The sequence below is a fragment of the Lactuca serriola genome, chromosome 8 (assembly GCF_051521515.1).
Source record: "Lactuca serriola cultivar US96UC23 chromosome 8, Lser_US96UC23_V15, whole genome shotgun sequence".
NCBI lineage: Eukaryota > Viridiplantae > Streptophyta > Magnoliopsida > Asterales > Asteraceae > Lactuca > Lactuca serriola.
This window is the reverse complement of record NC_136415.1, coordinates 273,670,424-273,742,512: the sequence shown is the minus strand read 5'-3', so window position 1 is coordinate 273,742,512 and position 72,089 is coordinate 273,670,424. Positions and strand designations below refer to the sequence as shown.

Here is a 72,089-nt window from a genome sequence, read left to right as displayed (position 1 = left end):
TCACTTCTGAGGTCAGATCTGTTCCATACAATCATAGATCTGGCCTCCCCAGGCATGATAATCACGTAAAGTCCAAACCTTGGTGCTCAAACAACAACTATTTGCTCCTAGATGATGTTTTAGCCCCATATCTCATAACTCTAGGTCAAAACTCCCATGAATCCTCATAAAGCTTAAGGAATAAAGCTTCTCTGGACCTCTATGGATCTCATCCCAAGCCTCATCACAAATAGGGACGAAATGGACATCAAATCTAACCAACAAAGGGGTCAAGAAACCCTAACCCCCATGTTTATCATGACAACTGAAAAGGAAGCCAAATTATACCTCTAAGATGATGCTCTGAGCTCCAAAAACGAAGGATGTCCACCTCCCTTGCCTCCTCTTAGCTAGAATCTCCTTTGCCTTTGCAAACAAAGCTTCAAATGTCAATAATGGCCTCTTCTCTCTCCCAAAACGCTCAAAATCTCTTTAGGGTTTCTCTCTGGGGTTGGTGGCCGCAAATGACAGCCTTAAGCCCCTTTAAATAGGTCTCAAACCCTGGAAATTAGGGTTTCATTAAACAGCGTGGACTCGCCGAGTCCACTTTTGGACTCCCGAGTCCAGACGCGAACCCGCGCACAAAACCGCGATCCTACTCGACGAGTTTGGACTCCAACTTGCCGAGTCTTCTCACACTCACCCAAAAATAAAATAATAAAATAATAATTGGGAATCCGGGGTGTTAAAATTCCATGCACAACCCCAAACGACCTTCTGAGGTCAGATCTGCTTCACTAACTCATAGATCCAGTCCTTCCAAGCTTATTCATCACGTAAAGTTCATATCTTGGCGCTCATAACACACCTAAGGACTCATAAATGGTGTTTTGACCTCAAGCACAAAGATATCAAACCAAAACCTCCATGGATTCATAAAAATCTTGGACAAAGGGACACTCTGGACCTCCAAGGGTCCAGATCCAGAACCTAACTCGCTTAAGGGACCAAGGAAGCACTAGATCTAGCCACAAAAGGGCTCAATAAGCCCTAAATCAACATGAACATCACCATAACAAAAAATGGTTCAAAAATAGTACCTCAAACATGATGTTCTGGACCTCACATCTTCAGGAAGTTGATCCTCTTGTTTCCCCTTGGCTATAGCTTCCTTTCCCTTGCTAGATAACACCTCCAAGGTCAACAATGGCTCCTTCTCTCACTCCAAACGCTCAAGCTCACTAGGGTTTCGCTCTGGGGACTGGTGAGCACAAATGACGGCCATAAGGCCCTTTAAATAGGCCCCAAACCCGAGAAATTAGGGTTTCATTAAACAGCGCAAACTCGTCGAGTCCACCAATGCGACTCGTCGAGTTCGGTCATTAATCCGGGTGAGAAATCGCGTCTCTACTCGGCGAGTCTACGCACCAACTCGCCAAGTTCTTCCACAAAACTCAAAATAAAATGAATAAATATAATACCTGAAAATTCCGGATGTTACACGTTTGATAAACCCTAGAAATCCCTAAGATTCCAATTAGTATAGATGAAATCTTCTACCAAGACCTAACTGTTTTGAAAGTAGCCTTCTACCAAGACCTGACTGTTTTGAAAGTAGCCTTCTACCAAGACCCGACTGTTTTGAAAGTAGTCTTCTACCAAGACCTAACTATTTTGAAAGTAGCCTTCTACTAAGACCCGACTGTTTTGAAAGTAGCCTTCTACCAAGACCCGACTGTTTTGAAAGTAGCCTTCTACCAAGACCCGACTGTTTTGAAAGTAGCCTTTTACCGAGACCCGACTGTTTTGAAAGTAGTCTTCTACTAAGACCTAACTGTTTTGAAAGTAGCCTTCTACTAAGACCCGACTGTTTTGAAAGTAGTCTTCTACCAAGACCCGACTGTTTTGAAAGTAGTCTTCTACCAAGACCCGACTGTTTTGACTATTATTATTAATATAAGAAATTGTATCCTTTGGTACTAGGATACTCAAATATAATTCACCTCATCGGTTATGTGAATGAGTCACAAGATAAAGGTAATAATATAACTAACTTAAGTATTATCCTTATATACTAGGATAACTAACAGTGTTAACTGAAGACATCCGTTGATGTACATTTACCGCTAACAGCTGGGTGTAGGAATAGTTAGTCCCTTAAAGTATACCTATAATGGTATCAACCGTAGACATCCATAGATGTGCATTTACCTCTGTAGCTAACAGTGGTGATAGGAATGGTTAGTCCCACAAAGTATCCTTTGGTACTAGGATATTAAGTCCAATCTATCTCGTCGATTATGTGATTGAGTCACAAAATAAAGATAAGAAGGAGAATTATATAATAGTATCTATACATATAATATGAAATAGTAACTCATCATATATTATCTATTTAAATGTACTCATGTAAGCATATCTACGTAAACGTACTCATGTAAGTGTATCTATGTAAACATACTCATGTAACATGTAATATACTAGTATAGACTCATGAATGAACTGACTCTTGTGTGATTCCCTGTACTTGGAATGGTAAGTGGTATCTCCTAACTATACCTATAATAGTTACTAACCATGTACGTGTATAACCTCAAGTATGCCTTTGCTACCCAAAGGTACTGAACTGACCGAGGAATACTTTTATGTCTCTATATGTATACATGATATATAATTGATAGTTAAACGACCTTCGGACGGATGCCCGATACCCTACCAGACCACATCCCAACGGGGAAAAGGAAATAAAGCAGGTTAGCATTCCTAAGTCCTTTAAATATTATTTATATAAATATACATATACAGGCATGCAATTGACAATATAAAACCATATAAGGAGTTTTATAAAACCTTTGAAAAGATTGATACCTAAGAAAAGATCGACTTGATGTCAGTTTATAAAAACAATTTGAAAGTATTTGTTTGACAAAAATAGTTTAAGTATAAAGGAGCCTTTGTTTGAAACACAAATGTAACAGGGTTTGAAATGAACATATAGTGTTTAATAAACACTTTAATAAGGTGTTTTAAACACCTAAAAATGTTTAAGATAAACATTTGAAGAAATCTGATTGGTAAAACAGTTAACGTATAGTAAAGCCATTTGCATGTTAATTATTAATCACATGTGATTATTATAATAACTAAACATGATTCAACTTGTATCCCCCCATAAAGCATTTATAAACATTTAAAAGGTTAATTCAAGGGGTATGAACTCACCTGTAGTTGGTGGTTTGGATGAATTGAAGATGTAGGATTGCTAGGTGTCAAGTGAAGACTTGAACACATTCTATGATCCTAGTTAACATATAATATCACATATATGTATCCAATTAGTATTTAAACAACTAATAAACAAAGTTAAGACATACCAGGACATGCTAAACACCTCATACAAGTGTTATAAGTCCCAAGGATTGCTTCTAAGTGTTGTAGGGAAAGGCTAGTGTGCTTGGGGGTTCAAGGAAAACTCCATTAGAGAGTTTATGGTTTTGTGGTCACTAACAAAAGAGTTTACGGTCGTAAACCCTTGAGTTTATGGCCGTAAGCTCATACCCTTTTGACCATTTGTTAGTTTGAAGCCTTAAAAGTCCCTAGAAGCTTTTCTACTTGAAGTATGTGTCTTTGGAAGGAACTAGGGCACCATTTCACTCCTATTTGGAGTTTACGGTTCCTAAACCATTTTACTTTGAGTTTACTACCATAAACTCATAAGTTTTGTGGTATTTTGGGGGTTTTCAAGTCCTTAACTCATCAAAGAATGGATCCATGTTAGTTACTAAGGCATAGGAAGGAATATGGGTCATTTATACATACTTTGGGGTGTTTACGGTTTTGGGAGATCCCCAAACCATAAACACATATAAATGAGAGATTTTGGTGCTTTTCATGTGCTTAAACACATCAAGGAAGGATTTAGACATGTTTCCAAGGCTTGTGAAGGACTAAGGCACCCTAAGGCACCCTTTGGCACCTTTATTTGGTGTTTATGGTTCAAGAACTTCTTGAACCGTGAACACCTTGTTCTTGGTGTTCTTGGGACTTTTCTTTGATGTAAAGGTGTATAACAAGCTTAAAAAGACTCTAGGATAGAAGTACTTACTATATGGAAGCTTGAAATGAGCTAAAAGTCCAAGAACACTAGTGTGTGTTCTTGGTGTTCTTGGTGAAAATGGAAGAATCAACCTTTTGAAATGATTTCACGGTTAGAAATGTGTTAAAACACTAGATTAAGTCGTATAACAACTTAATAAAGCTAGAAACACTTACTAGATTGAAGATCTTGAAAAACTTTTGGATGATACTTGAGAGAGAAATGGATTTGGATCTTGAGATTTTGGAAAAATGTAAATAATGACTAAATCTCATATACATACTCCCAAATTTAAGGTTTTTGGCTGAAAATATTTTATTCTGGCAGTAAACTCAAATTTCTTGGAGTTTTGGAATAACAGTGTTGTACAATAACCCTATGGCATCCTCTCTCCTGATATAACCCGAAGTGTAAATCCTAAATTACTCAAACTTGTTCCAAAAAGTCTGAAAATTAACAACAACTGTTCTGACTTCTATTGACTTGCTATGTATGTACAGAATAGAAATTTTGGGTTGTCACAGTTATGGACATGAACATTAGTCGACTCGGAGAGTCGTTCTTGGGACTCGGCGAGTCGGGGGTTTGGTTTCCCAACCTTTTATGATTTGAAGGAATCCGGTTTAGTTTAGAAGGGATTTAGATGAGCCCAGAAGAAGGACTTCGCGAAATACACATAGTTATGGACCTGGAAACAATGGGACTCGGCGAGTGTATGAACGTACTCGGTGAGTCTAAGACAATCTCCCAACCCATGAAGATGGAATCGACGAGTTGTTCATACAACTCGGCGAGTCATAGACTAGACACACTCATATGATGAAGATGAACTTGACGAGTCAGTTAAAGATTGTCCTGATGATATGATTGAAGGAGAGATTGTTGAGTTCTTGCTAGACTCGACTAGTAGAGTCGGGTTGGGGACAGGTGAAAGAACAGGGACTCGGCGAGTCGGCGAGCCAAATCGGCGAGTCGAGTCAACAGGAAGTTGACTTTAACTAGGATGTTAACTTTAGCCATAGGTAAAATGGTCATTTTACCCTAAGATTAGTTATCAGTTTTTGACTAAGTGTCTTTATGGAAATTATAGCCGGAGAGTCGCTGGAGCAGCAGGCAGAGATTTCTCACCCAGAGTTTCAGCGGTCAGACATACGAGGTGAGTTTCCCTTCAGTAGGAACGGGTCTAAGGCACCAAGGCTGACCCGTTTATGTAGTTACAATATGCCGGGATAAGCTCGATGCAGTTTATATATGCAGTTTATGTGTTTAGTTTATTCAGGACTTCGGTCCGATGTCGGGGCAGTCCTAGGAAGTAGTTTAGTATGCTTGATGTCTTTGTGATTCATGCATGTGTATGTTATATGTTATGTATTTCGGAATCCAGTCCGATGTTGGGCAAGCCCGATGAAGTTTATGTGAGTATGTTATATGCTTGAGTTTATGTTATGATTTAGTTTATTTCAAACTTTGGTCCGATGCCGGGCGGGGCCCGATGCAGTGGGCGGGGCCCAAGTTATTCCGGACTTTGGTCCGATGTCGGGCGGGCCTCGATGCGTTGGGCAGGGCCCAATAGTTGTTATATATGCTTTGTATGGTATGTGGTAGTTTGGGTGAACTCACTAAGCTTCGTGCTTACAGTTTCAGGTACTTCAGCTAGCAAATGGAAGGGCTCGAGCTGATGGCATGACACACACCTCAGTTGATTAGCCTGGGAGTTTACTATGATATTTTATGAGACAGTTATTTGTTGATAGATTTTATGAGATTCGAAATATATGTTTGATGATTTTATTTTATGATGATGAGATTATGTTTGTCAAATGGTTTTAAAAACAAATTTTTATTTGGCTTGTATTTTTGGGATGTTTCAGTTGTAAACTTCATAAACTCGAAAATATGCTAAAATATGATGATATTTGTAGAACATAACACTTGATACAAGTTATTATGCAAAGAAAAGGTTTAAAACATTACAAGTTTGTTTAAAACTAAGAAAATCGCATAAGAGGGCCAAAAATGACAAAATAATTAAAAAGTGAAGTTATTATATAACTCACGATTTTGAAGGGACCAAAAAGGATTTGTATTGAATAAATATGGATCTTTATGGTATTTATGATTTTAAAAGGGCTAAAAGTGTAAATTTTCACAAATGGGCCTCATACTGGGCTTTCACGGTTTTTGGGCTAAGTTTGTAAATTTTTGGACTTTTGTGGGCTTGAGTGTCATTTTAAACAAAATTGAGCCAAAAATGTTATTTTTCGGTTATAAGGGCTGAAAATGATAATTTTATCAAACTTGGGCCAAAAAGATAAATTCTATGCTTTTGGTCCGAAAATGTAAAGTTTCATACACTTGGGCCGAAAATGTCAATTTCACTAAAATTGGGTCGAAAAGGCACATTTCTATGTACTCAGGCCGAAAAGGTAAATTTTTGTATATTTGGGCCAAAAATGTAAATTAGAATACAATTGAGTCGAGAATGTAAATTGTATAAAATTTGGGCAAAAACTGATATTTTTGACAAAAGTTGGTTAGAAAATGTTATTTTATTTAAAACTAGCATTAAATGTAAACTTTTAGGTAGTGGTGTGGTGGGATGAGGGTGTTAAGGTAGGGTTGTAGGTAGAGGTGGGTGGGGTGAGAGTAAGTGTGTGTTTATATTTTAGAAAATTTTGGAATCAGAAAAATATGAAAAACAATGATTATCAGTTTTTCCAAAAATTTCTAACTTTTTTATAATTTTAGAAAACAGAAAATTTTCATTTTCCGTAAAAAAAATTTGAAAAACAAACGAGCTAAACACGTTTTCAAAATTCTTATTTTTCTTGGAATTTTGTTCTGGAAAACGATCAATTTTTCCATAACTAAACGCAACCTTAATTGCTCAAGAAAGAATGAGTTCTTTGCCCTTTGAAAACATATTTAAAAACTCCTCATTATTTTAAACAATAACTTAGATTTGTTGATACCTTAAAAAAAGTTAAATAGTTTTTTTTATAACATAAAATAGATTTGTTGATACTTAAAAAAAACATTACATAGTTTTATACTTTTATAAAATAAATTTGTTGATACTTAAAAAAAATTAAATAAGGGCTGACCTAGTAGGTGTCCCAAGGACCGACAACATTTTTTTTTTTGCCTATAATAAAATCTTTTTGAATTTTTTGACCTATTATTTTTTACATAGGCAACACTTATTTCAATCTCTACAACAATTAAACTACTATGAATTAAATAGTTTTATAAAATAAGTCGTAAAAAAAACATTTTATACAAGTACATAATAATCATAGAAACATAATGCTCGGGGTGCTTTTATCTACTTTGTGTTTTGTTTCTGGTATGCTTGTTGGTCTTGATAAATCTGATTGCTTTTGCACCAATAGACAACTCACATAGCAAGATCCTCTTCGTTAATGGCGGATCCGCACACCATTCAATAAACAGGAAAGCACCGTGACTCGTCAACACACCGCTCGAGTCTTCCCCTTTTCTCCACACGTTCCTTCTATGCGAAACCTTCTTTCCTTCAAACACACACACAAACTCTCTCACTTTTTGACTAAATCTACATAATTGGAGATGTATATATGCAAACGAAGAAACCTTTTGGATTTAAGCCACAAAAATGATTGGTAAATCAGTTGTATCACTCGTCATCTTCTTAAGCATCATCTTCATTACTTACTTTATCACGATTGGAGGTTTAGGAGGAGGAATTGGAACAGTTGATCTTAGATCTCAATTCTCTTTCCTATCAAATACCAGAAATGACACTGTTATACCTTGCCGCACCGGGTCGCCGCTCAGAGTTTTCATGTATGATCTGCCGAATAGGTTTAATGTTGCTATGTTGAGCAGGAAATTCGCCGGAGGAGATGATAATTCTCCGGTGACATCCAGGAATCTGCCGCCGTGGCCGCGAAATTCGGGGTTAAAGCAACAGCATAGTGTAGAGTATTGGATGATGGCGTCGCTATTGTGTGAAAACTGTTTGAAGGCTGAAAGTAGTGAGGCGGTTAGGGTTTCGGATCCGGAGGTAGCGGACGTGTTCTTCGTACCTTTTTTTTCTTCATTGAGTTTCAATACGCACGGGAAGAACATGACGGATCCTGATACTGAGATTGACAGGCAATTGCAGGTAAGAATCAATCGATATACTTAATCAAATAGCTGTAGTTGTTTGTCACTGTTTGATTGTGAGCTAAAATTTAAGCACATTATGATATGATCTACGCCTCCCTTCCTCAAAACAGCTGTATATTTGATTATGAATATCATACGCAGTGTATTTCAACTTCGATTTCATAATGATTTGATTTCTTGTAGATGAAAACTTCAAATGAATTGAAGAATGTTGTGATTTACTTTGAATTTGAAAAGTACTTGATTTCATCTCAAAAAATGTTTCTCTTTTACTGTAATTCTTAGCTTTAGGTCTTGCTGAAGCTGATTAGTTAATTAATGATTAAATCCCATTCAGTAGAGTTTGTACAACTGAATCCCCAAAACTTGTTACTCATCAAGGAGCTGAACATGATGGTTATGAATTGTGATTACAGGTTGACATCCTTAAGTTCTTAAGGCAATCTACTTATTGGCAAAGAACAGGTGGAAGAGACCATGTAATCCCAATGCATCACCCCAATGCTTTCAGGTTTCTCCGTGAAGAGGTGAATGCATCCATTCTTATAGTTGCAGATTTTGGGAGGTACTCTAGAGTCATGTCCAATCTGCGAAAAGACGTTGTTGCCCCTTATATGCATGTAATGGAGTCTTTCTTGGATGATGATGTTCCAGATCCTTACAATTCACGTACTACCCTTCTTTTCTTTCGTGGGAGAACAGTGAGAAAATCTGTATGTAATCAACAAACTTTAACAAATTTCTTTCTTTTTCAAGAAATAAAGTAAATTAAATTGTCAATAATATGATGTGCAGGAAGGTATTGTCCGTGCTAAGTTGGAAAAGATACTACATGGTTACGAGGATGTTCACTATGAAGCCAGCTATGCTACAGGAGAAAGTATCAAAGCTGTAAGTTCCTTTAATATCAATATAATTCATAACGATTATATAATAATTTTATTGGTTTTTATTTATATGGAATAATTTTATCCTCTTTTATATTTTGAAAAAAAGACCCGACGTAGTCGTATTGACACCAGTCCAATGCACAGTAAACACAGTACAAAATTGTCTGTTCTGAATTGATTTTTGGTGCACCAGTCATCTCAAGGGATGCGGTCATCGAAATTTTGTCTAAATCCAGCTGGCGACACTCCTTCCTCAAACCGACTATTTGATGCTATTGTAAGCCATTGTGTCCCCGTGATTGTGAGTGACCAAATCGAGCTACCATTTGAGGACGAATTAGACTACAATAAATTTTCAATTTTTTTCTCTGTGAAAGAGGCATTAGTTCCCGGATACATGGTCCAACAGCTCCGCAAAATCCCCAAAGAAAAATGGCTTCAAATGTGGAAAATACTAAAAGAAATCACACATCATTATGAATATCAATACCCTCCAAAAAAAGACGATGCGGTTAATATGATATGGAGACAAGTACGACATAAAGTTCCGGATGAAAGACTTGCGGTACATAGAACTCAAAGATTAAAAGTGCCTGATTGGTGGCGATGAACGTCTGTCTAGTCGGGTGAGATTGAGATCTCAATCTCACCCGACTGTGACCAAGTCGCAGTGTAAACGGACAAGTTTGTCTGTTTACACTTTAACCATGGTAAGGAGGTGAAAATCCATCTGAGGGGTCTCACGTGTTTATGTTTTGGGCATTACTTCCTTGCTCTGCGCCGTGGATATTGTGATTTACCTCCCTCATATTGGTTGCGACCGATATGGAGTATACCATTTTTTTACATTAACTTTAAAAAGATTTTTGTATAATTCATTGTTATTCGTGGAATCATAGTTGTGTTACGTTCCCTTGATGGGAAAAAATATACTTGTTTTTTTTTTGGTTGGTTAAATATTGATAGATGGTTGATTAAGTTGAATCATTAACCCTAAGTACCCTAATAATTATTTGTTCAAGTATATAATGATAAAATGAGAAGTTTTGAGTTCGATTTATAGCCTTGACAATTCTTGTTTTAGATCACGTCCAATTTATCTTAAAAAAATATTTTGCTTAGATTGACTATAATAAGTTCTATATTATTATGCAAAATAAATCTCAATTTTTTCTTTTACCTGGGCGCAACTTCAAATTCATAAAAAAAGTTTCATTGATGTTTGTTTTTAAGAGATAATTTACTTTGAGTAGTGTTCAAAAGCTAAGCCAAACCTTCTACATAAATCAAAATTGTTTCTTTGTACTAATCATTAATCAACTGTTGAAAAAAATTGTTTTTTTTATGTTAAACTAGAAAGAGACCCATGCTTTATGGGTCGGTAAGCTCTATAAAGAGTTATATTATTGTTATCTACTACCCACTGTTCATAGAGTAAATCAGATTTAAATATTAAAAAGAAAAAGAACCAGTACTATATACAGTTTCTAATTGATTAGCAAGTGTTGAGCTTAACTTCCATTGACATCTAGCCTTGAGATTGTTGATTGATGATAAACTTTTCTAGGCACAACTTCTTGCGTGCTCATGTCATGAGCCGACAGATGGTATTCACATATTTCAAGGGCATTTTGGACTTTTAAAATATATCTTTCAACAAAAAAGTAAAATGATTATTTTAAATCTATATATCCGAATTGCAAAGATTGTGTTGTACATTTATCTATCAATCGATATGCAGAAGTGAATATGATCATAAACTTAGATCACTCTTCAAATGGAATATGCATCTGCTACCCTGAACCTCACTTGATGCCTGCAAATGAAAAATTGAAGACGACATATCAAATCAACATTATTTGAAGATATAAGTGTAGTTGAAATGTAAAATTTTTTAATCCATAAAATGCCATATCACTATTCGATTCAGTCAAAAGGAGATGATGATCATCATCATCCACTTCATCTTCTTCACTCCCCTTTGTTAAAGATGAATCACCAGAATCTGATTCTTCATCTGTTTCAATTTTCAACAACAATTTGTACTACAAAACCACCTAAAATATAAGGGTATTTCTGTAATTTGTCCAAAAATGTAATCAAATCTCACCAGAAATTGTTGCATGATCAGGTAGATGTCTAACAGCTGCAACTTGAATGTTTCCAGGCAATAAACAGTTGCAGAAAGACCCTGTTCAAAGTAAATAAAAAAAATCTACAAAACTTGAATCTTTCAAAGTGGAATGATATAAATGAATGGAGGAGGATATAATTTCTTACTGAGTTTAGCCAACCGGTTGACCAAACCGGGGATTGGTTTTCCAGTGGGTCGCATTGATACTTCATTTGTGAAATGATTGCAGTTTTTTGCTATTAAATGATAAGTATCACCATAATATTTATTAGAAAGATGCTCCATAAATTACCGGAATTCTAAAGGAGACATGTTGGTGATGCCCAAAGGAATTGAACGCCTGAAGATAAATCCTGGGCAGCTTTTCGGTTCCACTTCAAAGACTCCACTGGTTGGGTACTCGTGTGCTCCAAATGCATATTCCATGTCATATACTAATTATCATATCATAATGTAAAAGATATTACTTGATTCGAATCCAATTCAATGATTATCTTGATAGGAGTAGAAATTGGTAATGTTGATTGTTGAATCTCAGATAGGAGTAGATTATGGAGATCTAGAAACATATGTTTACTTGATGTAGCAAAAACTTGAAATCAAAACTTAGATTTTGATTGAAATAATGAAAGTTGAGAATCGGATTAATTTTTTTCTCGATTAGGTTAGTTTATCAATTCCAGAATCTGATAGCAATATTGAAAGTCAGACGTATCTATGATTATAAGGGAGTTGAATAGAATCTGGAAGAAATCGAATTCAAATGATATATATTCAGTCGTCTTGAATTTTGAATTTGGAATTAGTTTACCTTCGATACCAGAATTAGTTATTGACAGGGGTGAGATCATATACGTTGAGATACAACAAAGCAGCATGATCACTTCCTCCATTTCTAAGCTTTCTAGACGAATTCATCGGAAACAACCGTGTTGTTTCGTTGTATAGCTATGCACACTTGCAGACACACCACTTCGCCTCTCTTCAGTGCTCCCAATTTTTTCTCAAATAAAGATTAACCGTGTAAACCCTAAACTCCCAACCCTACAAAACCCTAAAAGATGGAAAACTGGAAGTTCGTGACATGAAGATATTGCAAATAGGCATTTGTGGGTTAAAGGCACATTGGTGAAGAATGAGCTGTGTAAGTATTCGATTGGAGAATAAGACGGTGAAGAATGAGAAGTGGGACACGACAAATTAGAGTCCACACACCCACCACTAGCCATTGACCAAGCATTCACCAGAAGGGACCAAAATTAAAACCCTATATCAAAGGGACTAAAAGTGACAAATGCCTCAAATATGTGTGGCCAAAGTCCAACACTTCAAAAACCTACTGTTCCTAAGGGAACACCAAATTAATATATATATATATATATATATATATATATATATATATATATATATATATATATATATATATATATATATATAGCGGAATCTCAATGGTGTGTGCAATGCAGTCGTCTCGAGCTCTTCCCTTTACAACCGAAAGTATCAAAAACATAAACTAAAAGTCGTAAGCATTGCTTAGTAAATTTTCCAAAATACCACATACCAAACATACAATAAACATATAGTGGGCCCCGCCCGGCATCAAACCCCGCCCGACATCGGGCCCCGTCCGACATCAAGCTAAGCTCAGTAAAACGGGCCCCGCCCAACATACAATAACATATATCAAAATAAACACATACACATGCAATAATCATAGAGATACATAGCATACAAATATCCATCAAGCCCTGTCCGACATCGGATCTTAGCCCGGAAGACATATAAACACAAGCACATGCAAGAGTCACAAAGACAACTAGTATACTAACAACATAATATAAACATGGGCCGGACTTGGTGCCTTCGACCCGCTAAACCCGGTAAGGAAACTCACCTCGAATATAGAAAGATAGTCCAAAAAATTTCAATTTAATAATAAATAAAATAATATTTTCCCATAACATCCAAACACATGAATAAAACCAATGTATCAATTTATCATACATCAGAGCAAAACATTATAGCGGAATCTCAATGATGTGTGTGCAATGCAGTCATCCCGAACTCTTCCAAACAACCGGAAGTACCTGAAACATAAACTAAAAATCGTAAGCACAAATCTTAGTGAGTTCCCTTAAAATACCACATACCAAACATACAATAAGCATATAGTGGGCCCCGCCCATCATCGGCCTCACCCGACATCGAGCTAAGCTCGGTAAAACGGGCCCCGCCCAACATACAATAACATATATCAAAATAAACACATACACATGCAATAATCATAGAGATACATAGCATACAAATATCCATCAAGCCCCGCCCGACATCGGATCTTAGCCCGGAAGACATATAAACACAAGCACATGCAAGAGTCACAAAGACAACTAACATACTAACAACATAATATAAACATGGGTCGACCTTGGTGCATTCAAACCGCTAAACCCAGTAAGGAAACTCACCTCAAATACAAAAAGGTAGCTGAACGGATCCCGACTCCGCATATCTACTCTACTCAACCCCTAACATAAAAGATTTCCTTAAGTTCAACACAAAATGCCCAAAAGCCCCTTATAGGTCAAACTTGGTCAAAGACTAAAGTCAAAGTCAAAGTCAACAATCCGAGTTGACCCAACTCACCGAGTTCATCCATAAACTCGCGAGTTTATCCATAAGTTTGCACAGTCGGGAAGAAACCGATCCAACTCGCCAAGTTCCTCCATAAACTCGTCGAGTTTGCCAGAAATTCAACATATTAATCCATTAAGCCGTCTTAACGAAACTAAGAGCTTCATGACTCAGATTTTAACTGAAATGGCCTCAAGAAGGGTAAAGTTTCCAAATTTACCCCTCAGAAATACAAAAATGGGTTCAAAACCCAAGCCTTAGGCTTAACAAGGTGAGGACTTAATCATTAAGCACTAAATCACCAAAGGCATAACCCCAAACTGTAGATTTGACCCTAAAAGCTGAAAGACCATGTAAAGTTTCCAACTTTACCTTCAAGTATGCTTAGAAGAAGCTTAAATGCTCAAAAGAAGCCATAAGATGGACTTAATGAATGCATGGAGCCCTTAAGACCATAAAAAGTTGGCACCTTTATGCCAAAAGAGCTCATAAGGATCATAGATATGAAAGAATAGCACTCGGGACGTCCTACAACCCCATCAACCACCCAAACATGACTAAAAGTATCTAAACTAACCCAAAAAGAGATCTAATCAAATATTAAGCAAGGTTAGAACTGTATACCCGAAATATGTTGGAAATGGTGCAAAGAATCAAGATCTGAAGGCTCCTACTTGAATTACCACCTTGCACCTAGCTTCTCTTCCTTCAATGAGCTTAAAACACACCAAAACACACCCACAATAAGCTCACAACACTCAAAGAGGCTTTAAGGTTTTGAGATTAAGGTTAGGGGCTATGGAGGTTGGAAATGAGGCCAACACCTGGGACTTAAGGTGTTTAAATAGGGTGCAAAACCCTAAAATTAGGGTTTCCTCCCCTGCTGCCAACTCGCTGAAATGAGGCACCTCAACTCGTCGAGTTGACTCATTAAACTTCGCGGCCAAAACAACTTCAACACGTCGAGTTGAGGCTTTCAACTCGACGAGTCCTCCAGGAAAAATGCAATAATTGTAAATAAAATCATAGTAGAAACCAGGCATTACAATTCTCACGCACTTGAATCAGACTTTGTCCTCGAAGTCCGCTATCTCAAACAATCCTGGGTAATGCCCCCTCATCTCCTCCTCGGGCTCCCAAGTCCACTCCGACCCCTTGCGATGCAACCAATGCACCTTCACTAGCTTTACTACCTTGTTCCTCAAGGTTTTTGTCTTCCAATCTAATATCGGCACTGGTTTCTCAACATAATTCAGGAAGTCATCCACCTGAATATCCTGCAAGGGTACAACTGCAAAATCATCCACCAAACACTTCCGCATGAAACATTCCAAAAATACAACCCAAAAAATTTGTTTTGAATCATTATCAAAAACCATAAATCATCTATCATCATAAAGAAAATCAAGAACCATGTATCTCAAAACATCATGTCAAATAGTATATCGAAATCATATGAGAAAATATTAGAGTCTAAATCAATCCTAGGCTGAAACTATGGTGTGTGCCATGCGATCATCCCAAGCCCTTCCCTTTGCTAGTGGGAGTACCTGAAACCAAAACTGAAAACCGTAAGCACGAAGCTTAGTGAGTCTCCCCAAACTACCACATACCATACATATAACATATAACATATCTTGGGCCCTACCCCTGCTACATCGAGTCTAGGTCGGCATCGGCTATTCCAGTATCGGGCCCCGCCCGACATCGAACCCTATTCGGCATCGGGCCCCGCCCGACATCGAGCCCCGCCCGACATCGAGCAGTTCTCGACATACATATAATAACATATCAACTAACATATAACATAACACATATACTAACATGAAAACCTTCCTCCGGTCCCACCCGACATCGGACCGAGATTCGGAAACATACTATCATATCCTACTAACAAGACATTTCTCGGGCTTACCCAGACATCGGACCGAAATCCGGAAGCATACTAACATTCCTCGGGAATCGCCCCGACATCGGACCAGAGTCCGGAAACATGCTATCATACATACTAACTAGACATTCCTCGGGCTTGCCCCGACATCAGACCGAAGTCTGAAGCTCCTAACACATAACAAATACATGCAAGAATCACAAAGACATCAAGCATACAAACATACAAGCATTCATTGGGACCGCCCCAACATCGGATCGAGATCCATAAAAACATATAAATCTACATCGAGCCACGCCCGACATTGGACCGTAATCCGGAATTACTACTAACTTAAACGGGCTGGCCTTGGTGCCTTAGACCCGTTCCTACAGGAGAAAACTCACCTTGCAAAGCTGTCTGTGAAATTTTGCGGTGAGGAATATTTGATAGCTGCTCCCACGTCTCCCCGACTATCAAAATCACAATAATACTTAGTCAAAATATGATAATCCTCCATAGGGTAAATTGACCATTTTACCCCTGGTCAAAGTCAACGTCCTGGTCAAATTCAAAGTCAAGGTCAACTCCAAGTTAACCCAACTCGTTGAGTTATCTCCCAGTTCGGTGAGTCCCTGTAATGCTTAAACTCGTGGTTGATTGAGTCAACTCGTCGAGTCCTTTTACAGACTCATTGAGTTCTTCCTATCATAATAATCGGGATAACCCGCTTCAACTTGTCGAGTCCTTCCCTAGACTTGCCGAGTTTCCCTGTCTGATTGAGCCATCCCAAAGGATTAAGCTCCTACCTTTCAGATCTATGTTCCAAACTTCATCTACATACTAGGAATACACTCTTAAGGGTAAAGTTTTCAACTTTACCCATCCTTAGTCCTTCTTAATGGGTTTAACCCAAACACTAACTCCTTTAAGACATAAATCTTGGTCCACAAGCCATAACACGCTAAACAAAGACATAATATACTAGATCTAGGCTTTTATCATCTGTTGGACACGTAAAGTCCCGATCTTTCCTTTCATGCATGGTCTTTTAGAGCTAAAAGGCCATGTTCTTGATACAAGCTTACATGGGGCTTCCATGGTCATAAAGTTTGCACCTTTATGCCATGGAACCCTTCCTAGACCCCATATCTCAGATATAAGTCACTTAGGATGTCCTAATCCCAAGGACCAAGGTTCTTGAACCAAAACCTTCATAAAATGGAAACAAATAGATCTAAGAGAAGAATGATCAAGTTAGAGACTTGATTACCAGAAAATGTAGCAAATGGAGTGTAGTTCCTGGATCTACTTCTTCCCCCTTGAGCCTTCTATATTCTTCTTCTTTCACAAGCTTCAAAAGGCACAAATAACACTCAAAATGGCAAGAAATAGCTCAAGATCACTCAAGGTGGATTAGGGTTTGGAGGTGATAGAGGCTGGGGTGAGGCCAGATATGATGCTTAAATAGGGTGCAAGCCCTAAAGATTAGGGTTTCATCCAGCCTGTCCTACTTGTCGAGTCAAGACCCCGACTCGTCGAGTAGCTCACTTAAAACTCGCGCATATAATGTCTTCTACTTGACGAGTTAGGGCCCCCAACTTGTCGAGTAGCCCTTCTAAGATGTATAAATAATTAAGTCAAATACATACCAGGAAACCAAGCGTTTCAATTCTCTCCCACTTGTCTTAGATTTCGTCCTCGAAGTCTGCTGTGTCTAAAAACAACTCTGGGTAGTGCTCCCTCATCTCCTCCTCAGGTTCCCAAGTCCACTCTGAGCTCCTATGGTGCTGCTGTTGGATTAGTGTCTAAGTCCATAACTATTTTGGTATGTACTTGACCCGATGGTGCATGGTCCTTTTGGGTTGCCTTCACCAAAGCAACTTGATAGGATGAATTATGGAGAGAAAGGATTAAATATGATTTATTAATATATTATGGGAAGAATATATTAAAGGAGAAATCATATTGTTTAATTAATATTAGTCAATAATTAATTGGTAATTAGTTTTGTGACTAAAAGAGATTAATTAAACTTAAGGGACTGGAATTGTAATTATAAGATAATTGCAATTTGGGCCATAGATTGTCTTAAATCAAGAGGTGGACGAATTCTTATGGGAAGCCCATAAGGAGATCGTCCAAGGGCTTGATTAAAGGAGTCTATGGGTTGCTTAGGGCTTAAGCAACCAAATTAGGGTTTCCTTGTTAGATAACCCTAATAGCCTCACTATATATAGAACCCTTAAGGCTCAAAAACGTGGGGAACTTCTCTTCTAGGGTTAGAACACGTTTTGGGCATCCTCCATCCTCTCTCCTCTTTATCCTCTTGCTTATGGTGTTTGTAAGCCATTAGAGGAGTGACACTTGTGACTCTAGGCCTTCCAAAGTCAATTCAAGGAGGAATTGGGATTGTTATTGCTACATAACAATCAAGGTAATATCATAAACCTAATTATATGTTAATATCGATTTCCATATGATAGAATTAGGGTTTATAGTCTTGGATTCAAAGCATGTACAATAGAGAAACCTAGATCCAAACATTAGGGTTTGTATGAGCACATAGGATGTATTATGACAAAAACCCATCAGTGGTATCAGAGCCTAGCTTGGTTTCAATTGCATTGATGCATTGTATAACTAGAAAATTCGTTTTTTTGGATTCTGGAGGCTGGACTCGCCGAGTCCATGGCTGAACTCGCCGAGTCCATCAGACTCGACGAGTCTAAGGCTGACTCGACGAGTCAACTCGTCAGATGGAGGGTATTTTGCGATTTCTTGCTGTTTTTTGCTTATGGATAGTTACCTTATCATGTTAGATCAATATTAATCCAATTATATGATATATTTGACTATTATTTTGATCTAATTGAAGATATTTATCAATTAATAAGATAATTGTTTCCTTATGTGATAATTGATTAATTATTTTGAGTAAATTGATAAATTGTTTTGCAAGAAATCATTAAACAAATCAAATATGGATAATTAGGTGATTAAATGTAAATTTTGAATTATTTGTTATTTGATCTTTGTTGTTATGAAAAGTTTCATATTTTGCCATTTAGGTTTTATAGTTTAAATTTGAACCCAAAAGTTTTGTTGTTTTGAAATTTAAATAGTTGAAACCCTAATGTTTTGAAAAAGGTTTCAAAACTTGCCCTCAAGTTTTGGAATTTAAATTTTGATTAATAGTTTAATTTTGATGTATATTTAAATTCTAAACCCTAATGTGTTGAAATGTTTCAAAACTTGCCCCTCAAGTTTTGGAATTTAAAAGTTGATTAAAAGTTTAATTAGGAATGTTAAATTCTAAAACTCTAGTATAGTTTTGAAAAAGTTCAAATCACACCCTTATGGTTTTATTAATTAATTAAGGTGTATAATTAAAAGAAGTTTAATAAATCCATAAAAGTTTAGGTTTACAATTTAATTGAATTAAAGGTATAATTGTTAAATTAGACCACCTAGTATTTTAAAAGTTTAAAATACACCCTATACTATATATATAACATTAAAGGTATAACATTATATATATGTATGAGTAAAAGTCAGTCTTACGGTTAGTAGGCCTCATTTACGAAGCTGGTCTATGAGGGGTGTTTAAGAAAATTGCCTATAAAATGGTGATTGAATGGGTATCCACTCTTACCCACCGCACTCTTGACTAGTGGAGGGTCGTTAGCCGAACGGGTAGGATAGGAAAAAACCTTCCATTATAAGTATAATGAAGTATAAAAGTAACTAAATGTTTTCATAAAATTCCCAATCTTAGTTACTTAGGAAAAAGTGAATTGATGCAATTCCATGAAATTACACTTTGTGCCCTTGCGAAGACGTTAGTGGAGCGTGTGTGGTTTACCGGCACACTAAATGGTTCTAAGCAAAGGTAGCAAAGGGTGACTCAATGTTTGGCATAGTTCGGTGGAGCGTGTGTGGTTTAGCGGCACATCGAATAGGTGACTGTAACATGTGAGGGCACCATGTAAGTTTGCATGGTTATTCACACCCGCTTTGTGATCCTCGACATCCCAGTCACAAACTAGAGGGGCATATCGAGATTTAAACATGCCATTGAAAGTTCAATGAATCTCAAAGGATCTAGGAGTTTTCATAGATTTAAAACTTAAATTTCTTTTTCGTTTTTCATGGTGGAAATTAGTGAATCGTCATTCACTTATTTTCAAATATTCTGCAATTAGGGTTACGACATCCCTCTCCCGAGTTGTAGAATATTGTGTTGGGTCCTAGCCTTAGTATCTCATTTGGGTGATTTACTAAGGACTCAATCAATCAACTAACTTGAATTTCATTTTCTCCCGTTTTGTAGATGTCAAAGTTCGACAACTATGGTCTTCCCAAATCCCATGGAACAAGCTTTCCACATGAAGATGATATTCCACGATTCGATCGAGAAACAAGAAATCATGCTTCACTTCCCCCTTCTCCTCCAATTATTCTCCTTAACCCACAAGTTCAAAGACTTGAAAAGTTCAAGATCACTCAAGCCCTTTTGGCAAGTAAACATAAAGAAGGAAAGTCGGTGTGTGCACACGTCCTAGGGATGAAGTCGCACATTGATAGACTGAGAATGTTGGGATCCGTTGTTTGTGAGGAAATAGCTGTTGATTGGGTTCTTCAGTCACTTCCCAACTCGTATAGTGAGTTCGTAAGAGAGTACTATACGATGAACAACGACATGACCCTTATAGATCTCACCTATATACTTATTGCTGCTAAATCAGTAATGGTTTGGCGCGATAGAAAAGCAAAGTTGATTGGTGAATCTGCCTTCAAGACCTCTATGGATATAGAAAATGGCAATGAAAGACATGCAATGATCGAAAAGTTTGATCATAAGAGAAAGGCGATGTCTGAAGTAGTTCCATGTGTTGTTCCAAAAGAGTCAATTTGCTTTTATTTCCAAGAGAAGGGGCATTGGAGACGAAGTTGCCCTATTTACCTAAGAGATCTAAGAGATGGGAGAGTCAAAACGTATGGCTTTGCTTTAGGTAAAATCCATTGACTAACTCTTTTAAGTTTCTATTCTAGATTCTTAATACATAATGTGATAAGAATACAATTGATGTTTTGTAGGATCGAAGAAAAGAAAGGAAGCTTAAGGGAAGAAGTGAGCAAAATCTAACCGTGAAAGAATGAATTTCGATCGCATTTCTCGAAGATTAGATTCTTGAGCTACTACTTAGAGTTAGAATTAGATTGCTAAGAAAGATGTATTGGCATAGTTTTTCAATGAATTGCATTGTAAGGACAAAATTTTTCCGCAATAAAATAAATTTTGATTTTTATATTATTTATTTATCCTTGCAATGGCGTATATGAAAAATTGATGTTTGAATATTTCTATTAGCAGTAATGGAGTTGATTCTTAATTATGTTGTTTATGGAAATGTCGAGAATTTACCAAATAGGGAGAGTTTCTCATCGCCCAAAGTTTCAATTGGACAAAAATTTGGAATCATGCAACTTGGTTGCACGATGAATGAGAAATCTCATATTTGGAAATTAGACTAATTCATTAACAAAGTGTAAAGTGAAGGACTTGGAGATCGAATACACAAAGTTGCGCGTTGATCAAGTCCACCATAAGAGTAACAAAGATATTTGTCATGATTTACTAAAGGTTTAGTAAATATGATTATACTTACAAGATTAAGTGTAATTCTGAATTGATTGAAAAAGTTTAAATCAATAGCAGAACGAATAAGAAGAATCAAGTAGGCAGAAAGATAAAAGTTTCTCCATTCTAAGAAGAAGGGAGAGTAGCTTTTATGCTTTATGATAGGTCTTAATGATTAAGAACCATATCTCAATTGATCCTCTAAGTGAGTCTTAGTACAATTTTATGTCTAAGAAGAGGAATCAAGAATTGAAGAAATGGTTAAATCAAAAAGTCAATCATACTTCGTTCCAAAACAAGTCTTAAAGTTAAGATTGTGACATTGAGTGAAAAGTATTAAAGGTTTATAACATTCATCAAATGTGAAAAGTTGTGATGTCTTGGATAAGACAAAGACCAACTAAGACCAATTTATGAAGTATTTTGATAAAAACTACATTAAATCTTGAATATTTGTCAAGAAATGTTTTGACAAGAGAATCTTTGTAACAGCCCGGATTTCCAGGTATCTTTATTGTTTATGATTTTGGTGTTTTGAGAGGGGACTCGGCGAGTTGGAGCTCAGACTCGCCGAGTAGGGACGCGATTCTGGACGTGGGATTTGCCTGGACTCGGCGAGTCCAGGATATGGACTCGGCGAGTCCGCGCTGTTTAATGAAACCCTAATTTCTCGGGTTTGGGACCTATTTAAAGGGCCTTATGGCTGTCATTTGTACCCAACAGTCCATAGAGAGAAACCCTAGAGTGCTTTAGCGATTTGAGAGAGAGAGGAAGCATTTCTTGACCTTTGTGTGCTGTTTAGCAAAGAATAGGGAGGTTCTAGCCAAGAGGAAGCAAAGGAGGTTGCTATTCTGTGGATTTGAAGCTTAGATCATCGATCTAAAGGTATGATTTCGGCTCATCTTCTGTTTTGTGAAGTATATTTGGATTTAGGGTTTCTTGTGGCCTTTGTTGGGTTGATTTGATGGCCAAATAGTCCCTTGCTAGTGATGAGGCTTTGGATATGGATCCATAGAGGTCCAGAGAGCCTCATTCATCAAGCTTTATGAAGAACAATGGAGGTTATGACCTTGAGTTGTGATATTTGTTGATAATTCTTCATATATGGACATATAGAGGTTGTATGTACACCAAGTTTGGGGCTTTACGTGGTGAATCAGTCTAGGAAGGCCAGATCTATGAATTGATGGAACAGATCTGACCTTAGAAGCGAGTTTGAGTGATTGCATGGCATGGACTTGCCGAGTCCGATGAGCAGACTCGGCGAGTAGCTTGAAGATTGCCTTGGATCGGCCAGTGAGTGGTCCAGTCGAGTCATGGGTTGACCCAGTGAGTCAGGGCGAGTTAGGGAAGGGTGGTCAAGTGGACTGAGTCGAGCTGGGACTCGCCGAGTTGTTCTTGAGACTCGGCGAGTTGAGTCGGGGTGGCCCCGCGATTCTTCCAGGTGGAACTCATCGAGTCAGGGGGAGTACTCGACGTGTAAGAAGGGAATCCTAGAGAGTTGGTGAAAACGTCTAGACTCGCCGAGTTGCCCTTGTGCACTCGCCGAGTCCGGTCAAAGTTGACCGTTGACCAGAGTTGACCTGTGTTGACTTTTTAGGGATAGTCAACCTTAGAGATAAAAAGTGTTAATTAGAGACATATGATGTTATAGGAGGATTATAGTTCGGAGGATCGGGCACGAGGGATTTCAGGATTTGTGAGTCATCGAGATACGCGAGGTGAGTCTTCTCACTATACTTTACCTTGAGTAGGTAACCAGAGTTATGTGACAGAGTATTGTATGTTATGTATGCTATATGTTGTACTGCATTATTTCTATGTGATTATGCTGTGCATGTTTACAGAGTTGGAACCGGAAGGTTCCTAGAGTTAGAACCTAAGGGTTCATAAAGTTTGGGTGCACGGACCCATAGAGTTATAGCCTCGAGTGGCTAATATGTGTTTTATGTGTGGTATTTTGGGGAACTCACTAAGCTTTGTGCTTACAGTGTTAATGTTGTTGTTTCAGGTACTAGCGATGACCGTGGGAAGGCGCCGACTTGATCCGTACACACGCATGGGATTTTGTTATACTTGTGATCTTGGGATTTTATATAATGTGAATTGAGATTTAAACTTGATGTTTTCATGAAAAGTTAATGGGAAATGTTTTTATAAATTGTGAAAAATTATTTTGAAATTTACGGTGTTACAATCTTATATGTTAAGGAGTAAGTGGGAGTTTTAATGGTCTTGAAAGGCTTCAAGAACAAATCAAATAAACCTTATTGATCATCACTAGCACACGAGTTGAGGTTTACAACCTATCGTGTTGACATTATTTTGTTTCTATGCCAATCCAATCGAGTTAATTATGCATGTGAGTTCTATGAGTTCTCATTTTGAACGCATAAGAGGCAAAGCACCTTAATCAATGAAAGGTACATTGATAGGAAAGGGTGAGCTGCTTAACTAATTGGAAGACATGGTGGGCAGCTGTGCTACCATAAGGCAAGAAATCAAGATTAAGAAAGTTTAGTCCATATGAGTTTGAATTTGTCGTAAACTTTAGTTTTGACAAATTCACATGGATAGGAACACATACACCGTTTAAATCTAAGTGTCATAAGATTTCCTCCTTCATGAAAATGATTGTGAGGAAATGCTTTCACTAAGAAAGATTTTAAGAAGATAGTCATTGTATCCCTTTCCAAAATTTGAATTGTGAGGTTTGGCAATTGTTTACACACACATATGAACTATCTAAGGCGAAGGTGTATAAGTTCAAGAAGCCTTGATAAAAGATTATCAAAGCATTAAGTATTAGAAACATGGACTTAAGAAATTCAATAAGCATTGTTTTTCTGAAAGTTAAGATGTTTATGAATACATGTCGAAGCTAGTGGGAGCATAAGTGTTATGTTTTATAATAATCATCATGGTAGTGGGAGCATAAAAGTTATGATTGTATGATTATTAAGGAAAATATTGTAAGGTTAGCAATATTAATTATAGAAAACAAGAGTCATACTTTTGCAAAGTTGCAATAGTTAATGAATTGTTTTGCTATAATTAAGGGAGAGAATATTATGCTTCATTTCAAATCTAAAGGTTTAGGTTGAGAAATGTTAATAAATTTAGTCAAAGGTACATAGTGTGTTCTTAAAATTTCGATTATGATTACGGCATTCCTCTTCACAATTCGAATTTTGAGAACATAGCAAATAAAACATTGTGCGTCGTGTCCCATATGCTTCGGGTATAGGATCGATTGCAAATGCTTTAATGTTTGACCATTTTAAAATTTTCCAAATGTCGAGCGCATTTAGAGGGAAAAGGGACTAGAATTGGTTTTGACTAAAATAATTAAACAACTATCAAAGGACAATCCAAAGTTCAACGAGGATTGGTCGCTTGTGAGTAGTTGGAAGTATAGTATTGGAAAATATGGAAATGTCTCCATATTGGATGGACAATATCGACATTATTATGAATAGAAAAGATTCTATTAAGAATGAGTTGTCATATGGAAAATATGGAAACGTGTCCATATGGGGAATTGAATATTGAAAACCTATGACTAGATTAGAAACTTTTATGCAAAAGGATGTTCAAAGGAATGTTCTTTGAGTTAGAAACATCATATCTGAGGAATTTTCTTGTAACAATCTCCGATAGAGGACTTTGTAATATCATTGGCAACAGTCTTTGTGACTTTGGTGCAGTGACATTACGAAAGGATTATTGCATAGAATGTTAGAATCTAGCATATTTTATAAGTAACAAGAATTTGATATTCTCACACTTATGAAAAAGGATTTGGAGTTGTGAAATGAGAATTATTGGAAATGTGTTCAATTTGATCTATTTCACAAAGTAAGAACCATAGGAAAACATTGTGTGCATGCTAGGAGCATGGGACAAGTGTTGTAATTCAAGTAAGAAGTTGATTACCCGAAACGACAAATAATGAGTAATCAATATGGTGATAAATAAAAGGTGTTTTATTTATGCTCAAAAGTTTGAGGCCATATGAGATTAGTATTATTCTTGTGTTTCACTTTGCATGTTTTGACTTCCTGAATAATTTAATTGGTTAAGAACAGTCAGATTATTCAAACGGGCCACAGTCGTTCATATGTTGGAAGTAGGTATGAATGAAGACTGTCGTGAATTGGTGTGTGGATTGTCTAAAAGGGTATTAGACATAAGCAAATGTTTGCTGCAACGTTCATGAGTGCTTATGAATATGATTTGAGCATTGGATTAAACCCACGCTCACTTGGATCACTCCATGAGATTGTATCACGAGTGATTAGTGAGACGATAACATCTTATATTCTTGAAACCGAGATGTGTGAGTTGTATTTTGCAAATAGGTTGCACATTGATAATATGTAAACACACTTGTAACTTGGTGTTATAAAACATATTGTTGTGTGTGATTTGGTTAGTGAGTGCAAGCAATCATTGTATCAAAGTTTATCCGTTCCTTTTATCCAAAGTAGGATAAAAGCGATATCTTTTGGGCCCATCGATGATTTACTGATGACAAACGTAAATGCTCGGTCGGGCTAGGGCTAATTTGATTTCTTCAAATTAGTCAGTCGTCATAAATCGGAAATCGAGATATAGTACAAAGAGAATGATTTGAAATCATATCTCATATGATATCTAGAATGGAGGAATATATGATCCCTTATCTAAGGACACGCGTATCTGATAGGATCAGAGTTGATAGCGGCTTTGGAAAGCTACGATTGCAGATCAGGATCTGAAGTCATACGCAGAATAGTTGTTAGACTTATCCAAGTGGGAGACTGTTGGATTAGTGTCTAAGTCCATAACTATTTTGGTATGTACTTGACCCGATGGTGCATGGTCCATTTGGGTTGCCTTCACCAAAGCAACTTGATAGGATGAATTATGGAGAGAAAGGATTAAATATGATTTATTAATATATTATGGGAATAATATATTAAAGGAGAAATCATATTGTTTAATTAATATTAGTCAATAATTAATTGGTAATTATTGTTGTGACTAAAAGAGATTAATTAAACTTAAGGGACTGGAATTGTAATTATAAGATAATTGCAATTTGGGCCATCGATTGTCTTAAATCAAGAGGTGGACGAATTCTTATGGGAAGCCCATAAGAAAATCGTCCAAGGGCTTGATTAAAGGAGTCTATGGGTTTCTTAGGGCTTAAGCAACCAAATTAGGGTTTCCTTGTTAGATAACCCTAATAGTCTCACTATATATAGAACTCTTAAGGCTCAAAAACGTGGGGAACTTCTCTTCTAGGGTTAGAACACGTTTTGGGCAGCTTCCATCCTCTCTCCTCTTCATCCTCTTGCTTATGGTGTTTGTAAGCCATTAGAGGAGTGACACTTGTGACTCTAAGCCTTCCAAAGTCAATTCAAGGAGGAATTGGGATTGTTATTGCTACATAACAATCAAGGTAATATCATAAACCTAATTATATGTTAATATCGATTTCCATATGCTAGAATTAGGGTTTATAGTCTCGGATTCAAAGCATGTACAATAGAGAAACCTAGATCCAAGCATTAGGGTTTGTATGAGCACATAGGATGTCTTATGACCAAAACCCATCAGCTGCCACTCCACCTTCACTAGCTCGACCCTCTTGTTCCTCAGCTCCTTCATCTGCGATCCATAATCGCCACTGGTCTCTCAATGTAGCTCAAGCTTGTTGGATTAGGTGTCTAAGTTCATAACTATTTTGGGATGTACTTCACCCGATCAACATGTTCCATTTGGGTTGCATGGCATCATGCATTTTGATAAACTAAAATGAGAGAAATAACACTTATGATTTATTAATATATTATAAGTTCTAATATATTAATAATAATATTATTTAATTAGTATTGATCAAGAATTAATGTAGAATTAACTAAGTGATCAAAAGGAGACTAATTAAATATATAGGTTGATTGTGTAAATCATCCATACTTGTATAGTGGGCTAGATGCTCCATGGATTATCAAGTTGGGCTAAGGTCCATAGGATGCTCCATGGGAGTTACAAACCCATGGGTCATGGAAATGAAGAGTCATGTCACATTAGGGTTTACATGGTGTAACCCCAATTGTAATACACTATATAAAGGATATGAAGCTCACCAAAATCGGTGACTAGATGCAAGATAGAGGCATAGCCGATTCTAAGTGTGTGACATTTCTCTCAAGGTTTATTCCAAGTTCATTTTTGTTGTGTGAGACATTTGAGGCATCACACTTGGGGTGCTAGGCTCACAAGGTTTTCAAGGAATCCAAATCACTACAAGGTATGTTTTCTTACTATCTTTTATGATTAAAAGTTCCCTTGTATGCTAGATAGGTTAAGAACCTTGGAAAATCAAATTTGCATGTATCATAGATAAACATAGATCCAAGGTTTATAGGATTGCATGTACACCATAGGAGTGTTAGAATGCTCAAAACCCATCAGTGGTATTAGAGCCTAGGGTTGTTTTGCTTGATACTTGATGCTACATGTTTTTCCAAAAATCGAAATTTCACATCTGACTGCTCACCACGACATGGCAGTATGTACCACGACGTGGTGATGCCCCTGTATGCAGAATTACGGGGTTTTGCTTGGAATTGGATGAGGATCATTACCCTAAACTGTTTTTGAACTTTAAAACCTGTTTTTGATGTGGTAATAATTATGCTAATCCAATTTCAAAGGTTATTATCAAAATTTCAAGTTTTATATGGTTTGTTTATGATTCTTGAAATTGTTGATATGCATATTCATATCTCATATGATATCTCATATGAGATATAGTACAAAGAGAATGATTTGAAATCATATCTCATATGATATCTAGAATGGAGGAATATATGATCCCTTATCTAAGGACACGCGTATCTGATAGGATCAGAGTTGATAGCGGCTTTGGAAAGCTACGATTGCAGATCAGGATCTGAAGTCATACGCAGAATAGTTGTTAGACTTATCCAAGTGGGAGACTGTTGGATTAGTGTCTAAGTCCATAACTATTTTGGTATGTACTTGACCCGATGGTGCATGGTCCATTTGGGTTGCCTTCACCAAAGCAACTTGATAGGATGAATTATGGAGAGAAAGGATTAAATATGATTTATTAATATATTATGGGAATAATATATTAAAGGAGAAATCATATTGTTTAATTAATATTAGTCAATAATTAATTGGTAATTATTGTTGTGACTAAAAGAGATTAATTAAACTTAAGGGACTGGAATTGTAATTATAAGATAATTGCAATTTGGGCCATCGATTGTCTTAAATCAAGAGGTGGACGAATTCTTATGGGAAGCCCATAAGAAAATCGTCCAAGGGCTTGATTAAAGGAGTCTATGGGTTTCTTAGGGCTTAAGCAACCAAATTAGGGTTTCCTTGTTAGATAACCCTAATAGTCTCACTATATATAGAACTCTTAAGGCTCAAAAACGTGGGGAACTTCTCTTCTAGGGTTAGAACACGTTTTGGGCAGCTTCCATCCTCTCTCCTCTTCATCCTCTTGCTTATGGTGTTTGTAAGCCATTAGAGGAGTGACACTTGTGACTCTAAGCCTTCCAAAGTCAATTCAAGGAGGAATTGGGATTGTTATTGCTACATAACAATCAAGGTAATATCATAAACCTAATTATATGTTAATATCGATTTCCATATGCTAGAATTAGGGTTTATAGTCTCGGATTCAAAGCATGTACAATAGAGAAACCTAGATCCAAGCATTAGGGTTTGTATGAGCACATAGGATGTCTTATGACCAAAACCCATCAGCTGCCACTCCACCTTCACTAGCTCGACCCTCTTGTTCCTCAGCTCCTTCATCTGCGATCCATAATCGCCACTGGTCTCTCAATGTAGCTCAAGCTTGTTGGATTAGGTGTCTAAGTTCATAACTATTTTGGGATGTACTTCACCCGATCAACATGTTCCATTTGGGTTGCATGGCATCATGCATTTTGATAAACTAAAATGAGAGAAATAACACTTATGATTTATTAATATATTATAAGTTCTAATATATTAATAATAATATTATTTAATTAGTATTGATCAAGAATTAATGTAGAATTAACTAAGTGATCAAAAGGAGACTAATTAAATATATAGGTTGATTGTGTAAATCATCCATACTTGTATAGTGGGCTAGATGCTCCATGGATTATCAAGTTGGGCTAAGGTCCATAGGATGCTCCATGGGAGTTACAAACCCATGGGTCATGGAAATGAAGAGTCATGTCACATTAGGGTTTACATGGTGTAACCCCAATTGTAATACACTATATAAAGGATATGAAGCTCACCAAAATCGGTGACTAGATGCAAGATAGAGGCATAGCCGATTCTAAGTGTGTGACATTTCTCTCAAGGTTTATTCCAAGTTCATTTTTGTTGTGTGAGACATTTGAGGCATCACACTTGGGGTGCTAGGCTCACAAGGTTTTCAAGGAATCCAAATCACTACAAGGTATGTTTTCTTACTATCTTTTATGATTAAAAGTTCCCTTGTATGCTAGATAGGTTAAGAACCTTGGAAAATCAAATTTGCATGTATCATAGATAAACATAGATCCAAGGTTTATAGGATTGCATGTACACCATAGGAGTGTTAGAATGCTCAAAACCCATCAGTGGTATTAGAGCCTAGGGTTGTTTTGCTTGATACTTGATGCTACATGTTTTTCCAAAAATCGAAATTTCACATCTGACTGCTCACCACGACATGGCAGTATGTACCACGACGTGGTGATGCCCCTGTATGCAGAATTACGGGGTTTTGCTTGGAATTGGATGAGGATCATTACCCTAAACTGTTTTTGAACTTTAAAACCTGTTTTTGATGTGGTAATAATTATGCTAATCCAATTTCAAAGGTTATTATCAAAATTTCAAGTTTTATATGGTTTGTTTATGATTCTTGAAATTGTTGATATGCATATTCATATCTCATATGATATCTCATATGAGATATAGTACAAAGAGAATGATTTGAAATCATATCTCATATGATATCTAGAATGGAGGAATATATGATCCCTTATCTAAGGACACGCGTATCTGATAGGATCAGAGTTGATAGCGGCTTTGGAAAGCTACGATTGCAGATCAGGATCTGAAGTCATACGCAGAATAGTTGTTAGACTTATCCAAGTGGGAGACTGTTGGATTAGTGTCTAAGTCCATAACTATTTTGGTATGTACTTGACCCGATGGTGCATGGTCCATTTGGGTTGCCTTCACCAAAGCAACTTGATAGGATGAATTATGGAGAGAAAGGATTAAATATGATTTATTAATATATTATGGGAATAATATATTAAAGGAGAAATCATATTGTTTAATTAATATTAGTCAATAATTAATTGGTAATTATTGTTGTGACTAAAAGAGATTAATTAAACTTAAGGGACTGGAATTGTAATTATAAGATAATTGCAATTTGGGCCATCGATTGTCTTAAATCAAGAGGTGGACGAATTCTTATGGGAAGCCCATAAGAAAATCGTCCAAGGGCTTGATTAAAGGAGTCTATGGGTTTCTTAGGGCTTAAGCAACCAAATTAGGGTTTCCTTGTTAGATAACCCTAATAGTCTCACTATATATAGAACTCTTAAGGCTCAAAAACGTGGGGAACTTCTCTTCTAGGGTTAGAACACGTTTTGGGCAGCTTCCATCCTCTCTCCTCTTCATCCTCTTGCTTATGGTGTTTGTAAGCCATTAGAGGAGTGACACTTGTGACTCTAAGCCTTCCAAAGTCAATTCAAGGAGGAATTGGGATTGTTATTGCTACATAACAATCAAGGTAATATCATAAACCTAATTATATGTTAATATCGATTTCCATATGCTAGAATTAGGGTTTATAGTCTCGGATTCAAAGCATGTACAATAGAGAAACCTAGATCCAAGCATTAGGGTTTGTATGAGCACATAGGATGTCTTATGACCAAAACCCATCAGCTGCCACTCCACCTTCACTAGCTCGACCCTCTTGTTCCTCAGCTCCTTCATCTGCGATCCATAATCGCCACTGGTCTCTCAATGTAGCTCAAGCTTGTTGGATTAGGTGTCTAAGTTCATAACTATTTTGGGATGTACTTCACCCGATCAACATGTTCCATTTGGGTTGCATGGCATCATGCATTTTGATAAACTAAAATGAGAGAAATAACACTTATGATTTATTAATATATTATAAGTTCTAATATATTAATAATAATATTATTTAATTAGTATTGATCAAGAATTAATGTAGAATTAACTAAGTGATCAAAAGGATACTAATTAAATATATAGGTTGATTGTGTAAATCATCCATACTTGTATAGTGGGCTAGATGCTCCATGGATTATCAAGTTGGGCTAAGGTCCATAGGATGCTCCATGGGAGTTACAAACCCATGGGTCATGGAAATGAAGAGTCATGTCACATTAGGGTTTACATGGTGTAACCCTAATTGTAATACACTATATAAAGGATATGAAGCTCACCAAAATCGGTGACTAGATGCAAGATAGAGGCATAGCCGATTCTAAGTGTGTGACATTTCTCTCAAGGTTTATTCCAAGTTCATTTTTGTTGTGTGAGACATTTGAGGCATCACACTTGGGGTGCTAGGCTCACAAGGTTTTCAAGGAATCCAAATCACTACAAGGTATGTTTTCTTACTATCTTTTATGATTAAAAGTTCCCTTGTATGCTAGATAGGTTAAGAACCTTGGAAAATCAAATTTGCATGTATCATAGATAAACATAGATCCAAGGTTTATAGGATTGCATGTACACCATAGGAGTGTTAGAATGCTCAAAACCCATCAGTGGTATTAGAGCCTAGGGTTGTTTTGCTTGATACTTGATGCTACATGTTTTTCCAAAAATCGAAATTTCACATCTGACTGCTCACCACGACATGGCAGTATGTACCACGACGTGGTGATGCCCCTGTATGCAGAATTACGGGGTTTTGCTTGGAATTGGATGAGGATCATTACCCTAAACTGTTTTTGAACTTTAAAACCTGTTTTTGATGTGGTAATAATTATGCTAATCCAATTTCAAAGGTTATTATCAAAATTTCAAGTTTTATATGGTTTGTTTATGATTCTTGAAATTGTTGATATGCATATTCATGAACGTACGAGCTTAGAAGATCATATGAATTATTTGTAACTTGCTTGTTAGTTTAATTCTTGATCATTATATATTTAATGGAATTCATAGTTTGTCCTGAAGTTATGGATTACCAAAAGTCATTCTTTTAAAGTCCATTATTAAACACATAGGTTACATAAAATGAAAAGTCACTCATTTTATTACATCACTAACTCATAAGTTATGAAAGATGAAAAGTTTTGAAAGTTACAAAACCTGCCCTCAAGTTTTGGAACATGTAAAGTCACTTTTAATACTTTAGTTCCAACTCCTAGATTTTTAAAAGTTAAAAATCAACCTTTATACTTTATAATATTATAAGTTAATATATATATATATATATATATATATATATGTGTGTGTGTGTGTGTATGTATAAGAGCAAGTCATCTTACCATTAGTAGGCCTCATTCACGAAGCCGGTCTATAAGGGGGGTATAAGGTTACTGCCTATAAAATGGCAGTTTAACGGGTGTCCACTCTCACCCACCACTTCCTTGACTGGTGGAGGGTCGTTAGCCGAACGGGTAGGACAAGGACTATAATTCTCCCTTCATTAAAAGTGTTAATGATAAATACTAGGTAACTAAACTCTTAGTAATACCCAATCTTAGTTACTTAGGAAAATGTGAATTTGGTGCTAACCCATGAAATTACACTTTACACTTTGTTTAAGTCGGTTAGTGGAGCGTGTGTGGTTAACCGGCACACTAGCTTGATTTAACAAGGTAGGAAAATGGTAACTTAATGTTTATCATAGTATCAGTGGAGCGTGTGTGGTTAATCGACACATCGATTGAGGGGTAAAAATTAAGGGTACCAAGTATAGCATGGTTATTCACACCTTGTTTTGTGATCCTCGACATCCCAGTCACAAAACCCGAAGGGCACACTCGAGATTGAAACATGCCATTGAAAGTTCAATGAATCTCAAAAGATCTAGGAGTTTCAAATCCAATTAAAACCTAATAATTTATTTCGTTTTTCATGGTGGAAATTGTTGAATTGTCATTCACCTACCTTCAAATATTTTATAGCCTGGATTACGACATCCCTCTTCCAAGTTATAAAATATTGTGTTGGGTCCTAGCCTTAATATTTCATATTGGGTGTTATATTAAGGATTTAAATCAACTAACTTGAATTTCTCCCTTTGTAGATGTCTGGTTCAGATAACAATGATCTTCCAAACCTTATGGAACAAGCTTTCCTAATGAAGATGACTTCCTGATTTTGGCTCATGGAAATCATACTTCTCTTCCTCCTCCTCCTCCAAATATTCTCCCTGACCCACAAGCTTAAAGACTTGAAAAGTTCAAAATCACTCAAGCCCTGCTTGTAATGAAACATGAAAATGGAAGACCTGTGTGTACTCATGTCTTAGGAATGAAGTCACACATTGACAGGTTGAGAATGTTGGGTGTCATTATCCCAAGGAAGTTGGCTATTGGCTGGGTCCTTCAGTCACTTCCTGAGTCATATAGTAAGTTTATTAAAGACTATTATGTGATAGATCACGACATGACCCTGTTAGATCTTTCTTATTTGCTTATTGCTGCTAAATCAGAAATGATTTGGCACAATAGTCAGGCAAATATGGGTGGAAGGTCTACTTCTCAAACTTTCATGGACATGGAAAATGGTAACATTGGAAGTCCAGAAAAGCTTTCTTTTCCCAATGGAAAGGGATCGACCTTGGTCAACCCGGTTGACCGGAAGGTAAAGAGAAAGTCTAACTCTGGAATAGCCTTTTGTACAATTCCTGAAGATTCTATATGCTTTAATTGTGAAGAAAAAGGGCATTGGAAGTGAAGCTGCCCGAGCTACCTGAAGGATTTGAAAGGAATCAAAAAGTTGGACTCTGATTCAGGTAAGTCCACTATCTGACTTTTTTAAGTTCCTAATTGTAGAGTATCAATACATGATGTGACTAAATTACATTTTGATGTTTGGCAGGATCAAGCAAAGGAAAGGAAACTTAAAGAAAGAGTATGCTGAATCTGATCGCAAAGATGGATTTCTATCGCATGGTTGAAGATCAGATTTTTGAGCTACTACCTAGGGGTTATGATAGATTGCTAGGAAATATGTAACATCATAATTTTCATTTAAAGTTGTATTGTAAGGAAAAGTTTTTCCGCATTTTTGTTATAAATAAATAAAATTTTGAATTTATTTTAGTTTATATCTTGCAAGGACTTTTATTGAAAATTGATCTTTATATGTTTCTAGCAATAATGGAAAAGTGAATATGATTCTTTCGTTTGTGGTAGTGTCTAAATTTACCAAATAAGGAAAGCTTCTCATCACCCAAGTTTTCAGTTGGATAGAAACTTGGAATCATACAAGTTGTAGAGTATGATGAATGAGAACTTTCAGCTTTGGAAAATTAAGACCAGTTCCTTGTTCACATATATATGTGAGTCAAGTGAAGGACGAAGCGATCGGGTACACATGCTTGTGCACTGATCAAGGTCCACCACAAAAGGTTGATAAGACTATTCGTCATGATTTACTAAGGTTTAGTAAATATGGTTATACTTACAAGTTTAAGTATAATTCTGAAACATTGAAAAACATTTCAGTGTATGGCAGGACGGATGAGAAGAATCAAATTAGGCAGAAGGATACAGGTTTCCCAAATCTGAAAAGATGGGAGAGTACGGGAGAGTACTTTAGTTTCATGTTTTGTGTTCATCTTAATGATTAAGATACCATGTCACAATTGGTCCTCTAAAGACATCTTAGTGCATTCATATGGCTAAGAAGAGGAATCAAGAATTGCTGAAATGGTTAAATCAAGAATATGAGTCATACTTCGTTCCAAAAAAAAAAACAATTCTTAGAGTCATACTTGTAACATCCCAAATTTCGAGTCCAAAAATTTCATTTTAATTAACTGAGTATAAAAAACATTTATAAGAAAACTACGTAGAAATATATCATTTCGTAAATCAACATATCATGTCTGAAAACCCAAATCATAAAATAGCAACATGTCAGAGTACAATCCCAGAATATCTCAAGTGCGGAAAATCAATGCGTGTGTGTATGATGTGTTGCTACCGCGCCGGCTCCTTCCCCTTCGCTGAAGAGGTACCTGAAACCAAAACTATAAACTGTAAGCACGGAGCTTAGGGAGTTCCCCCAACATACCACATACCATACAATCACATAGCATACATACTGCCGGGAAATTCTGGGGTGCCCGACTTACCCGGTACGACCATTCTGGGGTGCCGACCTACCCGATACGGCCATTATGGGGTGCTGACCTACCCATGTCAAGCCATTCTGGGGTGTTGACCAACCCGTGTCAAGCCATTCTGGGGTGCTGACCTACCCGTCGGTCCTAACAACCGACCCTCGGGGACTATTCCACCCCTACTGCTACTATCACATATAATGCCAACATATAAACATATCATCACATATTGTCAGACATATCTGGGGTGCCTGACCTACCCTTCGGTCCTAACAACCGAACTCTACTACTATCACATATAACATATCAAGCCAGCATATAACATATCAGGTAGTAGCAAAACTAGATGATATCACAAAGACGATCATCTAACATACAACTCCTACTGGTGGGCCGACATTGTGGCCATAGACCCACCGCTACTGGAAGGTAACTCACCTTGAACAAGTAGCTGCTGATAATCTGCGTGGGAAATCTCTGCCTGCTGATGCTCCGGAAATCCTCCGGCTATAATCACCACAAAAACACTTAGTCAGAGTCTGATATCTATTCTTAGGGTAAAATAACCATTTTACCCCTGACCAAGTCAACGTCAAAGTCAACTTCCAGTTGACCCGACTCGCCGAGTTGGGCCGCCAACTTGTCGAGTCCCTATCCTTTCATCTGTCCTTCTTCACGCCTCTACTCGTCGAGTTTGGCAATGACTCGACAAGTTCTCCTTCTAAAACAACCCCGAATGAACCTTCATCCGACTCGCCGAGTTGTATGAACAACTCGCCGAGTTCATCTCCATCCTATGAACAAGTCTTGCCCTCGACTCGCCGAGTTGTATGAACAACTCGTCGAGTTCATCTTCAAGAGTTGGGAGATTGCCTTGGACTCGCCGAGTCTGCTCATGCACTCGCCGAGTCCTATGAACTTCAGGACTATGGCTTATCCCAATACGTTGGGTCATTCCCCCGGACCCTCTAAAACCTTTCCAGCACTGCACTGGGTCTCTTTGACACATAACTGAAAAGGGGAGTCTAACCTCGGACTCGCTGAGTCCCAAGAACGACTCGCCGAGTCGATACCGTCCAAGTCTATTTCTTCGATTTTTGGTGTACAACTCTTGTCCAAATGATAGATCTAGGTCCCTAAACTCGATCTAGCACGTAAAGTTATGAACTTTACATGCATGCATTGGACTTTGAGTCTAAAAGGCTCTAAAAGAGACTCTTAAGTTGCATGGGGGCTTCCATGGGTGCAAAAGCAGCCCTTTTCTGCGTTTTAACTCCTTCATGGACCTAGATCCGAAGCCGCAATCCCCAACCATGCTTGCAACCATGGTTGGTTACAAAGAATGGCTTATAAAAGCCCTAAATCTCCCCAAAAAGGGATCTAGAAAATGAACAAGCAAGGTATCGAATTTATACCTTCTAGGAACTGCAAATGATGCACAAACTTGAACTCCCTTGGTCTTCTCTTGATTCCTATAGGCTTTTCCTTCTTCTTTGAGTTCAAAATCGCCAAAAAGCACCACAGATGAGTTAGCTCTTTACACAAACAGTTGGGGTTTGCTATGGGGGGTTTCTGGAAGCAATTGGGACGAAGGGTGGCTGGATGAGATGCTTAAATAAGGTGCAAACCCTTAGATTAGGGTTTTGTCCAGCCAGAGTCTACTCGTCGAGTCTGGGAGCCGACTCGACGAGTCCGTCATTTAAATCCTGTATCAAATCCGCTTCTACTCGACGAGTTGGGCCTTCAACTCGCCGAGTCCCAGGCCAAAAATGCAAAATACTTAAATAGAATACATAGTAGGAACCAGGTGCTACAATACTCCAAGATTGTAACTTGAGTGACATATCTTAAAGAAAGGTTTATAACACTAGTCAAATGTGAGAGTAACGTGTATCCCACTCTTGTACATTTGAAATTGGTAAGTTGTGATGTTTTGGATAAAATAGAGACCAACTTAAGGCCAAATGTGTGAAGTGTATGAAATAACTAATGTTTAGACAAACATAGTGTGCATACTTGGAGTATGACATGACTAGTGTTTAGAAAAACATAGTGTACATGATTGGAGCATGGGACAACTATTGTTTTAATTCAAGTATAAAGTTGATAGTTTGAAACAGTATGCAATGAATGATTGGCAATCAATATGGTGATAAATAAAAGGTGTTTTATTTATATTCATAAGTTCTGAGACCATATTGGATTCGATTATTCTTGTGTTTCTCCTTGCATGTTTTGACTTCCAGAATAACTAAATCGCTCTTCCTGAATGACTAAGTTATTCAAACTATCCACAGTTGGTCATATGTTGGAAGTAGATATGAATCAAGACTGTCATGGGTTGGATTGTAGAGGTCTAAGATGTTGGACAAAGTGGTGCTACAACACTCATGAGTGCTCATAAGTTCTGAGTATTGGATTCAACCCACGTTCATTGGTATCACTTCATGGAATTTATCTTGAGTGATCGTGAGACGGTAATATCATATAAGTCTTCAAACCTAGAGATATGACTTGTTGCCTATAAGTTAGTTGCTCATTGATCGTACAAAACCGCATTGGTAACTCGATGTTATAAAATGTGCCTTTGTGTATGATTCAACAAGTAGAAGAACAAGCATATGAGTCAAAGTTTATCTGTTACTTCTTGATTAGAAGCAATATCTGGGCCCCTCAATGATTTTGTGTTGACCCATGTACCGGGCCTGGTCAGAACTAAGTTGATCTGTTCACTTAAGTTCTATGTCAAACAAATTGGAAATCGGGAAACAAACTACTGGACAATAAGTAAGACATTGTTCCATGTATTTTTCCGAATGATATCTAGAACAGAGGATTATATGATCACTTATCTTAAATGGAATATCATTGTCATCTCAGTTCTGCGAAGACCTTGAAAGAGCGACGATTGCTGATCGGTTCTTGAAGTTATTCTTGCAGATATAGTTCTTAGACTTATCCATGTGGGAGACTGTTGGATTAGGTGTCTAAGTTCATAACTATTCTGGGATGTATTTGAACTGATCAACATGGTCCATTTGGGTTGCATGGTGATGTGCACAAAAGTACTCACTAATTCTAATATTTATAACCTAACAAACTTAACTAACTATGCACTTATAGGCAGTGTACCTAGTCAGATTACAGTATAGCTTGGGTAAGTCGGGTGTTGATCACAGGGAACGGTGTTCTAATTAATTTACTTACTATTAAATTAACCTAATTTATTAACAAGTTTAAAAGGGTTTTTATCTGGTTTTACAAGATCAGATGAACTTAAATCGAATTCAATAAATAAAAACACACTCTTGTTTAATTTGAATCCACTTCTCCCTTATGGCTAGCTAATGATTACGGATTATTAAGTTGGTTTTTAGTTGTATTAGTAATTTAGTTCTAACTTACCAATAATTAACTAATTCATGTCAAACCATGTATGTTCACACATAATTAAACACATAACTAATTATGAATGTAAATATGCTATGTAAGATTTGTGTATAAACGCAATTATGATCACAATACACGTTCTCTAGCACAGCTAAGCTTTATTTAGTCTAATTACTAACTAAGATTGGTTAATCCTAGCTGTAACAATTCAATGTTCACTAAATTATTAGGTAAATAGGTTCATGCAGTTTAATGGTCACTAAGCTACACAGAACATGCAATCAAGCAATTAGATAAACAAATAATAGCATGCTAGGTTATACAAATCGAACACAAGCAATTTTTACCAGCTAAACTTAATCCATAAGCATATAACTATTCATAAGTTTAAAGCTTCATCTAGCTAAACAAGAGTAGCTAGATTCAGCTGCTCATCATAGCAACTAAACCAACACAGCTAAAAATAATGAAAGACATGTTCTTATTTAACTAAAATATAAACCTTTACTCCTTTTGGTGTTGAAAACCCTCTTCCTGAATCTTTCTTTTGCTCTTAATCGTCTCCTGGAACTCTTTTCTTCTGCCAAAAGCTTCTCCCTTTCGTAATAATCAGGAGGACTTATATAATCCTCAAAAACCCGCGCCACGTCGTGGCCAGATGTGCCACGTCGTGGGCTTCAAGCAATCCGTATCCTTCAAGGAAATCCTCCGCGTCGCGATGTCTATCTTCTGGAACACCCGTGCCACATCGTGGGCTTCATCGCCACGTCGTGAATTAAGTGTTTATCGTGAATTTATTATTTTCTTGTCTTTCAAGCCTCCCATGTTCCACATTTTGGCACTTTTGGTCCCTCTCTTCGAAAATCCTTTATATTGACTGAAAATAACAATTTAAAATTATAAGTATCATTATTCTAAACATATTACCAATTTATTAATAAAAATGTATTTAAATATTGCCTAAAAATAAGTATAAATATGGCAATATCAAAATACCCCACACTTAGGCTTTGCTTGCCCTCAAGCAAATTTAAACTTAATTCTTAATTACTAACACCACACAGAACAATCCGACTCTAGTTCAGCCATTATGCCAAGACCTCAACGCATGCATTTGTGGCTAAAATTCTCCTAAAGTACCCCCATACTTTAAATACTCACAATCTTCATAAACACTCGCCCACTTTTTCCGAACAATGCTCATTTTATGCAACCCTCCGAATCCATCCGCAGAAAACCTCCTTATCCTCAAGGTATTTTTAGTTGAGCAACCTAAGCATACATAATCTAGAATTACAATCATTGATACCGCTATGGAGCTCTTTTGGTATTCTTCACTTCTTTGACATTTGATCTTTGATTTCTTTGAATTCACCACCTTATTTGATTTGATTTCTGGTATCTTCAACTTTTTTGAATTTCTTGGAATTTTGATCTTTTGATCTTCACTATATTTGCTCCAAAATTCTTCAAACTTTTTGGTAATTTCTCTCTCTTCTTTTTTTTTACATGTAACTCACTTTTTTTTTTTCACTCAATACCTACATGCTTAAGCAGAAGCGCTCAACCTCAACCTTTATCGGTTAATGATAATAATTTTCCTGGATACATTTCAGGTTTAGGCTGCTAAACATATTGCATCCCTCAAACCAAGCGGGGTTATGTTTTTGTTCCATGATTTCACTAAAATAAGGGAGGCCACAAATGCACTATAACGTATATTGGCTCAACTAAACATTTGAACTTTCATCAGATCATCCCACATAATACTAGCAATTATAACTCAAATTATTATTACTAGATTCAATTATTAAAAATTCAAAATTTTCAAAAATTTCAATTTTTTCACTATCAAATTCTATGATTATCTAGCAATTTACTTTTTCTACCAATTTACTTTTTCTACCCCTACCCCACACTTATTTCATACAATGCCCTCATTGTATGCATAAAAATAAATCCAAATTAAAGAAAAGGGAGAAAAAGGAACAGACTCCCCTGGGATAGTGGCGTGAGCATCTCCAAAAGTGTGGAAAACGTGCGTCTTGAATATGGACTCCAAAAATAGAAACTCGGTGTAGAACTGGGTGAATATGTAAATAAACCACGAACATGACTCAAAACTTCAATTCTTCAAAGTGGGTATTTGTAAGGAAAAATGTGGGCAATGATAAACTGGGACACGTCGTGGCAGGTAACTGGCCACGTCATGATATGGGATGAAAGCGCGAACACCAAAATGCTGAATTTCTGCAAACTGCAAGAACGCCACGACGTGGCGTAAGGATTCCACGTCGTGGAAACTGGGAATCAGCAGAAAATGGCTTATTTGTTTTATTTACTCTAGCAACTTTGACCAATGGCTAACTGGTTTCAGACGCTTCTATGAAAATATATTTCCCAACTGTAACCTCTCTCCTAGTAATATACCCCACACTTATCTTGAATTGTGGGCTCCAACTCACGACTCTAAGCTTCCTTGACTCGACAAACACAACTCTAGAGTTACCCTTATATGCTCCTTAGAATTCCAATGGTAATCTGAAAAAATGGAACAACCCAAAAGAAATAAAAAGTAACATCATAGTTTAAGAATGTTTTACATTACACACCAAATTCAAACATAAACAAAAAAAACTACTCAAAAACAAAACAAAAGAAAAGGAAGTAAAATCAATCATCATCTTGATCTTGTGCTCCACTTGGCCCTGCCCCGTCATCCTGCGGACGCCATAACTCCTCCCATGTCGGAAAATAAGGATACTGTGGTGGCATAGAAGGTGGTCTGGTCACACCCAAATGCGAATGAATACCCTCAGTAAGCTGGGAATGGTAAATGGCATGCCCCCGTAGATTATCTAAATACGTTCCCACCCGACTCTGAAAAGGGTCGGTGGGCACTCCCTGCACACACTGCGAAGCAGCACGCTCTCTCTCGACTTCACCTCTAGCCCGCACATTTCGATGCCGCGGTCTGGCTGGTGGTTGCTGTCCTGGCTGCACCTCCTCTTGCTCGTCATCTATCGGCGGTATAACAAAACGACCCCCGATATTCACCACCGCCCGCATAACACCCAAGACTAGAATGGTCAAGTCTGTGTCCGGGAATCGAGTAAGATTCCTCACAAAGTCATGGGTCAAAATATGATATGACCTAGCCAAGCGAGTAACCAAATGCCCCCCAGTAATCGGGCTCCCGGGCCTAGAATTGGCCGCTTTCTTCCCCATGAACCTCGCAAACATATACGGTAAATCATAGCAAACTCCCGGGGTAATAAGAGTCCATAAATAAAATAGATTCTGAATAAGGACTTTATCACCATGATGCTTGTGATTTATTGAAAAAGTGATAAGGCGGTGTAAAAATCAGAAAACCAGATTCCGAATTTGTTACTCACTCGAGTCACGAGTGTTGTACTCATGGTTAGAAATGCCCCGCCAGAACTGCACATCCAAAGTACCGGGAGCAAAATCTCGAACACATCCAAGGAGGAACGGAATGAAAAACGGAGATTGCGTCTCCACTTCTATATAGAGCCCCATACGCCAAGCAAATTCCCGAAGACTACACTCTCGATATACACCACCCAAACGAAACACAAGTGCCCCGTTGTAGGTAAAATCAATAGTGCGTTCCTCGAAGCATACGGTAGAGAAAAACTCTACCGACAATTCCCGGTACACGGGTTCTTGAATGGCAAATAAATTCCTCCACCATGACAAGTGAAAGAAAATTGATCTCCAACATAAGTCTTTGACCAATAACGTTCCAACTCAGCTACCATTCCCACTCCACTAAGCCATCCCCAATCAATAATTGAGGCTATTGCAAACTCCCTATTGTACAACCATCCAAGCCGATTCTCGTAAGTAGTTAGCAACGGTCGGGGAATGTTTTGAGGAAACTGGTATAAGGGATGTATGCTTGCTACATCTATCGGGTTTTGCTCCTGTGGAACAGCTCGTCGTGGTCCCATTTCTGCATACAAAAGCAAACCAAAGTAGCAAACATCCAAAGCATTAAAACATATTAAACAGGTCTGCCAGAAGTCAGGACGTGGCTAGGCTACGCCACATCGTGGGCCGCAGTCGCAAACATCTTCTGGATCGGTCATTTTATAAGCGATTTCTACCAAAATTAGTGCTTGGGGTTTGTTCCTATGGACATTTAAATGACATGCAATCTAAAATCAACCACTAGATTCAACCAATTTCGTGAATCATACAAACCCTAATCATGAAAACTTGAAATTGGAAGAACTAACTACAAAATAATGAGTAAAACACATACCAAGTAGATTAATTGGCAAGATCTTGCAAGGAAATTGGAAGTAGATTAAGAAATTGGCTGTGGGGTTATGATGTTCCCGTTCGTGCGACAGTCTCCAAGTGGGGAATGAGAATTATCGGTCAAAGGGTTTTAAGGAAATGTCCCCCCCTGATTTTTAAAGGCCACGACATGGCTGACTATGCCCACGTCGTGGAACTTAAGTCTGCTTTATAGTCCCGTGTTTTCATTTCGACCCACGACGTGGCTGGCTATGCCCACTACGTGGAAACTGCCAAATGCAAAATTTTAATAAAGTCTAACATATTAACTAATTACTTTGCATTTCATTCATTATTTAAAGTTCCCCACAGCTAATTCTTTACCAATTATCAGTTTTTAGATGATGAATTGATGTCTTTCCTAATTAAAAGAAAAGAAAATGCAAACCAAACTCGGGTTGCCTCCCGAGAAGCGCTTCTTTTTTTTTCTTGGAGTCTTGAGCCGGACTCTGTGCCTTCTACGTTGAATCTTTGGAAGAGTCTACCACCATGATCTTTTGTTCCTTGAACCGCCATTTGTAAGCTTGAACTCATCTTTTATACGCCTTCTTGGAATTCTCCTTTTTAGCCTTTCCTTCTTCTTCAAGCTTGCGTTTTGTGCCATTCGTTTGTTCCTTGCACTCCATAGCATTCTCCTCTTCTTTCACCACCGACCTTGTTACTCTTGAAGTGACCTCCTCTTCATCACTTGTCATCTCCTCATCCTCTTTGCTCACCCCAAGAAGGTGGACTCTTGTAAGCTATGACTTCAATCAAATACGGAACGGATGCCCTTGGTTTTGTACTTTTGACTTGATGAACTGCCTTTATCTCTTCTTCCATAAGCTTTTCCAGTTCTTCTAGTTCATTCTCTTCATTAATTGTGAACACCTCTTCTTTATCTTCTTGAAAGTCATCTTTTATCCCAAAGACTTCTTGTTCATATCCAACCCTCAAAGTGAGCTTAGACTCGCGGATATCAACAAGGGCTCCAACAGTGTTAAGCAATGGACGACCATGGATTATTGGAACATCTGGATCTTCTTTCATGTCCAAGACTACAAAGTCTATTGGAAAAACAAATTTTCCAATTTTCACCAAAATATCCTCCACGATGCCATGGGGTTGTGTTACCGAACGATTCGCCATGTGAATCTTCATTTTTGTAGCCTTCATCTTCTGAATCTCCAATTTTTGATTAAATGAAAAAGGCATTAGATTAATGCTAGCCCCAGAATCAGCTAAAGCATTAACCTTAATTTTATTCCCAAACTCACATGGAAGAGTGAGGCGTCCAGGATCCCCCATCTTTTCTGGTGTTTCTCCCAATACAGCTTTTGAAGTTTGTTCACTTAGAACCACTGTAGACTACTTCTTTAATTGCCTTCGAATGTCTATCGAGTCTTGCAGTAATTTCTGGTTCTCGGGAGCTTTGGATAAGGACTCGAAAAAGGGGGTATTAATTGGGATCCCCTTCACATGCTTTACAAACTCTAAATGCTCCTTCTCCAGTTGACTAAGTGCAGCTCGGGTGGGAAATGGTAAAGGTGGCTGATAAGCTGGAACGGGCTCAAAGGGTTTTTGATCAGGCATGCGCCACGTCGTGGTCAGAGGAGTGCCACGTCGTGGCGAGCCTGGTTCAACACTTTCTCCATTTTCGATCCTTGATTTCTTGGGCTGCTGTGGTTTTTCTTCCAATGCCTCCAGGAACTCAGAGATTGCATCTTCTTCAGTATCGATGGCCATTACGTGAGAATGGGTCTTTACTTCGGGATTCTTCGGGGACAATTTTTCGTGAACTAGAGTGGCTAGTTGACCAAATTGTACTTCAAGGTTTTGGATGGAGGCTTGCTGGTTCTTTAGCAAAGTTTGTTGTTCCAAAATGGCGGAATCAGTGGCATCGTGTCTCTTTTCCGAAGCCTCCATAAACTTCATCAAAATGGTCTCTACGTCAGGTTTCTTCTCGGCCGGTGGCTGCTCCTTTTGATAAAGGCCTCGACCTGTCTGCCTATATTTCTCTTCTTTTTGCTTCTTATACTCTTCATATGGTAGCCACTCCTTCTTCGGTTTCCTCCAGTCCTCATCAAACTTATCCCCGCTAGAGTAGCACACTTGAGCTTTTCTGTTCCCAAATTCATCTACATTGCAGTCCTTGGTCAAGTGTGGACCACTGCATCTCTCGCACCCCACTCTTATGGCATGTATCGACTGTTCCATTTGTGTTATCGATCCATGTTATTCAACATGGCCATGACAGCTGCAATTTCTTCAGTTTGGGCCCCTCCACCGCCTTTGATTCCATCTTGCCTTGGGTTGTGGTATTCGCGAGAGTGCTTCGCGAATTCTTCAATTAGCTCCTTGACCTCCCTTGAATTTTTCTTTGTCAACGGTCCTAGAGAATCAAGGAGTTGTCTTGTCATCACATTGACCCCATCATAAAAGATTGACATCTCTTGCTGCATATTTAGGTCATGTTGAGGGCAATTTATGAGCAAGCCCTTGTACCGCTCCCATGCTTCGTATAGTGACTCCCCTGTCTGTTTCTCAAAGTTGGCTATTGCCTTCTTGAGTTTGGCTATCTTGGATGGCGGGCAAAACTGGTCCAGGAATTTCTCACGCATTTGAGCCCAAGTGGTGATTGTACCCCGTGGGAGTGCTTTCAACCACTCCTTAGCAGCTCCTTTGAAGGTGATGGGAAGCATCCTAAGCAAGACTGTGTTTCTGCTGATATTTGGGACATTGAAGTAATCCGCATTGTCGTTGACTTCATCTAGATGCTTAAAAGCATCCTCATGATCTTTCCCGAAAAATGGGATGTCCTTCAGCATGGTCAATATGTGTCCCTTCAGCTCGAATGTGCCAGTGGTAGGTATTGCGGGTTGGACTAAACCGGGACCCATATCTTCTCGAATCCGCTTCTTGTAAGCTCCCATGGACATTTCTTCAATCGCTGCCATCTCGTTCCTTGGCTCGTTCTCGGGTTCGCTCGTGTGTTCTTCAAATTCTGGCTCGATATCGCTTTCAGACTCGGTCTGGACGGGTGTATGATCTAAATGCTCAAGATTGCTCTTGTGCTTCGCTGATGAACTTGACTCTCCTGTCTTCTTTCCCGACTTCCTAGAAAAAGCTGACTTCAATTCTTGCAAGGGCGTCTTTTTCTTGTGAAGTGTAGACTCGGGGTCTTCAAGTGGTGGCACCAAGTGTGTGTTTGAGCTTCTGGTCATGAACTCCTGCAACTTGCTAAACTAAAAATGTAAAACTAAACTAAAATAAGAAAAACTAACTTCAAACTAAAAAAATCTAGTTTTTAACTGTTCACGTCGTGGCCAGAGTAGTGCCACGTCGTGGACTCTGTGAATAACAGAAAAATTATTTTGCTGAAAAATTAACTTTTTGTGGGTTTTTACTCCCCAAGAAGGATCGATTAATTTAATGCAAATAAATGAGCTAAAAAGTAAGCCGTTCCCCGGCAACGGCGCCAAAAACTTGATGTGCACAAAAGTACTCACTAATTCTAATATTTATAACCTAACAAACTTAACTAACTATGCACTTATAGGCAGTGTACCTAGTCAGATTACAGTATAGCTTGGGTAAGTCGGGTGTTGATCACAGGGAACGGTGTTCTAATTAATTTACTTACTATTAAATTAACCTAATTTATTAACAAGTTTAAAAGGGTTTTTATCTGGTTTTACAAGATCAGATGAACTTAAATCGAATTCAATAAATAAAAACACACTCTTGTTTAATTTGAATCCACTTCTCCCTTATGGCTAGCTAATGATTACGGATTATTAAGTTGGTTTTTAGTTGTATTAGTAATTTAGTTCTAACTTACCAATAATTAACTAATTCATGTCAAACCATGTATGTTCACACATAATTAAACACATAACTAATTATGAATGTAAATATGCTATGTAAGATTTGTGTATAAACGCAATTATGATCACAATACACGTTCTCTAGCACAGCTAAGCTTTATTTAGTCTAATTACTAACTAAGATTGGTTAATCCTAGCTGTAACAATTCAATGTTCACTAAATTATTAGGTAAATAGGTTCATGCAGTTTAATGGTCACTAAGCTACACAGAACATGCAATCAAGCAATTAGATAAACAAATAATAGCATGCTAGGTTATACAAATCGAACACAAGCAATTTTTACCAGCTAAACTTAATCCATAAGCATATAACTATTCATAAGTTTAAAGCTTCATCTAGCTAAACAAGAGTAGCTAGATTCAGCTGCTCATCATAGCAACTAAACCAACACAGCTAAAAAATAATGAAAGACATGATCTTATTTAACTAAAATATAAACCTTTACTCCTTTTGGTGTTGAAAACCCTCTTCCTGAATCTTTCTTTCGCTCTTAATCGTCTCCTGGAACTCTTTTCTTCTCCCAAAAGCTTCTCCCTTTCGTAATAATCAGGAGGACTTATATAATCCTCAAAAACCCGCGCCACGTCGTGGCCAGATGTGCCACGTCGTGGGCTTCAAGCAATCCGTATCCTTCAAGGAAATCCTCCGCGTCGCGATGTCTATCTTCTGGAACACCCGTGCCACGTCGTGGGCTTCATCGCCACGTTGTGAATTAAGTGTTTATCGTGAATTTATTATTTTCTTGTCTTTCAAGACTCCCATGTTCCACATTTTGGCACTTTTGGTCCCTCTCTTCGAAAATCCTTTATATTGACTGAAAATAACAATTTAAAATTATAAGTATCATTATTCTAAACATATTACCAATTTATTAATAAAAATGTATTTAAATATTGCCTAAAAATAAGTATAAATATGGCAATATCACATGGCATCATGCATTTTGATAAACTAAAATCAGAGAAATAAAACTTATGGTTTATTAATATATTATAAGTTCTAATATATTAATAATAATATTATTTAATTAGTATTGATCAAGAATTAATCTAGAATTAATTAAGTGATCAAAAGGAGACTAATTAAATATATGGGTTGATTGTGTAAATCATCCATGCTTGTATAGTGGGCTAGATGCTCCATGGATTATCATGTTGGGCTAAGGTCCATAGGATGCTCCATGGGAGTTACAAACCCATGGGTCATGGAAATGAAGATTCATGTCACATTAGGGTTTACATGGTGTAACCCTAATTGTAACACACTATATAAAGGATATGAACTTCACCAAAATCGGTTACTAGATGCAAGATAGAGGGCATAGGCGATTCTAAGTGTGTGACATTTCTCTCAAGGTTTATTCCAAGTGCATTTGGTGTTGTGTGAGACATTTGAGGCGTCACACTTGGGGTGCTAGGCTCACAAGGTTTTCAAGGAATCAAAATCACTACAAGGTATGTTTTCTTACTATCTTTTATGATTAAAAGTTCCCTTGTATGCTAGATAGGTTAAGAACCTTGGAAAATCAATTTTGCATGTATCATAGATAAAACATAGATCCAAGGTTTCTAGGGTTGCATGTACACCATAAGATTGTTAGAATGATCAAAATCCATCAAGGCTGTCATCAACATGAATATCCGCATGGGGGTACCACTGCTGAATCATCCGCTAAGCACTTCCACAACTGAGAAACATGGAAAGTGCTTTGAATCTGGCTAAGCTCAGCGGGAAGATCTAATCGATACGCTACCCTGCCCACCTGGGCAACGACTTTGAAAGGGCCAATAAACTTAGGGCCCAACTTGCCCCACTTCCGAAACCTGATAACACCCTTCCAGGGTTACACCTTCAGGAGTACCATATCGCCCACCTAAAATTCTAAGTATGAACGCCGCTTGTCGGCGTAACTCTTTTGCCGATTTTGAGCAGTTTGGAGCCTGCTCCGGATCTGCTGGATCCGCTCTGTGGTCTTGAGTACTACCTCTGTACTCCCCATGACCCTCTGACCGACCTCACCCCAACAGATTGGGGTCCTACACTTCCTCCCATAGAGCATCTCGAAGGGAGGCCGGTCTACACTGGCATGGTAACTGTTGTTATACGAAAATTCCGCTAACGGAAGATACATATCCCAACTTCCACCGAAATCCAAAACACACACTCGAAGAATGTCCTCGAGAGTCTGTATCGTCCTCTCGCTTTGTCCATCTGTCTGAGGGTGGAAAGCGATGCTGAAGTGGAGACAAGTACCCATCTCCTCGTGAAACTACTTGCATAATTTGGAAGTGAAATGGACAACCGGGTCTGATACCACCGAGACAGGCACTCCATGTCGCGCCACTACTTCTCGTACATAAATCTCGACCAACTTCTCGGGCGATATGCTCTCCTGGATTGGGATAAAGTGAGTGCTCTTGGTCAACCGATCCACGGTGAACCATATCGAATCAACCCCACGTGCGGTCCTGGGAAGCTTAGTGATGAAATCCATAGTAATGTCCTCCCACTTCCACACGGGGATGTCTAACAGCTGCATCTTACTGTGAGCCTCTGGTGCTCGACTTTGACCTTCCTGCAGTTCAAGCACCTCTCCACATACCATGCTACGTCCCGCTTCATGCAGGGCCACCAATAATCGGGTCGAAGATATCTATACATCTTCGTTGCCCCGGGATGGATGGTGAAGCTCGACTTATAGGCCACATCCATCAAAACCTGCCATACTCTGCCCTAGTACGAAACCCAAACCCACCCATGCAGGGTCAACAACCCTCGAATGTCATAATCAAATGAGGCCACTCAGCCCATAATCCCCTCAAACTTCTGGCGCTCTTCCTTCAGGCCCTCAACCTGCGCCTCAATAATACGCTCCAACAGTGGAGTGATCACCATCATCCTCAAGAATAAATCTCTAATCGGAGCCACTACCGCCTTGCAACTCAGAGCGTCGACCACCATATTCGCCTTGCCCGGGTGGTAAAGGATCTCACAATCATAACCCTTTACCACATCTAACCACCGACGCTGCCTCATGTTCAAATTCGGCTGATCCATAAGGTACCTCAAACTCTTGTGTAACACCGTAAATTTTCAAACAAAAAATTCATTTAAAATCATATAATTCTCATAACACATTTCGCAAAATCTCATTTATTTAATTTACAAATCGCAACTCCATAATTGCTTGCTTAAAATCCAGGATACTCAAAACATAATTCTTTCACTGGTGTGTACAATCAAGCCGGTGCCTTCCCGTGATCTTGAGAAAACACATAACACATAAAACACATAACACATAACATGGTAAGCACGAAGCTTAGTGAGTTCCCTAAAATACCACACATATCCGATTAGCCACTCTAGGCTATAACACAGTAAAACCCTCCGGTCAATGTGTCTCAGTGGGACCCTCCAGTCCCAGAACTCGGGTGGACCCTCTGGTCCTAACTAGTAAGCACATAATAATACACATCATAAATCACATAGACATAATGCAAGATATCACAATATTTAGTATAACACTAAGACATCTCAGTCACATAAATGTACCACTCATGGTAAGTATAGTGAGAAGACTCACCTCACAAGGAAGCAAGCAAATAACCTCATACTCGAATCTCAAACTAGCCTCCGCCTAACACAAAGGATGAATATCTCTAATTAATACTCTTTTCACGACTCTAATAACCGAAGGGTATTCTTTCTCTCTCTAACTCTGGAAGTGGATAAAAGACCATTTTACCCCTACATGGTTTCCATTACTCATGTTTGACCAAACCCTAAGTCAACAGAAGTCAAACTCGAGTCCACTCGTTTCCTCAGAAGTCTCATGAAGGTCCAACTTAGCTCATCAAGTTGACAACTAACTTGCCGAGTTATCACATGATCAAGCTCATCGGGACAAACCCTCACCGACTTGTCGAGTCGGCTCATCGACTCAGGGAGTCCATTCAAACTCATTTCTCATTCAGACGATTCAAAGTAGATCTACCACTCCAAACACTAGATCTAGCATCTCAAAACTCAGTTTTCACATAAAGCTTCGATCTTTACATCCATGTATGGTAGTTTTGCTCCAACATACCAAAACATGCTCTCACAAGGTGTTAAGCACAATAACCCTCATGTGGATGAATAAAGTTGGGACCTTTGGACTCTAGGGACCTCAGAAGGTCGAGATCTGAGGTCTAAACCCCATGATAGCTCTATATGCTCGAAGTCCCAACAAAAGGTGGAAGAAACCCTAATCTTCCATAATAATGAGATCAAGGCAAATAAATGAGAAATGTGCAAGCTTTTACCTCCCACTGAAGCCCTTGCATGAAGATGCACTAGATCCAACCGATTCTCTTTCTTCCTTGTTGGGTAAATTTCTATCCTCCTCAAATGAGGCACTAATTTACTCCAAGTTTAGCTTCTAAGACTCTCATAGCTCACTACAAACGTTTAGGGTTTCACATAGAAGGGTAGACAGCTGGTGAGGCAGAAATGGGGGCATAAGTTCCCTTATATAGGCCCCAACCCCGAGAAATTAGGGTTTCTCTGCCCAACACCTACTCGGCGAGTCGGATCTCTGACTCTTCGAGTCCATTCATTAATCCCACATGGACAACTCGACTCTACTCAACGATTTGGACTCACAACTCGTCGAGTCACTCCATAAACCTCAAAATTTAAACACACAATAATATACCTGAACGTCGGATGTTACATCTTGTGGTCTGTTTAAATGGTACGAAGTCATCTGAACCCTTTGGCAGAGTGAGAATCGGTGCCTCGCACAATCGCTACCTGAGCATCTCAAAGCTGCCTGCTGCTCAGGTCCCTAACGAAAAACCAACGACTTCTTGGTCAGTCGGGTTAATGAAATTGCAATCTTGGAGAAGTCATGTATAAATCTCCTGTAATACCCTGCTAGACCCAGGAAACTCCAAATCTTAGTTGGAGACCTTGGAATCTCCCACTGCATCACGACCTCTATCTTGGCCGGATTGACCAGAATACCCTTCTGGTTGACGAGATGCCCAAGGAATTGCACCTCGTGCAAACATAACTCACACTTAGAGAACTTCGCAAAAAGTCTCTCTCTCTCTCTCTCTCATCAGTGTCTCCAACACCTCTCTTAGGTGCTCCTCGTGCTGCTCTTGAGTATTGGAGTAAACCAAGATGTCATCAATGAAGACTATTACAGACCGATCCAACATTGGTCTGCACACACGGTTCATGAGCTCTATGAACGCGGCTGGAGCATTGGTGAGCCCAAACGGCATCACCACAAACTCATAATAATCATAGCGAGTCCTAAAGGCTGTCTTCTGCACATCATCATCCCTGAATCGCATCTGGTGATACCCTGACCGCAGATCAATCTTGGAGAACCAAGATGCTCCCTGAAGCTGATCAAACAAATTATCTATCCTCAGAAGTGGGTAACAGTTCTTCACTGTTACCTTGTTCAGCTCCCGATAGTCTATGCACATGCGATGTGACCCGTCCTTCTTCTTCACAAACAGGATTGAGGCTCCCCATGGTGGACTGTTCGGCTTGATAAAACCCTTGTCCAACAGCTCTTGCAGCTGCGTAGATAACTCCTACATATCGGGAGGAGCTAACCGATATGATGCCTTGACTATCGGCCTGATAAAACCCTAAAAGATATTTTTTTTACATCATCTTTCATCACATGTTATATTTATACATGAATAAAACATGTATTAGTGCTAGTTATATAATATATTCATATATGAATAAATCATGTATAAATCTTTTGTTACGGTTTATTTGTTATTTATATATGAATAAATAATATGTAAATAAAAGACGAAGTATTTTGAAAATTTAAACTATTTATTCGAATAACAAAATAAACTATAACAAAATTTTAATAAACATATTATTCATATATGAATATAACTTTAGAGTAAACCTAATACACGTTTTATTCATACATGAATATAACATTTGACGAGAGCATATGTAAACTATAAAAAATTTATTACATGTTATATTCTTATATAAATGATACTTAAATTGTAAAAAAAATTAAACATATTTTTTATTCATAAGTGAATAACGAGAACTGAAACTTAAAAAAAATTTGTTATTTTATCTTAAAATTATATCAATATTGATGCTATTTACAAAGAATAAAAAATTATAAATTTTAATATATTTAAAATCATTTTTCGACGAAATTAACTCATTAAAAATTAAAAACATGAAAAAAAACAGTGTTTTTTTTTGTATATATGAAGATAACGATTAAATAGTTTAAGGAAATAAGTTTTGTTTCAAAATATATGCGTATTTTTTTTCTCTTTCCGTAATAAATGATGAGTTGTGAATAATTCCCAAATTTTCAACTTTTTTGTATTTTTTTATTTTTTTCAATTGAACTTACTTTTATATATATATATATATATATATATATATATATATATATATATATATATATATATATATATATATATATATATATAAAAGTTTTAGCAAATTTTGATGTATATAGATGCATGAATAATAAAAATATATCGAATTATATATGAAGTACTTAATTTTGAGAACATATATCATCCTTTATTCATTTAGTTTTTGGGATGCTTATACTATAGAAAAACATGTAACTGAATATATTTAGACATCACGATCAATTTTGCATTCACGTGGCATTGTGGGAAGACGTTTGCGATCAGTACAGTAGTTGTAAATGGTGAATTTTCTCCGAACCCAACGGAGACGACGCCACTGATAATCATCAAGATCTTGATATTCCTTTTGGTCCCACCAGTGTTTGCCTCGGGTTGCGCAGAACTTGGCATCCACCGAGGATTGACAACCATCAATATGGAAGTTCTTATAGTCAGCCACGAATGGGCCTTTAGTCCAGTCAGTTTTCTCCAGTCCACCTCTCGTTGCCCAATCATCTGCATTCCATAGGCTTGAATATATCTTCATAGGTTGATTGAAAGGGAATCTGACTCCCAGTTTTTTACTATTCTTGAACACCCTAATCGGAACGTCATCAACAAAAAACCTGATGCATGCAGCAATAAAATCAATTATAGGGTCTAGCTATGTAACAACGTTTTACAAATGTTATCAACGTGTACTACTTACACTATCTGATGGAGATTCCACAAGACTGAATAAGAGTGAAAAGCTTTGGTAGGATCAAACCATAGATAGATACGTTGTTCCCTGTTTCCCTCACCCCCTGTGAATACATTTGTTTGTAGGATGTAAGGCTCCCCTGTCCTGTTCCCTAAGAACTCAAAGTCTATCTCATCATGCTCCGAGTTTTGTGATGACAACTGCAAATTCCAATCCATCCTCCCATTATATATATATATATATGGAGAGAGAGAGAGAGAGAGAGAGAGAGAGAGAGAGAGAGAGAGAGAGAGAGAGAGAGAGAGAGAGAGAGAGAGAGAGAGAGAGAGAGAGACATAAAAGGCAGTGACAGTGCCAGCGGAATCTCCAGGAACCATTTTTATTTGCATATTAAAGTGGCCGAAGAGGTAGGAACCCTTGGATTGAAAGCCAGTCCCAGTGTAGTTATCAAGTGTGAGCTGGATGTTAGAACCACCATTGAAGTACTTAATGTGGTCGAATGCCCAGGTGGGAATATAGTTCCTTCCGAAGGGCACTGCTACTGGCTTCTTTGGCGCTGCTCCTGTTGCACCACCAATGAGATATACTAATACAACTACCATCACAAAAACATGTCTCCACACATCTCCCCATCTTTTTTGACCCATTCCTTCTACTTCCTATATGTGTTCCCCTGTAAGAAATAATTAAAGAAAAAAGCTCTCCTTCTTGTCTTGTTTTCTCTTGTTTCTTCTTTGATTTTGGACTACAACCTCTTATTAAATACTTCCAACGATTGGCTACTTACCGCAATCAGGCCTCTTTCTAGGGTCAACTCGCACTTCATAACTAATAAAATAAGGATAATTTAATTTTAAAATGTCTTTTATAAATTTAATGTGTCAAATTGAATCAACTAAACTAGAACTCGCAGGATGAAGAGTATCATTTAACCATCATTCCGTCGTGCTGTCCATGTGAATATGCGCTCTTATTTGTTTACGTAATTTGGAATAAAAGATATTGATGGACACATGGCTGGATGGGCACAAGCCAACGCATGTTGTGCTTACTATACCGAGCATCATCATGTGATCTTAATTGAAGATTAGTTATCCTGCACAGATTGTAAACATGCAGAGCTTGCTTTGTTTGTTTAAGTAACTTTTTAGCAATAGATTAATAAATCGTGCAACTTTCATTTATCTACACATGCATACTGTCTAAGGATCTCAGACAGGCAGACTCTCATTGGTGATGATATGAAATAACATTTTATATTATCTCATAAAACTTGTCAAACACAGCAAATTGCAAATAATCTATTTAATCTTTTCTCTATTAAAGTTATATATATATATATATATATATATATATATATATATATATATATATATATATATGGAAAAGTGAATATACCCTTAAGGTATATATGCTTAGGTACCCAAACTCATAGTAATACGTCTATTTGTTTGATATATTCATTATAATATTGTTAAACTTCAATCCTTAACTTGATTTATATTCAATATTTTTAAATTTTTACTATTATCTTCTTTTTACATCACATCTTTTTGTCGAACACTTACTAGACTATATATATTATTGTTGAAAATGACAATTATATAAGAGGAAGATAAAAATGAAATTTATAAAAATGTTTGAAGTAATTCAATTTAGAAGTTGAATTATAAGAATATTGGACAATTACAATGTCTATATATGATACAAAACGATGTAGTATGGTGAGTTTGGGTACCTAAGCTTATATACCCTTAAGGGTATATTCACTTTTCCCATATATATATATATATATATATATATATATATATATATATATATATATATATATATATATATATTAGTAGTGGCGGAGGCAGAATGAAAGTAAGGGTATCCTAAGTTTTTTTTGGGTAGCCTAATTTTTTTTTCCAGGGTACTTGGGTTTCTTCAGTTCGGTTTTGGTTTTAAACCGAAACCTTAATCGAATTGTTAGCTAACCTCAAGTCTTGATATATAAACATGAAGTTGAAATATATTTTGATACCGCTACAAGAAAAGAGGGTAATAGCGGCGACAAAAGTCGCCGGTAAAGACTATCACAATTGCCAGTAAAGGTAATAGCAGCGACACGTCGCCGGTAAAAAGTCGTTGTTACTGCCCCGTCGCTATTGATCAAAATGTCGCCGGTAATAACACTTGTCGCCGCTAATAATCTTTGTCGCTGGTAAATCATCCTGTCACCGGTAATATCGGATTAGCTACCAAATAGTGTAACGACATTATATATAATTAAGTTCATACCAAAATGTCACACCCCCGAACCAGGACGGCGAAAACGTCCGAGGGCGGATGACGTCATTTTATAGTATCATAACAGTTGAATATAAATGAAACATAGCAACCCAAGCAGCATACATTGAGAACACAAACTTACATAAATGTCAACAATGAATGCTGGTGAGTTCATAAACATATTTGTATGAAAAGATTTGTAACTGCTTTGTTTAAAAATGGTTTGTATATCTCCAGAAAATCCAATATTTTCTATAAAAATGAATTGTAAGTCTTACACCAAAGACTAAAAACATATGTATGCATGACCTTTGTTTCTTTTACTTGTAATTGTAAAATGTATGTTCCCAGAAAATCCAATATTTTATGATGTTTGAGAAACTGTAGTCTTAAAAACCCTAAGACTAGAAATGTAACCAATAGTGTACTGAAAAGTAGTATGCAATTTTATATCTTGATAAAAACGGTGAAATGTAAGCTTTTCATAAATCAAGATAGTATTGTTAATCCCCAACTGAGTTATTATAACCATGCTTAATGTGACTGTTATGCCTGCATGACGTTTTTCAGGCGTCGGAATCAGTAAGATATTTGTCACCCTAGACTGGCCCGTCTAGCTGTAGCAAACAGCTCAGGTGTGAGATTGTCAATCCCGTATAGATCTGTACACAACTATCTCGCTCTCCCTCTAGGATACTCTGATTATAATGTCAGACTTAAAGTGTACGCTAGGTAGGTACGGTGAAGTGAATGTCTTACTAAAGCATTAACAGATTTGTAAAAGGTATAGACCTGAACTATTTGCATATTGAACATTTTTTATAGACAGTTTTGTAAAAATCACCATAAATAGTAGAAAAATCATATGAATGCGTGCAAGTAGTCTTTTAAAAAGGTATAGACCTGAACTATTTGCATATTGAACATTTTTGAAATATATGAAATTTAAGTAGGGCAAAATAGTCGTTAAACAGACCCCAACTTTTCTGTAGAAAGCTGATTTTTAAGCTTAGATATGTTTTAGTGACATATCGTGTATTTTTAGTTTGCAAAGCCTTTAGATCATCCAAATAAGATTTGTTTGTTTGTATCCCCCCTCCCAAAAAAAAACTTAGAAAAACTCGAAAATGAAGGGGTATGAACTCACCTTGGTTGTTTTCATGGGTTGTAGGAAGGAGGATGATGAAGATGTCGAGCCTAGGATGAAGGTGATAAACTTTGAAAGGTTTGTTGGAAAGGTTGGTGTTCTAGGGATTTAACACATGAAAAATGTGGGTAAATATGGTGAAATCTACATAAAATCACATAGAAAAGCTAGAATTTCATGAAAGAACTTACCTAGAGCTCGAAAATTTGAAGATGATGAAAAATCATTGGAGCCTCTAGCTTGTTTTCGAGTGAGAGATAGAGAAGTGGAAGAAACTTAGTCTTTTGTGTGTGGGAAAAGGGCCTTTCGGCCATGGTATATATAGGGGAAAAAAATTGAATCATGGATGTTTGGAGGGTTTAAGGGTGTGTAGTGTGGATGCATATAGGATAATGAAGTGTAAAGTGCCTTTCATAGAAGTATGGTGTACAAAGGTGTGCATGGTATGGTTATTTGGTGGTTAAACAGAAGTAAAGCATTGAGGTGGCATGAGTAGGGTCAACTCTTGGGTCTTGCACCCAAAACTGATTTCATTAGCCCAAGAGAGGGGTTTTCGGTTCTAGGGTGGCCGAAAACACCCTCCATCCTCAAAGGGTTTTCGGTTTTTGGGATGGGTATGGATTCCCGGGTTTGGCATGGCCCAATAAAAGGGTTTTTGGCCTAGGGTTATTTGGGCCGATAGCTTTTAAGCCAAGGTCCATTTTTGATTTATGTGTGATGCATTTGACCTATTTGGTCTTCTAAAGGTTTTTTTTATGAAAATGGATATATATATATATATATATATATATATATATATATATATATATATATATATATATATATATATATATAATGCAATAAGGTTACATAGAGAAATTGTTTGTACATGAATAAAATCTCGACCCTAAATTTGTTAGTTGTGACACAAAATAAACAACCAAAGTTTTATAATTATAACAAACAAGTACCAAAGTGTCACGACAAGTCTAACATACAAAACACAAACTAATTATCCGGCAAACCATTACCTTCGCTCCCGTCGTTTCCTCATTGATCTTTTCCCGATTGAAAAAACGCGTAAATCTCACCCCTACATGTTGGGTCGTTGAGCATTGTCCGATGACTTTCTAACTACATATTAAATAACAACATATATAAACTTATAAGTTATATTATCAAACCAAATCAACATACATTTATTTATGCCAAAGTACATTGGTATTCTTAAACTAGGGATAAAAACGAAAGTAAATTGCTATTTCTTGAAATTAAAACATACACACGATTATAAACACGATTACCAAATCAACATGCATTTATTGATGCCAAAGTACATTGCTATTTTTGAACTAGGGACAGAAAACCAAAGTACATTACTATTTCTTGCACTTGGGACAAAAAACCAATTCCCAAAGATTTTAGCAAATAATCACCACAAACCTTAATTACCAAATCAACATATACTTATTGAAATTAAATAGTCTTGTTTTACCTGTGATAACTGTATTGACTGTGGTGGTGGCTGCTATGTATGTGCAAACTACAGGATAACAAAAGGTTTTCGGTTGATGCCGCTAACATGGCCACTTTGTTCACCCAATACTCTCTTGAAAGTAGCTCTTTCTTGAGCAGGTGTTAACTCTCTTTCACATTCTGGCCCTTACGTTTGTTCTAAGAGCTCTTCCACTAATCAATTCTGTGTTTTCCAAAAGTGATTACAATTAAGTAGAAATAAATACTTAATTATATGATAAAACTATAATTAAATACTTACATATTGTTGTTCTGTCTTGACACTAACAAATACACCATTCCTATCGATATGAGCCTTGCGAAACGTTTCCACTATCTTTAGATTATGTTTAACATTAAAAATTAGATTATATTTTAAATAAATAATTACAAATATCATACGTTACCTTCTATAGCAAGTACTGCTATACGAACCAGACCCCCTACGGTTCACGATTTTTTATTCCTTTCTAAAGCAGCTCTGTGTTCAGCCGTTTGAAAATACTCAACTGCTTTCCTCCAATTATTGACCTCCATATCATGTGAGGGCTTGGCTAATGTTCTCGGGATATCCTCATACCCTCCAAATTCCAAAAAATATTCTTTTGCATTAGCTTTACTGTCTCGATAACCTTTTAACAAAGCACCTTCAAAACTCTATAATAGCATAGCAACGTCTGGATCCTGGGACATCCCATCCAAATCAAACTTTGTCTACAAAAAAAGGTTAGCCAAGTAAAAACTAGTCATAATTAACCATATAAATATTCTTATATAAATAATTTACCCCTAAATGATGTTTTACTGTATCCTTTATCACAGGGGAAACTTTTTTCCAAGTCCATTTATCAAAAGGAAGCATCTACCACATTATTTTCCCAACTTCGCGTGAAAACATGTCCTTTAGCTTTCCTACAGGATCATATGTCATATCCCTATCGTAGTCCATGTCAATAGGTTTGCCCTTATTCCGTAAGAGCTCTTTCGAGCTTAATGTTTTTCGCTTTTCCTCAGACTATCCTATGTGGCACAACTACAAATATAATTAAAAATTATTAGAAATGGTGTTTTATATTAACTGAAAAAAATAGTAAATAAAAATTCATAATAAGACTTACCATCCTGCTCATGATGACCAACACTTCTGCCGTCTGGGAAAGGTTGCTCCTTAGCTCCATCACCGCCATGTCCACGACCCATAACAGTAGCCATGGTGTACAAAAACAAGATCCATATCGACACCATTTCTTGGTGAAATTATAAGATATACCGATACAATTTCTATTACAAATACGCATAAACTAGGAATCCAAATAAAGTTTCAATTATACATTATACTTTACATGAACAAATGAATTATAGCATCCTACTTTTTATTCTTTAATTATTCCATTAAGTGACATTACAATTTATAGCATCCTACTATTACAAATATGTCCATCATACCTATATATATATATATATATATATATATATATATATAAATACACATATGCATACATTATACATACATAAATTTTTGATTGTATATAAATACACATATATTCATCATACATATACACATATATACAATACATACATATACACATATGTATACATTTATACACACATACATGATTGCGTACCAAATATACATAAACATAAACAAAATGTACTTATCAACAATAAACTTTTGGATTAAAGAATTTTGCATACAAAATACGGTATGTTTGCATACTAACAAATTTATGCAATAATCTTTAGATTTCTTATTATAATCTTGAATATGACCAAAATAATTCTATAATTATTTTAGCTCATAAAAGTTTTCATACCATCTGATTTAGCTCAATTTCCATCTGTTTGCATACCAAATACCATCTATTTGCATACTAAAGAGAATCACTAACCTGAAAATGAAATCACAAGCACCTATGGTGGTGTTTTTGCCGGAAAAATCTGCAATGGCGGTGGCCTCGCTAGAGCAACAACAACAATGGCTATTTGTGGATTTCTGGATCACAAAAAAATATTATACAGTGGACACACTTCAAATGAGAAAAACCAATATGAGGGACGATAAATTACTTACCATCGACGGTTTTGTGGTCACAGGGTCGCCGATAACACACCTAATCGCCAGTAAACACCTCAAAATCCCCGGTATAAAAACCTCGGTGGTGCTCCTGTCAATCAGAGGTGGTAATCGGCAGGTGAACGAACTTAAGCTTTCCAAAGTTTCGAAGTGGAGTCGTAATCGATGGAGAAGAGAAGTGGGAGTGATAGTGAGAAAGCACAACGTCGACAGATGGATGAAGTTGACTTAAGCTATTACCGACGACGGTAATAGCGGCGACAGGGAGCAATAGTGGCGATACTCGATGGTAAATTGAGGGAAGTTTTGTGGTTAACATTTTTAGGATATTAGCGGCGACGGTGTCACCATTATTTCTATCGCCGGTAATAATGTTGTACGATGTGCATCACTTAGCCGTTGGATTGGAATTAAAATCGACGACTGTGGTGAAGCCTGGACATTTGACATGGATCGAGGTTTTTTTCACTAAAAATAAAATGACATTTAGTGGCACAGAAAAAGTGCCACTAAAAACCCTCTCGACAATCAGCGACACAAAAAAAAGTACCACTAAAAACACTGCCACTAAAGGCCTTTAGTGGCACTTTTTGGTTGTGTCGCTGCAACCTTATTGAGTTTTAGTGACACTTTTCTACTATGTCACTAAATCACTTGTTGGGTTTAGTGGCATTATTTTTATGCCACTATTTAACTGTTAAAATAAATATATTTTTCATATTTTTAATGGCACTTTTTTTTACAGAAAAGAATTATATTAATATATTTAGGCCAATTTTTTGAAGTTTAAATGGAAAATAAAATAATAATATGACAATTAAGGTAATAAATGGTAAACATAATATAACTACTTCAATTCAAACTTTTCTAACAGCAATAGTTTCAATATTTAAAGCACAAATCTCTTCAAAAAGATATAATAAGTCTAAATACTGTGCTAATACTAAAAATATAATACTATTGAACTAAGTAATTGTAAGGGAAGAAAAACAAAATTTGATTGACCTCTAAAATAATGTAAATACATAAATTGTACAAGCCTTGATTGACCTCGCAAATAATGCAACTACTTAAATTGAGTAAGCCTTGGAGTTATACTCATAATGTAATGTATTTGCCTTGGTAAAATTAACCAAACCATTCACTCTTGGTCTAGATAATAGTATAACACCTGCAAGGAGATAAAATTACATTTTTAACCTTAAAGAGATATGGTGAAAAAAGTAAGTATTGCATTAACATATTAACATATATTAACAAGTGGAACTTCATTTTCTCAAGTGTTCCATGTTTTATTAAAAAAACAACATTTATACACATATTTGTTAAGGTCTATGTTGTACCTTCTTGTTCAAGTTCTTTAGCAAGCTCATGCAACCCTCCATTACACAAGTCCTTGTGCACAAATAATGTTTCCTAAAAAAAAGCAGATTTTAATAGAAAAGTTAATATAAAAGTATATAAACTTCTAAAAATAAGTAAAAATATGAATTGTAGTTAAATTTACCAAATATATTACCTTGTATTTCACGGTTTTCTCCTTTACATAAGATCTCCTTACCAAAAGCCCAAAGTTTACAAATTAGATAAAAAAAAACAATATAAATTTAACAAATTGGATAAAAAGTAGCTTGAAGATGATTTTTTTTACTATATGCGAGTTCAATAACAAAGTGAGAATCGTCTGGACCATACCCAAGAAATGCATTGGTGTGTCTTTCTTTCATCTATATGCATTTTGTATAGAATCTACATCTACATAATACATTTCAATTAATGTTAGAACCTAGAGAAAAAAAAGAGCTTCAAGAATTTTATTATAATATAATTAAGAAAAAAAAAGAGCTTCAAGAATTTTATTATAATATAATTAAGAAGTTACTTTATTGTTTTGTCCAAATCACCAATGCAATAAAAAATTTGAAGTAATTTTTTCTGATCACTTTTAACCCACTCTAAGGAGTTTTCTTTTGTGGTTGTAGTGCTTTATTGGGCCACGCTTACAAGTTTTTTGATCTTGCTTGTTGTTTCCTTCTTATCTAAAGATCTTAAAGCTGTTGAGAACAAATTGTTGCGATTGTGATCCCATGGGAATTAAAAAAACATAAAAAATTAAGATAAGAAGTTGTTAATGGAGCATCCGACAAGAACCATACAACGCCACAAAGTTGATTTATACTACTAGGATAACAATTTAAACTATTAAAGCATAAGAGAAAGGATGAAATACATATAAAAAGGGTTACAACTTGTTTAGGCTCGAATCCTAGTCATTTTCATATGCATTTAGTACTAATAAGACTTTTTTGGATTCAAGCTTGTTTACGCATGAATTCTCAAGGCTAGTTGAAAAAGCTCTAACACAACTATAAGCTTAAATTTGTAATTCTCAATCTTCTCAAAGTTTTGCAAATTTGAAGTCGGATATATTGTACTCAAATTAAATAAAACGAGAAAAACCACATTAATGCTCAAAAACCCATCAATTAGGTAGTAGAAAGTAAAGCTAATTAAGCAAATTCGATAAGTAACAATGAGATATAAAATAAAAACCATATCAAATATCCATCGACAAACACGAATATTAAAGGCTTAAATTTAACAAAAACTAAACCTATTATATCCATATCAGTGGAATAAAAGTGAAGGCAATTGAATACAAAGATTAGATTCGAATACTTTAAAAATATAATAAAATATTAGGTTAAACTTAATTTATACTTAAGATGAGGACATGATTTAGCTTGCAAATGAGAAAGGTCGAGATAAGCAAGAAGCAAGAGATAATGTTGTCTAACTGCTACAAAACGCATCTATTTCTAAAAGGAATGAGTTAATGAACAAGTAGAAATACAATACCTTTCTATGATTTGTTTTCCACCAAACGAGATAAAAGTTTCGTAAATTCGTAGCCATCGTGAAGCGTGCGACGGTATAATGCAGGGTTGCATCGTTGGTCCCGGGAAGTTGTGTAGTTCTGATCGTAAACTTGTATCACAACCATGAATCTTGTGTTTGATTGATGATAAGTTTGTACCGGTACGATGGGATTGCATCGTTTAATTAGGGTCATCATATGTAAGGATTGGAGAGTGGTACAATAACACTCAAGGCAAACGTATATAGGGGTATGAAAGGTTAAAGCATAAAACTTTTAATATTTGGGGAATCGGGAGGGAGTTAGAGGCGCGAGATGATATTTTTTTGAATTTTCAATGAAACAGTGGCAAAAATAAACATGTGCCACTAAAACCATAATATAATGGCACTAAATAAAAATTCTACTAAATATAATTTTATTTGTAGTGTTTTATCAATACCAGCGACATTATTTGTGGCGACAAAGGCATTACCGACGACATATTTAAAATGTCGCCAATAATGCCTTTGTTGTCGCTAATACCGTCGCCAATATTAAACGCATTTCTTGTAGTGTACTTGAAGCTATGTGAGATTCAAAATAGATATCAAATGAAGCGTGATGATAACATCTATATCTATCTATATATACTTACAAAAGAGACATTTTTATTTATACCACATACATTTGAAACCTTCATGACTTTTAAATTTCTTTTTAATAATCATTATAAATTGGTTAACAATGTTAAACTAATATAAAAACTAAATTCTAATCATTAGTTAACTAAACTACAATATTAAAATAGCATATTTTATTTTTATTTATAAAATTATGAGTCTAACGTTTTAACATATTATAGTTAACTTATTAGTTTAATTATGTTATCGTATGTGCACAATTGTCATTTTAAAGTTACAACTATTATATAATTTATGATTTTTTGCAAAAGCGTTAAATTATTAATTTCAAATATAATAATAAATGATTAACGTGAATCAAAATTTCAGTTAAACTTGAAAAAAATTGAGACTATTTTATAAAAAATTATAAGTTATAAATTATAGTGTTAAACCTAAATTATAATCCTAAATTTACAAAAAAAATATTAAACTATTTTTTATAATCATTAAGAAATTTCAAATAATTAGCTTCAAAATAACTTACAATATGAATAGTTATAAGTAATATTATATAAAAAAATTATAATTTTATCTTTAAAAACAAAAACAATGTTTGTTGTTTTAAATAATTACAATCAACGAAACTAACAATATTCATCAAATACATTTTAAAAAAGTTAAATTTCTGAAACTAAATTAAAATAATTAAGAATTTCAAATACGTTATTTTAAATAACTTACAACAACAATAGTTAAAAGTAATATTATATACAAAAATTATATTGTTACCTATGTTTGATGTATTAAATAATTACAATGATAGAAATTAAAATGTTAAGCAAATAAAATTTTTAAAACTAATTAATCATAACAACAACTATAAATATCATTAAACCATATATTATATTTAATTTTATTCATGAGTAACCTACATATAGAGTCCATTGAGACAATTGAGATTATAGAATTTTAAAAGATGTCTACATTATCTTATTATTCAAAATCAATAACGTTTATACAAACTTATTATAAGATGTATTATATAACAGCTAACGACAACTATATTGATATATTTAAAAAACATATATTTCTAAAGATTTCAAATATATAGTTGTATTCTACGCAACTCACAAATATTCGCCTTGTCATACTTTACTTATAAAGGAGACATTTTTTCTATCACCTCAATTATTTGAAACTTCCATGTCCTATCATATTTCTTTATAATAATGCTTTCATAATATCTATTAAAACCCACATAGCTTTTCACTAGCATCTAATTACCAACTACACTCAATAGTTTTTTAACTTATGATACATAATGATTCTTATGACACCAATTGATTAACATTGAGATATATATAGTTCATAATGGTAGATTTTTATTAGGATGATTTAAAGAGTTGTGTGAGTGGTTAAAATATTTTCGATGGAGAGTATAACTATTAATAAAGAGGAAAATGACGATGAGAAAGAAATTCAAAAGTTTATTGTAATAAATATTGTTTCATTTTCTTTTTTCTTATTATCCGAATTTATACTGTATAATTATGATATTGGTTGGAATGAAAAATATTATATATGAAGATGCTCTAATCATTTCCTCTAGATTCACATCATCAAAAAGACTACTTCACAACAATACAAAACAAGAATGGATATAACTAGCGTAGTGTATGCTTCTTGATTTTAAAATTTTGGTGGTTCAGTTTATTTTAAAGTTTTGCATTTTCTTTTCATGAAATTTATAATCATGTTCAGCAGGGTCCCAAAAGGAAGCTATGTAACTAACCATCTAAAGTCTAAACCCAATGGTCTATGTCGTATAAATTATAATGGAGTTTGCAAGATGGTGTATGTTAATGTTTATTCCATTTCAATTTGTATAACTAGACTTTTATAAAGATTCATTGGGTGTAATTTCTATGATGATGTAATAGAGTGCATGTCGGAATTTAATTTTATAGGTCTTCATGTTGTGTTGGATGTTCACAATCGTTTACATAGAAATGGTCCTATAGATGACAATTATGTAGTTGATGAAGCTTATTAAAATTGATTTTGTTATATTCCATAAAAATGGTAAGTTTGAGTTGTTGATATATCATTACATGTTATTATTTGATAATAAATGGTTTAATCATTCATCATCTTTTTAAACGAGATGTTTATAATTTAACTGTAAGGTAACTAAAAGTGAAATAAGACTTAGCCATTGCAATTTGTACCTCTAATTTTATGTTATGCTAATGAAAAACACAATGGCACGAGACCCTTGTAAAATACAAATCGTTTCATGTTTTTTTTTTGCTTATGTTTTCTAATCACATATGAGGGCTAAAACACATTTTGGGTTTTATAATTATTATTAGTCTGGTTACAATCTATTAGAAAATATTTTGACATCAATTATAAACATATTTTTTTTATAATTTAAATTTTCCCTTTAATTCATTGTATTACCGTTATCAATTATTTATATGGTTAATTATTTTTTCATATGTTATAATAGTCAATCAATTTAATCCGTAATAAAAAATTAGAACCCCAATATCGACAATTTTAGGAGCAATTTTGGAATATTGAAAACCGACATAATATGTTCCATGATCAGGTCCAAAATTCTAGGGTCGTAGGTTCAAATTTTAATAGGCCTATACATAAAAAATGATCAAAAACCATAGATAAAGTTATAAATTTCATCATATTTTAACCATATATTTGTTTTACTGTGTAACGAGCGGGAATACGCCTTGCATACTTATAAAAGAGACATTTTTTTTTGCATTTGAAACCTCTATTACTTTTCAATTACTTTTTAATAATTATTATAGATTGGTTAATAATGTTAAATGAATGCAAAAACTAAATTATAATCATAAATTAACTAAACTCCAGTATTAAAATATCATATTTACTTTTATTTATAAAAGTATGACTTTAACTTCTTAACATGTTATAACTAAGTTATTAGTTTAGATATGTTGTCGTATGTGAGCAATTGTTATTTTAAAGTCATAACTTTTGTATAATTTATGATTTTTTGCAAAAATAGTTAAATTATTAATTTTAATCTAACGTTAATCGACCAACTTAAATCAAAATTTTAGTTAAACTTGAAAAAAACCGAATGACTATTTTTTAAATAGTTAAAAGTTATAATTTACAGTGTTAAACCAAAATTGTAATCCTAAATTAAAAAAAAACCATGAAATTATTTTTTATAATCATTAAAAATTTTCAAATAAGTAGCTTAAAAATAACTTACAATAAGAATAGTTAAAAATAATATTATATAAAAAATTATAATATCATCTTTAAAAACAAAAACAATTTTTGTTGTTTTAAATAATTACAATCAAAGAAACTAAATATGTTCATCAAATAAATTTTGAAAAAGTTAAATTTCTGAAACCAAATTAAAATAATTAAGAGTTTTCAAATACATTATTTTAAATAACTTACAACAACAATAGTTAAAAGTAACATTATATATAAAAATTATATTGTTACATTTAAAAGCAAAAACAATGGTTGATATTTTAAATAATTACAATGATAGAAATTAAAATCTTAAGCAAATAAACGTTTTAATATTAATTAATCATAACAAAAAATGTAAATATAATTAAGCCATATACTATATTTAATTTTATTCATGAGTAGCCCGTAGGTAGAGACCATTAAGACAGTTGGGACTATAGAATATTAAAAGATGTCTACATTATCATATAATTCAAAAGAAACAATATTTATACCAACTTATTATAAGATTTATTGTATAAGAGCTAACAACTGATGTTTTTACAAGCATTAACACGGATAAATCCTTAACACTTAAGGGTACATGCAACCTACTAGATATATGTCATAACACTGTTGAAGTAACATTCTACTAAACAACAAGAAACCTATGAACCCTAGGTATTTTTGAAATTGAAAAACAAGTTAAGAATTACATACCTTTTTTATTGTTGTAGGAAACAATCGAATCTATCTTTATTAAAATACTCTTGGAAGCAAGCACCAGAAGTGTCGTGCCTCTAATGGTTCAAACCTAAACCCTATCAACCAAGGAAACTTGAAGAGAAAGGATAAAAGTGACAAAATTTTGATTATACTCTTGAGGAGTCAAGTGGCCAAAATTTAGAGGCTATGAAACCTATTTATAACTGACTAATAAACCCTAGATAACCCTTACTTGATTAAAATAACAATATTTTAAATAAGGTAATTATCTGGTTTCCTAATTATCCCGAAGGGATATTTTAGAAACCGTAGAATCACTCTAAAAACCACGATGGTAAAAAACGCTCGACGTTAGCTAGTCGGTGGATAGGGCTTAAGGGATTAATCGGCTAGGCGGGGATAAATCGGGGACCATTAATTGCTAACTCGTTAAATTTTCAAAAATTAAATAAGACTAATATTATAAAAAAGTTCGTAAATACCACTAATATCTTAATAAAATAGGCTAGTATGATTAATAAAACATTAATCATTCCTCAAATGGTTTCTATTGACATAGAATTTCTTCAAAGTATTAAAATTTCATCGTTTTATACTATTTAAGTCATTTTATATACAGGGATTAATCGTTAGACGCCCTTTAATTGGTCGGGCAGCGCCTCGGGATTAATGTGAGATCAACCGGGACCTAATCGGGATTTTTACAACACTGCCAAAAACCATCCACCTCTCATGGGAAGGTTCTGGAACCGTTTTGTTCTTTGAACAATTACAGCTTAGGTCATTCCAACTTTTAGTTAATCTAATTAACCCCAAAATGAATCTAATTAATTTATGGTTAGTTCTTAATTAAATAGTACTATTTCTAATTAATATATTATTTTCATAATATATTAACAAATCATTTCTTTTGATTTCTAATTAATTTATTAATCATTTAATAAATTAATAAATCAGTCCCTCTCTCTAAATAGTTATCCTATTCAATTACTAGGTATGAAGGCAATCCAAAAGGACCATGCTACTATCAATTTAAGTATATGCCAATTATAGTAATGGGCTTAGACACCTAATCTAACAGTCTTTCACTTGGATAAGTCTATAACTATAATTACCAGTATAACTTCTGAGTCAATCAGCAAATTGTAGCTTCCAAAAGTTGATGTCGAACTCTGCACTAGTCAGTTACGTGTCCTAAAATGTCACACCCCAAAACCAAGAACGGAGGAAACGTTCCGGGGTGGAGGACGTCATGTGAAGTATCATAACAGTGTAAAGTAGTAAACAAGCAACAACATCATCCATTGCATTAAAAGTAAAGTTTTAATACATGTGTGTTCTTTCATAATGCACGACAATAAAATGAATAATCAAAATAAGGCGAGTCTTGTCTGTGCTCCATCTTCTCAAAAACATAGCCATCGTACCTATCTAACTGATGACCTGAGAATACAAGTTATTTTGAAAGTGAGTATCAACTTTAAAGCTGGTGAATTCATAAGTATTTATGTGTTACTGTCCTGTTTTGGAATGCTGTTAAGAATGTCGTATAAATCCTTAAATAGAACAGTTGATATAAGTATGAAATGTGGTCTTCTACCAAGACCCGAATGTTTTGTTATGACAAAGTAAAATGATAGGTTTTCCTATCTATTGACTAGTACTGAGAGTAGTTAGTCTAACTCATCGTTTATGTGAATATATCACAAAATAAAGTAAAATAGGAAAATGATATGATAGTCTTCTACCAAGACCCTAATGTTCTATAAGTAAAATGATAGGTTTTCCTTTCTATTGACTAGTACTGAGAGTACTTAGTCTAACTCGTCGTTTATGTGAATATATCAAGAAATAAAGTAAAATAGGAAAATGATATGATAGTCTTCTACCAAGACCCTAATATTCTGTAAGTAAAATGATATGTTTTCCTTTCTATTGACTAGTACTGAGAGTACTTAGTCTAACTCGTCGTTTATGTGAATATATCACAAAATAAAGTAAAATAGGAAAATGATATGATAGTCTTCTACCAAGACCCTAATGTTCTGTAAGTAAAATGATAGGTTTTCCTTTCTATTGACTAGTACTAAAAGTACTTTGTCTAACTCATCGTTTATGTGAATATATCACAAAATAAAGTAAAATAGGAAAATGATATGATAGTCTTCTACCAAGACCCTAATGTTCTGTAAGTAAAATTATAGTTTTTCCTTTCTATTGACTAGTACTAAAAGTACTTAGTCTAACTCATCGTTTTTGTGAATATATCACAAAATAAAGTAAACACGAAAAAGCATAATCATGTAAGTGTTATCCCTGGGTGACCAGGATTAACATGACATCGCCGAAGCGAAAGGTATACCCTATGAACATCCGAAGATTGTCCCCTCACCCTCTGTAGCGGCAGCAGGGTGGAGGGAGGGTTAGTCCCATAACAACGTTAACCTAATAATCATCCGAAGATTTTCATCTCATCCTCTGTTGCAACAGTGGATGGAGGAATGGTTAGTTCCGTAACTGACTCCTAATATCAGAAACAACCTTAGACATCCGTAGATGTTCATCACCCAGTGTTGCTAACAGCTGGGTGCCGGAATGGTTAGTCTCATATAGACATCCCATTGAACAGGGATAGGCAGGAAAATTTACACAGAAGGAACGAATCAATCTTCCTAATAACTCTAGGTACGAGTATCCATGTAAGTGAATACAGGATAATGTATCTAAGTAACAATATTCATGTATGGTATTTATGTAAGCGTATTCAGATAAATGTAGCTATGTAAACGTACTCATGTATCATGTAATCCTAGGTAATTGTACTCATGTATCATGTAAGGTACTGGTATAGACTCGTGAATGAACTGACTCTTGTGTGATTCCTTGTAATAGGAATAATGTTTTGTTTTATCTAACTATCCCTATGATAATTAACTGGAAAGTAATTGATTGTTCAAGTAGATTTATGCACCCTCGATACACCAGGGTGTGGGAAACTTAACGAAGGATGGAAACTATAACATCAATACATATATAAGAACGTATGCGTATAAGTGTAGTTTTGCTCAACAAGGTAAAAATAATGGTTTTGCAAGATATCTAGGAGTTTTGAAGAATAATTAAGAGTGACTTGATGTCATTTTAATAAACATTTCAAAACTAATACTTTTGTTATCA

At 36.0% G+C, this 72,089-nt stretch overlaps 3 protein-coding genes and 1 non-coding gene across 5 annotated transcripts; 2 read left to right on the top strand and 2 right to left on the bottom strand.

Annotated features, from left to right (window-relative positions):
• Positions 1-7,389: 7,389 nt before the first annotated feature.
• On the top strand, positions 7,390-10,074 carry LOC145068448 (Exostosin family protein). The gene is made up of 4 exons (XM_079015418.1): positions 7,390-8,222; positions 8,644-8,940; positions 9,023-9,118; positions 9,311-10,074. Exons 1-4 carry the CDS (start codon positions 7,710-7,712, stop codon positions 9,725-9,727), a joined length of 1,323 nt encoding a protein of 440 aa, XP_078871544.1. The 5' UTR covers positions 7,390-7,709; the 3' UTR covers positions 9,728-10,074.
• A 473-nt stretch (positions 10,075-10,547) lies between these two features.
• Positions 10,548-12,435, bottom strand: LOC145070505 (deSI-like protein At4g17486). 2 transcript variants are annotated; one of them, XR_013689969.1, is made up of 3 exons: positions 12,063-12,435; positions 11,228-11,685; positions 10,548-10,933 (listed from the first exon to the last, which is right to left on the bottom strand). XR_013689969.1 is itself a non-coding variant. In XM_079017445.1 (3 exons), the coding sequence occupies exons 1-3, from the start codon at positions 11,534-11,536 to the stop codon at positions 10,923-10,925; spliced, it is 231 nt and encodes a 76-aa protein (XP_078873571.1). In that variant the 5' UTR covers positions 11,537-12,435; the 3' UTR covers positions 10,548-10,922. The 2 variants fall into 2 exon arrangements, 1 of the variants encoding a protein (XP_078873571.1); XM_079017445.1 differs by having other exon boundaries at positions 11,228-11,308; positions 11,398-12,435.
• A 33,499-nt stretch (positions 12,436-45,934) lies between these two features.
• LOC145071523 (small nucleolar RNA R71) lies at positions 45,935-46,041 on the top strand. Its single transcript, XR_013690533.1, has one exon. It is a non-coding gene; the product is annotated as a small nucleolar RNA R71 (small nucleolar RNA).
• A 7,837-nt stretch (positions 46,042-53,878) lies between these two features.
• Positions 53,879-55,211, bottom strand: LOC145069317 (xyloglucan endotransglucosylase protein 2-like). Its single transcript, XM_079016251.1, has 3 exons — positions 54,807-55,211; positions 54,478-54,671; positions 53,879-54,394 (listed from the first exon to the last, which is right to left on the bottom strand). The coding sequence occupies exons 1-3, from the start codon at positions 55,116-55,118 to the stop codon at positions 53,995-53,997; spliced, it is 906 nt and encodes a 301-aa protein (XP_078872377.1). The 5' UTR covers positions 55,119-55,211; the 3' UTR covers positions 53,879-53,994.
• Positions 55,212-72,089: the final 16,878 nt, after the last annotated feature.

Excerpts from the sequence above, each read along its gene's own strand:
- LOC145069317 (XM_079016251.1), bottom strand. The coding sequence starts at position 55,118 with ATGGGTCAAAAAAGATGGGGAGATGTGTGGAGACATGTTTTTGTGATG. Across the intron at positions 54,672-54,806 it reads GCACTGTCACTGCCTTTTAT|TTGTCATCACAAAACTCGGA; the intron begins GTCTCTCTCTCT and ends TGGAATTTGCAG. Across the intron at positions 54,395-54,477 it reads TGGAATCTCCATCAGATAGT|GTTTTTTGTTGATGACGTTC; the intron begins GTAAGTAGTACA and ends TGCATGCATCAG.
- LOC145068448 (XM_079015418.1), top strand. The coding sequence starts at position 7,710 with ATGATTGGTAAATCAGTTGTATCACTCGTCATCTTCTTAAGCATCATC. Across the intron at positions 8,223-8,643 it reads AGATTGACAGGCAATTGCAG|GTTGACATCCTTAAGTTCTT; the intron begins GTAAGAATCAAT and ends TTGTGATTACAG. Across the intron at positions 8,941-9,022 it reads GGAGAACAGTGAGAAAATCT|GAAGGTATTGTCCGTGCTAA; the intron begins GTATGTAATCAA and ends TATGATGTGCAG.
- LOC145070505 (XM_079017445.1), bottom strand. The coding sequence starts at position 11,536 with ATGGAGCATCTTTCTAATAAATATTATGGTGATACTTATCATTTAATA. Across the intron at positions 11,309-11,397 it reads CAACCGGTTGGCTAAACTCA|GGTCTTTCTGCAACTGTTTA; the intron begins GTAAGAAATTAT and ends TACTTTGAACAG.